We start from the raw sequence: 70648 nt of genomic DNA on the forward strand, positions 1-70648 counted from the left end.
TCTTTGATGGTCTTCAGAAGCAGCCTGGAACTGGAGATGGTTGGCATTCCCCCCTGTCTGCGCTGGTTTCTCTGATGCTGTTGCTTCAAGGCCTGCAGAAGGGCCAAATGGAGGAAAAAAAAACAAAATAAGCGCTCACAGTAAACGCTGCGTCAGGCTAAAGAACAACACGACCGCACATAAACACAAGCAGCATAACAGAAAAATAAATCATTCTTATGTGAATTTATGAAGAAATCTGATGATCTCACAAAACAGCAGAAACACTGACTTTAATGGAAGGCAACCTGCTGAGAGCAACAGGACAGATCACTCACAATATTTAGGGATGCACCGATATGAGGTTTTTGGGCCGATATCGATATCCGATATTAATATCACCGTTAAGGTAGATTACCAATATTTGCAGATACTGATTTACACTTCGGAAATCAGCTAATTTTGTATAGACTGAAATGACACAAGCTGGATTTTTAAATGTTTAGCTTTTTTTCTATGAAGTGGAATTTGCAAATGTCATTCATTCACACACACACACACACACACACACACACACGCACGCGCACGCGCACACACACACTTCTGAGATGATTACTCCCCCATGAAACAGATACACAAACGGAAACAAGATGGTAAAAATATTGGTTGTTAATATTGACCCAGTTTTACTTATCAGACCGATACCGATATGTTAAAAAATGACTAACATCAGCCGATACCGATAAATCGTGCATCTCTACTAATATTAAAGCATAACTGGTATCTTGTTGTACATTCTCCAGAGAAGGGACAACAAACTGCAGTTAAATGTGTCAAAACAGCACTGACGGGTTATCACACAAGACGTCTTATTATATGCAACACATATCAACATAAAAGCCCCAGTATGGGATTATCACACCCTTAAAGCAGCTGTAATTATTTTCTTGCTGCTTTATTAATAATCCAAACAAGATGTCAGAGGGGAAAAGCAGAACAACACCTGACAGCTGAAACACAGGATGAGTCACATTTATGCAGATAAAGCTTGTCTAAGTGAAAGCTGACATAAATACAGCTAAAGCTGCGCCGTATGGATTAGTGACAACAAAATAATTAACAATAAAACTCCAATTGTTATTTGACAATACTACAATTAAAGCAACAGTACACACAACAAGACTGTGATTGGTGGAAGGAACAGGTTTATAGGAGTATGAGGGTGTGGCAGGAACTCATGTTACATCTGTGAAGAGAACAACAGCGATTTAGATGGAAAAGTAGCTAAGCAGCGGCTGCGACGCATCGTTTAAACTTAAAACTTGGGTCCAGTACCTGTTTCAGTGCTTTCTTGCTGTGTTTCTGCGAGGGTGAGATGAGTTTAGAGGTGGGGACGGGAGGCGATGAGCACTGCGGCTGCGGAGACGACGGCGGCTGTGACTGCAGCTTGGAAGGAACTGTGAAACAGAAATGAGCAAAACAGATGTTACAACACACACACACACACACACACACACACACTTTCTAAGGGGTGTGTACATAACGATAACATTTAGCTTTTGTTTTGATGAAACTGAAACCAACACTGTGGACAAAGACACAGATTACATTACCTACTAACCCATCATGTTTTCAAAGATGAGCTGAGTATGTCTCTCTCACTGCTGCTGGTTTCACTTTTTTATTTTTATAAACTTAATTAATTACATTTGACTTTCATACCGTACCAAATGTATTTATAAAAGTGCATTTAAACACAGCGTGTGAGCTGACCACAGCGCTGTATACCACAAAACCATACAAGGACCATTAAAACAAAATAAAACACCATCAACAAATACAAATAAAACACCTACAAGAGCATTAAGATAAAAAACAAATAAAATGGAGATTCTATCTGAAAGCCAGCTAATAGTAGTGGATCTTAACAAAACCAACAAAGACCAATAAAAAAACTAGAACACGATCAATGAATACAAATAAGACACCTTTCACAGAGTTTGTTTTGATTAAGTAAATAAAAAACGACACCAGAGACTTGCTGCTTGGTTGTAAACGAGGCAGATTCTAACATGTGCATGATGAGGAAGTGGTCATGGGCCAAATTCAGTTTCCTGTCTCAACTCTAACATAAGTTGCTCGATTAGAAACATTAATACAGTCCAACCAACACAAAGCTTTTCTTCTCCTTTCATTAAACAAAAACCATGAAGTCCAAAGACAGAGGAGAAGGTTCAATTTCTGTTAGATGACCGTGTCTGCAGGTTGTAACGGAAAACATGCGTTCATTAAAAACCCACCTTTTGTCACCATGATGGATGCTCGGTGCAATCCTGAGAAAATGGTGCGATGGGATGGTTTTATCTTGACGGTGGAGCTACGTTCCCTGAGCTGGTCTATTCTTACTTCAGCTGACTTCCTGTGCATTTGCAAAAGCTGAAAAAGGGCGTTCCCTTTAATTTGGGGCTGAGTCCCCAGTCAGCTTAAATCTATGTTTTTAGAGCAAAGCAACAAGTGTGTGAAAATGTTTAAAAAAATTATCTTTTCTCTTTGTGTTCTTCCTAAACAATTGTTAAACAGCTGCAACAAGCCTTTCTGTATCAAAGCTGATTAAATGGGATTTTTATCTTTTTTAAATTTTAATTTAGTTTCAGAAAAAAGGAAATTTGACATGAAAATACAGTTCACACCGCGGTACGGACGGGAGGAAACAGGTCTTTAAACAGAAGTCACTTAAGGATATTTTTATTCACACACACACACACACACACACACACACACACACACACACACACACACACACACACACACACACACACACACACACACACACACACACACACACACACACACACAGATGTAGTGGATGGTACCTCTTCGCATCCACCTTCCTCTCCTGCCCTCTGTAGCAGCAGCACCATTGTTCTCTGAGCTTCTGGAGTCAGACAGATCATCACTGCTGTCATCAGAGCCCTCTTCTGAGAGCTTCTTCACAACATCTGAGCTGTCCTTCTATGTGGATAAAAGAACACAGAGATGCTTATTGGTATAATGACACTTTTAATAAAAATGTCTGTGGTATCTCCTCCGTTGCAAGAACTGAAACAGCTGAAAAGCATCATGTCAGCGCCACACATTCAACCCAGACTGGAAGTGGTGGGCTGTAATAAGAAAGGAGACCAAACAGAGGAGTGGGGGTTCAACAACTGATTTATTTAACCAAAGTAAGGATTTACTAAAGCAAGTTAGTGAACGCATGTCTTCCCCCCCCCCCCTCCCCCCCCCCCACCCCCACCCCCGACATCTGGAACTTGTCCCTGCTGTGTGAAGGCAGCCGAAAGGACAAGTTCCGGTACAAAAGTGGTATGTCAGAAAACACAGTTCTGGTTAAAAAACGGACTGAATTGTCCACAAATATACCAGATTGTCAATCTGAAAAGGGTTTTAGATATCTGTTTTAGATGATTTTATATCTTATTACCTCCTTTTTAAGAGCCATCTTTGAGTGCAATGACATTTCCATTGTACGACAATAAAACGATCTTGAATCTTAAAGAACTGAATCTAACCGTTTTCATAATCAAGTCTTTTGAATCACTTGATGAATCCCTTCAGCCCTCTGCATTAGAACAAATCTGCTCGACCTATCCAAGTGCATCATTTGTTTCCAACAAAATTCAGACACAAGCTTCCACCAAAAATGATGTAAATGAGCACCACTGTAACTGGTCAAAGACGGTGTGATTCATTTAGAAAATAAACCCTACACTAAATATATTACAGTATATATGAATCGTTTCAGTCAGTGTGAGACGTTTAGTGCGTAACTAACCTTTAGTGTGTAGACGCCCATCCTGCCTGGAACTTTGTAAAAGATTCCCTCATCACCACGAGAGTTTGTGTGCAGCATTGCATTCAGGCAGGCCAGCGGAGAGGTCCCACTAGTCGATGAGAGAAAACCACAGATTACACATCTATGCAATTAACACTAAACAAAAGGATCCGGTTGGGTAAAACTGGTCTGCTATCTGAGAACAAACTATTGATATGCACCTGGTGAGAATTACACCAGTGTGAGAAATGATAGTGTGTATTTAAAAAACTAGCCCATGGATGCAACCATCGCTATGGGAGTCAAGTGGTGGGCCAAAAAAATACGATCTAAATAAATCAGAGAAGGTCCACATCAACCATACAAGAAGTGTGTGTGTGCGTGCTAGAGACAGATCCAACACGTCAGTTCATCTGTTTATAAATCACATGCTTTTTTACCATCTATGTTTATAAATAAACACTGAAGCATGAAACGGTGAATGGTAAGTGGCTGTATTTGTATAACGCCTTCTTAGGGTTCTACATCCCCCCCAAGGCGCTTCACGACACAATAAGGCTATGTTCACACTGCAGGCCTTGATGCTCAATTCCAAGTTTTTCAGTAAATCCGATTTTTTTGTGTGGTTCTTCACATTGTGACAGAAATGCGACATCAAACTCTCTCCAGTGTGAACGCTCCACGGCCCAAAAGCGACCCGCAGAAGATGAGAAGTTACGGTCAGTGGAGTCGGAACCAGGAGAGAAGGGGTTGTGATGTGAAAGCTTTCACCGACTCATTCACAGGATCACACCGGTCAAGTCTCCTTATTCTCTCTTCCCGAATTATTATTCAGCAATATGTTCCAGTATTAAGTTCATTCACAGAGAAACCCCGCTCTCACGGAGACCGAGACCGGTGAGACGATTCGCTCCAACAGCACCTCCCGCTTCCGTTCTCATGCTTCTGTATTCAGTAACGTAGGAGATGGATTTTATGCAACATGACCACTCAGACTGCAGTCGCTTTCAAAAACATCTGATATGAATCGGAATCAGTACCGCATATGAAAGTGACCTGGATCGGATTGGGAAAAAATCGGACATGTGCTATTCAGACTGTCATAATAAAATCAGATATGTGTTGCAAGTGGGGAAAAAAATTGGATTTGATGTGCTCTTGCCTGCAGTGTGAATGTAGCCTTAGTCATCCACCCATTCAAACACACATTCACAGGTAAAGGGACAAATCTTTTATGGCAAGTGGAAAGCGGGTCTCAGACTAGATCTAAATGTGAATCAAACACTGTTCTTGATTGAGTTTAGTTCATGTTATTATTAATAACATGCAAAGGGAAGACTCGTGACAAGTGAGAATGCAGTCTGGTTATCGGGTGGTGTTGGGGGGGCCTAGCTTCTCTTACCTTCTGGATGTGAACAGTGACAATGAAACAAAAAGAAAGTAAATGTTATTAAACAAGCAAAATAATTGTGTGCATGAACTTGGAAAACACATGATGAAAACAGAAAAGATGACAGGGCGACGGCTGTGGTGTGGCTTCAGACGGGTGTTTTTGGCTGACAGACACAGAGTACATCAGGAACATTTTACCTTATTTCCTTAAGCCTTTCTTTTTGGATCACCTGTAAGATCTCTTTATGGCTCATAGGTGTGTTGGGGTACTTTTCCAGAACCTAAAAATATAAAACGCACTGTTAAGAAAATGCAATTGTACAGTTATTGTAGGAATACTCAAAAAAAAAAAAAAAAAAAACAGCAGTTTCAAGAGTACTTCAGCTGTAGTACACACGGCACTATCAACTAGTTCAAACTAGGGATGGACAATAGATTGGCATCAATATCGGTATTGGCCGATGATAGTCATTTTTTAACATAGCGGTATCGGTCCGATAAATTAAAACCGGGTTGATATTAAAAAGCATTACTTTTTCCATCTTGGCTCCATTTGTTTGCCTGTTTCAAAGGGTGAGGGGGTGATGTGTAATTGTCATGTGAACAGTGAATGTAATCATCTCAGAAGCGTGAATGTGTGTGATGAGTGTACATAATAAAGTAAATTCAGCTTTAATAACTTTCATTTTATACAAAATTGCTGATTTTAGAAGCATTCATGTCAGTATATCGGTATCTGCCATAACAGTATCGGCTATCGGTATCGGCCCTAAAATTTCATATCGGTGCATCATTAGTTCAAACTATAGTTTCATACATCACAAAAAAAGTTGGTTTACTGTAAGTCACCGTCATATTAGAGGCTTCAGGCAAAGAAAGCTTGTTATGGTATAATTATTTTGATTGTGAAAAGTTATTTGAGTTGTAAATAAATGAAGGTGACAAGCTTTGGTCTGTAGGAATTGTGTTTTTGGAGGTTTTCTGGAACCCTGAGGGACTTTCACAGCAGGGATCATATTTAATACGAACAAACCTGAAGATAACACAGATTCAACACTTCCATTGGGAACTTTTCTGAATTATCTTTTCTTTAATCACATTATGAACAAAAATGAGAAACTCCTTTAAACAATTGAAATCTTAAAAGTGGTAATTGGTAATTTTATTGGAGAAGAATGCTGCTTAGTCCTCATTTTAATGCAAATTAACATAAATAACACGATGTACGGTATAGTATGTCCGCACTTGGTTCATATTGCTTTAGACTTGAAAAGTTATCTTTGTAGAAATTATGTTATACTCAACTAAAATCCTTCATAAAGATAACTAAATGAAATAACCACACATTTAGCTGAATACGCATTATTTAAAAAACTGTATATGTTGTACTCATCAGTATGCTACGCTAGCGTAACTATATTTAGTGCCACTAACTGGTTATTTGTACGTGGCGTTAAGCAATAAATCCACACTGACACCAACAAGGGGTCTAAAGACAAAATAAAGAAAACTGAATGTTATTGAAAAAATGTAAGTTGACCAGTATTTTACTCTAAACTAACAAAAAACCAACTTGTTGAAGGTTAGCCGAAGCTAGCCACAGCTAGCCTAGCTAGCGTAGCATGACTGACATGATCCCTCCGTGGTTACTTCCTTCATCTGTGCAGGACATGTCATTTACAATGTGTGCATAAAACAACAACGAGAGCTACGGAAACGTGTTTGGGTGCACATGGAAGACATTTAAACAGCTGTTTCCTCCTAAGAGACAGCTACGGTGGCTACTATAGCCGTCAACACAGGCCTCGCGCGGTGTACACAACACATTTCTTCTTCACGAGCAGGTCATGAACTCATCAACACAGTTGAACACAAGTGGGAGAGTCAAGGAAAACAACCACAACAAACACAACTCAAAAACACAAAGAATACCGTTTTAGCGGCTTCCGCCCAGGTTCTCCCCTTCTTTTTCTTCTGCCTCTCCCTCATAGTGGACGTCCTGTGGCTGAGTAGTGTTTAATTTGACAGCTTTTGTTGAAACGTTGCTTTAGTTACCGTGCAAGAACCACTCCGTCTGCCATATTGGATTTACTGTAAAAAGTCACGTGACTGACCACTGGGAACGTCATCTTACTGTATGTAGCTAAAGAAAGTACATTTCACAACATATAATTATAATAAAATTATATTTTTCACAAAATTAAGAAATAAAAACAGGGAGTCCAAAAATTATTATTCATTGCTATTTGTTTATTTTCAAATCTGAGTGAGCAAAGTAAGGCAGCTAATCAAGACATTACGCTTTCTTCAGGTTTTTGGCTCACAAATACATTAGCAAGAAACTGAAGCAGCAAATCATTAAAGCACACAGGATGATGTCCCATTTGTGACACATGATTGGCGTGCAGTCCCCCTTAAAGTTTTGGCAAAGGCATGGCAAGGTTTAAAGTATTTCTACATGTGTAAAAAGGTGCAATACTCATATAAAAAGTAAGTATATTTCTTTTAACTGGACATAATAAAAGAACCCAGTGAGATTTGAAGGCATTTGTTTGTCTATATTTTACATTGATTTTTACTTACGAGCACTGCAACCAAAGTATTTCTCCATGTTAATCCTAAAAAATAAAAACGGGGCATTTAGGCCAAATAACACTTGAATCAGTTTGTGCAATTTTGCAATGGGCCAAGAGATAAAAATGTGCTCTTTGACCTCTGCTTTTTGGCATTTCTCAAACACGTTCTAACCCTAACAATCTACCTTCATTTAGTCTGGTTGAATTTTAAACTTTCACAGCTCCATGGCGTCATCATTCTAATTAATATTGTTCTGCTGTAGGTTTGCGACGGTGCTTAGGATCAACCATCAGCTGTCAGACAGAAGGAATCTGGAAACTTTGGTATGCAAAAGGATGCAAGGTTCACAGGGCTTCAACAGGAAAATAATCTCAAATCATCAGTCGTCCACCACCATGCTGCTCGACTGAGCTGTTTGTGCTAATATGTGTTTTAGATGTCACCAGATCCCTCAGCTTTTTATGTAACTTTGCAAACCAAGTTGTGCTAACGAGATCTTTTTAGAGAGAAGTAACTTGCAAACAATTTCCTTTCCTTACAACAGTGCTTCTTCTTTTTAGTTTAGCTTTAAAAATAAGAGAATAATGTGTCATGTGTTCCTGTTTTTACTCAATCTGTACACCAGAAAATACCAGGTGAAGTTTTACTCTGTCTTGATAAATAAAAACGTAGATTTGTGTTTGAACTATGATTAAAATAATGTCGTCGTCATCTTCCTCCGCTTATCCGGGTCCGGGTCGTGGGGGCAGCATCCCAACTAGGGAGCTCCAGACCGTCCTCTCCCCGGCCACCTCCACCAGCTCCTCCGGCAGGACCCCAAGGCGTTCCCGGACCAGATTGGAGATGTAACCTCTCCAACGTGTCCTGGGTCGACCCAGGGGCCTCCTGCCGGCAGGACGTGCCCGAAACACCTCCCCGGGGAGGCGTCCAGGAGGCATCCTGACCAGATGCCCAAACCACCTCAACTGACTCCTTTCGATCCGGAGGAGCAGCGGTTCTACTCCGAGTCCCTCCCGAATGTCCGAGCTCCACACCCTATCTCTAAGGCTGAGCCCGGCCACCCTATGGAGGAAACTCATTTCGGCCGTTTGTATCCGCAATCTCGTTCTTTCGGTCATTACCCAAAGCTCATGACCATAGGTGAGGATTGGGATGTAGATCGACTGGTAAATCGAGAGCCTGGCTTTCTGGCTCAGCTCCCTCTTCACCACAACAGATCGGCTCAACGTCCGCAGCCACGACAGCCCTACAACATCCAGAGCCTTGAGATACCCAGGACGAATCTCATCCACCCCCGGGGCTCCGCCGCTGTGTAGTTGTTTGACTACCTCAGCAACTTCTGCCCCCGAGATTGGACAGTCCATCCCCAGGTCTCCCGGCTCTGGTTCCTCCTCAGAATGCACATAGGTGGGATTGAGGAGCTCCTCCTCAAGTATTCCTTCCACCGTCCGACTATAGTCCCAGTTGACATCAGCAGCTCCCCATCCCCACTGTAAACAGTGTGAGTGAGTTGCTGCCTTCCTCTCCTGAGGCGCCGGACAGTTTGCCAGAACCTCTTTGGAGCCGATCGATAGTCTTTGACCGCGTCCCGAGAGCAGTGGGGGACATTGACTCCAAGTGGGCCTTGTTCCACTCTGGGATTATTGAGGCGGCTGTTGCTAGCTGTGCTCGCAAGGTGGCTGGTGCCAGTCGTGGTGGCAACCCCCGTACCCGCTGGTGGACACCAGAGGTTCGGGGAGCCGTCAGGCTGAAGAAGGAGGCCTACAGGGCATGGCTGGTCTGTGGGTCTCCGGAGGCAGCAGACAGGTACCGGATAGCCAAGCGGGGTGCAGCAGTGGCAGTTGCTGAGGCAAAATCTCGGGCGTGGGAGGAGTTTGGTGAGGCCATGGAGAAAGACTATCGATCGGCTCCAAAGAGGTAAAATAATGCCATGGAATAAAATGAAATCATGAGAAATCCTGTAGAGAAGGCTCCAATGTTTTGTTATGAATGTGAATATCTTTGTTGGATTAATAAGAAAAGCAGCATTTTGGGGTCAAAAGCAAGAAAAAAACCATATTAATATAACTCTCGGTCACTTTTAAGTAATATCTGAAAATAGAACTAAATTAAGAAGAATCAGATGGACACAACTTAAGGGCTCGTCTGATAAGGACCTCCAAAAGACAGGTGGGCAGCGGAGGACGGTCTCTGTCTCTGAGACGGAGAACAGCTCTGAGTTCCTGATGTCAGAGCAGTAGATGAGGAGGATGATGTCACAGATGTTTGTTGTGGTGCCTGATACCTGCAATCCACAGAAAGCACACTTACTTTCATGTGGTTTGTGGATAAAACTCACCTTTTGCACAAAAACACTTATTTTTAAAATCAAACACATTAAACCAACATCATAAAACACAGGTCCTAATGTAGAATCTTGGCCTGAGTTCATGACGAGATGCAATAGGCATTCATTTAGCCATTATGAATTATTCCTGTGTTAACGTTAAAAGAGAGAAAGAAAGAAATGTATCTTTTATATAGCACCTCTCAAGATGAAAATCACGAGGCACTTCACAAGAACAAAAAAGTCAAAATGCAAAAAATATTTTACAAATACATTTTTTTGAAAATATGGTTAAAATGAAAAAAATAAATGGTGGTTAAAAATGTACAGAGAGGGAAAGAGGGAAATGAGTGCATAATGGGAAAGACAGAGTTGGTAGAAAGAGCAGAATAAGGAGAAGGTGGTGATGAAGGTCACGCAAAAGCCAGCCTGAACAGGTGAGTGTTCAGGTGAGTCCACTGATCTCAGGCTCAGGGGGAGAGAGTTCCAGAGTCTGGGGGCCACAGCAGCAAATGATCTGTCACCTTTGGTCTTTAGCCTGGTGCTGCACAACCAGTAGGCTTTGGTCACTGGACCTCAGGGACCTGCTGGGGGTGTAGGGACTAAGAAGATCACCAATGTAAGATGGTGCTTGTCCATGTAAGGCCCTATAGACCAGAACCAGGATCTTGAAATGAACCCTGAAGTTGACTGGCAGACAGTGAAGCTGGAGGAGAAGCGGGGTGATGTGGGTTTGTTTGGAGGACTTGGTCAGAAGCCGAGCACAGGCATTCTGACCCACCTGTAGACGGTTCAGGGAGGTTCTGCTCAGACACGTGAAAAGAGAGTTACAGTAGTCTAAGCGTGAGGAGATGAAGGTGTGGATAACTGTCTCAAGTTCAGAGCGGGACAGAATGGGACTCAGCTTAGCAATGTTCCTGAGATGGAAGAAGGAAGAGCGAACAAGAGAACTGACATGAGAATCCAGGGTGAGAGCTGGGTCAAAGGTCACACCAAGATTCCACGCCAAGATGGTTTGGTGTGAGAAGCAAGCTGATCAAGAGAGTCTCTGACTTTGGGAACCAGCTTGTCTGGGGCACAGATGAGGATCTCAGTCTTATCTTCATTCAGCTGAAGAAAGCTCCCAGCCATCCAGGTTTTAGTCTAAGCAGGAGTGTAACATCTGCAGCCTAGGCCCCGTTCACACTGCAGGCAAAAGCACATCAAATCCGCTTTTTTCCCCACATGCGACCCACATCTGTTTATTTTTTATGACAGTCTGAAAGGCACAGATCCAATTTTTTCAAATGCGATCTATGTCACTTGAATATGTGGTACTGATTCCGACACATATCTGATGTTTTTGAAAGCGACTGCAGTCTGTACGGTCATGTCTCATTAAATCCATCTCCTATGTCACTGACTCAGCGGAGGTGAGCGTTTTGGAATTAAAAATACAGGAGAGCATGCAGGAGGTCCTGCTGGAGCAAAGCGAAGCATTTCAGCGGTCTCCGTCTCCGTGAATGAATTAATACCGGAACATTTTCAGTCAATAATAATTCAGGAAGACAGCGGGAACAAGGAGTAAAATAGTTTACAGTTTTTAAAACAGTTTCCAGCCCAAAACAGAAGAATTAACAGGTGTGATCCTGTCAGTGAAGGCTTTCGCAGCGCAGCTCGAGCAGTGTATTGCCCAATTCCGCTCCTCCTGGTTTCTCCGCTGAGTGTGATTTCTTTTTGCGCATGCGAGTCACTTTGGGGTTGTGAAGCATTCACACTGGAGAGAGTTTGATGTCGCATTCCAGTCATAATGTGAACAGCCTCACAAAAAAATCTGATTTACTCAAAAAATCAGAATTGAGCATCCAGGCCTGCAGTGTGAATGTAGCCTTAGACATCTCATGGGGCTAAAGGAGATGTACAGTTGGATGTCATCTGCATAAAGACGGTAGGAGATTCCTTTAAAGGAGCTCAGAATGAGCTGCAGAGGAAGCAGAAACATAATGAAAAGTAGAGGCCCTAGCACAGAACCTTGCGGTTCTGTAAATAATTCTCACTTCTCCCATTCTAAGTGGTTGGTTGGACAGACCCAAGTGGATTATTGCCATTTAAAACAGCTAATGTAAACATTGGTTTGTAAGCTACTCTACCAATTTTAAACGATCTTGTTATTGCTGCAGAAGTATACGTTTCCCTGCAGCTGATGACGATGATTGGTCCAAGATGTGATGAACTACTTCACGCCATTCTACGGGTTTCATGAGGATTCATTTTAAAACCAGAAGACCCACCAGACAACTAGCCCAGCTAATTTCGTCTGTTCAGTTGTTTATATTTAAAGCGTATCCAGTGCCGTACCCTAACTGATACGTGTCTGCTGAAGACACCAATCATGTTGGTAAAGGGCAGCTCTGCTCAAGGTCAGAATACTAAGTTGAATCCAAGTAGAGGTTTTAAATGCAAAACTACTGGAAGGTAAGATAGAAAGTACATTTTACACAGAAAGACCCTTCAAAATGGTTCAAACATCTCATTAAAATGTATTTAGTTTAGTTTTCACTCACCAGGACTGAGATTTTCTGACCCGTGATGATGAGGCGGCTCTCTCTCTGGGAAGATCCTGCATCAGTCTGGGAGAGAAAGCTCTCTCCAGGTGAGCCCCATGTAGGTTCAAGCTGAACATGGTTGGTGGAGACATGTCCAACTCCAACAGCATTATGTTCTCAGCCTGCAGGTGTAGATGATAGTACAACTGTAGTTAAACAAGCAGAAGTTTCAGATTTCATAAACTTTACTCGACTCCAGCAGAGAGGGCTGCTGTGGACACGAGAATGGAAACAAAACTACCGACTCTTTTCTCGGCCACCCGTCCGGGTGAAAGTACGAGCACCGACCTGGTATCTAGATGGAGTCCCAGCTGCCCCAGCAACAGCCATCTGTGCAAACTGGCTGATTGGCCTCTTGTATCCCACAGCAGAAACTGGCCTTCTCTTGAGCTTGGTGTGTGTACTGAGAAAAATACAAAGAGTTGGTTTGGATATAATTAAAACACCTTTGGTTTTTAATTATTTTGTGTATTTCCTTGTTTTGTTTGATATTTAATTAATTTATTTATTTTTATGAAATTTTTAAAAAGTTTTTTTAATAATATGAGTTACAACATTTAATTTCTGTCTAGGAAATATAAAGTATTTTTGAAATAAAAATTGTTTTGAACTGCAACCTGTGCAAAAACGTGCCACATACTGTCTGTGGTCACCCATTAAATGTCCCTAAAACAATAAATACTTCATTTACTCATGTTCCTCTATTAAAAATACTACAACGCTACCTTTAAACGTACACTACACTAGGGGGCTATGTTTTGATTAACTTTAGGGTTGTGTCTTTTATTTATTTAGTCTGTGGTTGTTTCTAACACGTTTTAGGTGGGTGTTTTATCATCTAAGGTTTTCTATCAGAGTATCATTAAAACTTCTGCGTATCGCTGTCATCTGTGATACTCTGGGTGTCATTTGTGAAGCACTTACGGGTTTTATCCTGTGAAGAGTGCTTTATAATTAAATCCATCCACCATGCACATGACGCTCTGACCTTGAGCCACCACAGTTTGATTCTTGATAAATTTGATTAAAAAGATGAACTCAAGTAAACGTCTGTATACTTGTTGCAGAAGAGGAAGTAAAACCTTTTTGTTTTACTTGTAGCTGCATCTTGATTCATTTCAGAAACAGTTTGGCTACTGATTCTGACTTGAATTACTCAAAGCCTATGTGCCATAAATGGTTTGGTTGTTTCTGATGATGCCAGTGATGTAAAATCGACTGACTGACCTCTCTGATGGAATCACGGGTCGGAGCCTCCACTGATCCTCCTCAGAGTCAAAGTAAGCCCGGTTCATTATCTTGTTCTTTTCCTCAGGGGGTATAAAATTCTCAATAAGGAGATATCTGTAATGGGATCAAATTAATTAAAGAGAAAAAAATAGTTAAAGGGAATAGTATTTTAGATTACACATCAGTTTCTTTTTCATGTAGTTCTAAAATAATCCAGGCCTGAGTATAAATAGTGTAAAGTGTTTATTTTATTAATATTAAAATATAAAGTTCCATCCATTTTCAGCCGCTTATCTGGAGTCATGTTGCAGGGGCAGCAGCCTAAGCCGGGACACCCAGACTTCCCTCTCCCCAGCTACTTGAGCCAGCTTTTCCAAGGGAATCCCAAGGCGTTCCCTGGCCAGCCGAGAGACATAGTCCCTCCAGCGTGTCCTGGGTCTCCCCTTAGGTCTCCTCCCGGTTGGACATGCCCGGAAAACCTCACGAGGGAGGCGTCCAGGAGGCATCCTGACCAGATGCCCATGCCACCTTAGCTGGCTCCTCTCGATGTGAAGGAGCAGCGGGTCTACTCCGAGCCCCTCCCAGATGACCAAACTTCTCACCCTATCTCTAAGGGAGAGCCCATCCACTCTGCAGAGAAAACTCATTTTGGCCGCTTGTACCCGCGATCTCGTTCTTTCTGTCACTACCCAAAGTTCGTGACCATAGGTGAGGGTAGGAACGTAGATCGACCGGTAAATCTAGAGCTTTGCCTTCCGGCTCAGCTCTCTCTTCACCACGACAGACCGGTACAACGCCCGCATCACTGCAGATGCAGTGCCTATCGATATCATGCTCCATCTTTCCCTCACTCGTGAACAAGACCCCGAGATACTTAAACTCCTCCACTTGGGGCAGGACGTCATCCCTGACCCGAATAAGTGCTTCTACCCTTTTCCGACTTAAGACAGCCGCTTCACACTCGGCTGTGAACTGCTCCAGGGAAAGCTGGAGATCACTGTTCGATGACGCCAACAGGGCCACATCGTCTGCAAAAAGCAGAGGCCCGATCCTCAGGCCCATGGGCATAATTTTTTTTTGGGGGGGGGGGGGGGGGGGGGGGCGCACTGTGATAGATTGATCATGCACCCTGGCTACTTGGGATGTGGCAGTGTGAGCGTCCTGTCACAGTGTCCTGATTGATCATGCGCCCTGGCTACTTGGCCAAGGAGATGTCCCTTTGGCTGACTGGCTGGCGCATGTGACTCTTACCCGGGAGTCTGGGGATTGAATCCCGCCCGGGCCCTCGTTTCTCCACCTTGCCACAATTACAATGCCGATTGTAGTTTCCTGGCGTTGTACTTTCCAGATCTGCTCAGGTTCCTGCACCTGTCTATGACGTCATCATACTACGGCAACACCTCTCGGCCCAAATATATTGTGTCTCTCTTTCGATTCCGTTCTTTCACATGCGTTTTGGAAAAACTTTAGCAGTTTTGTAATCAAATTTGTATTTCTTCCTGTCTAAATGTTTTTGAACCTGGTAACGTAACTTCCGTTAAGTTAAATATCCAGCCAATTATCTAGTGATGTCATCGACAGGCGCAGGACCCCAAGAAGAAAAAATGGTATCTAATATGGCATCTCCCAAAGACACTAGACTCGCCCACTATGTACTTTAGACCTGATTTTATAGTTACAGTATGTGGTACGAAGCCGCCAATATTTTTAAACAACTGAACATCACACCTCGTGATTTTTATCTTGAGGAGCTATATAAACGATATTCTTCTTCCTCTTCTTCTTCTTCTTCTTCTTCTTCATTTTCAACATTTAGTTGAAAATTTCCAGAGATTAATGGTAAAAAACTACAAATTGTCTCTTTAACACCTTAATCTAACATCTGAAATGTCTCCTCAGCCTTCATTAGTTTCTACAAGAGCGGTTCATCACTAAATCAAACAAATCAGCTGTGTTCACCATCTAAAACATGCAGAAAACATGCTGGAAGCAGACTCCAATGCCAGGCATGTCCACTCCACTTTACTAAGTCCAACAAGGACCAGACAACCACTCTGAAGTTGCAAATGTGGTATTCTGACCAGTGACCACAGAGGGTGGTGGGGTTCTGAGTGTCTCTCTCTCACCATGTAAAGGGTCATTTTAGCCCATTCTGGCTCAAGAAAATTATTAAAAATATGAAAAAGTTGCACAGTGTGGCTTTAACGATTTTGTTTGATTTAGATTTTGTTGTTCACTATGCTGCAGCAGCTTCCTGGCTGTGATGAAAGCTCACATTTATTGTTTATTAACTTTTACTTGAGTTATTAATAAAGTCTCCTATTTGTGTGGACCTACTTGTACTTGAGCTCTTTGGTGAGCTCATCCTGTGTCTCCTCCAGCTCTTGTCTGGTTAGGATGTGTTCATCGATGATGTCATTCATCTCTCCTCTCAACACCTGCAGTTTAGCAAACAGCTACAGAGAACAGATTAATCAATCAATAAATACAATCTAATTTTATTTGTACAGCACCTTCCACAACCTTAGCAGAAGTCCAAGGTGCTGAACAGTATATATGTACATCTGAATGTAAACAAAGACACTCGGACTTGGTAGACACACCCTCTTCAGTTTCTTCGTCTTGTGCTCCACCTCTTGCTGCAGGGAGGAGAACGTCTCCTTCCTTTCTAAAGTCTCCTCGTCCTGCAGCATCATCTGCTGCTGGATCTCCCTCTCTCGTCTGATCTGCAAATCAAAGCCAACATCCCGCAGTCACAACGATCTTGTGCACATTCAAATGTTTCACCATGGAGCATCACCAACACTTTATTATTGCTGATTTTATTACTTGTTCTGCTATTTCTTGTCTCTTCAGCTCGAGCATCTTTTGCTGTTCGTTGGTGTGATCGATGATGGTCTTTCCTCCCACCAGCAGTTTGCTCTCCATAGCCTGTGAACAAAGAGATCTGATAAATTATTTATGTAAATGTCCTTTGTTCAACTACCCAGTCATTTATCACACCAGATGCTGAATAAAAACGGTATTAACTGCAGGTCCGTACCTTATACTTCTCTATGATCTTCTCCACGGCTTCTTGGTCCCATTGAAATTCCTCCAAACATCTTCTGTTAACGTTTAGATGTTTTAGTTTCTCGCTGCTCCCTTGGCAGGCCTTTGGGTTGCCCTCAATCAGCCTGTGCTTCTCATCTTCTTCCCCTACAGTCTTATCTGTAAAGATTTCCTCCTCCGTCCCAGCCATACTATTACTCAGTCTTTTGCTGTTCCTCCTCCTCCTCCTCCTCTCTTCTGCCAGCATCCCTTGCTCCTCCAGCTGAGCTTTCAAACGTGCAATCTCTGCTTGAAACTCCCTTAGCAGGGCATCTTTAGGGTCCTCGTTGATCCGTGGTTTGTTCTTTATTTTCTTGGCTCTGCTGGCGTACCTGAGCGTTGCCAGGGATTCATCAAAGTTCTTATGGGCGGGTCCAACTGTTGCAACCATGACCGTCTTTGCATTGCCGCCCAGAGAGTCCTGGAGCAAGCGGGTGAGTTTGGAGTCTCTGTAAGGGATGTGGGCGCTCTTCCCATCCACCAGGGCTGAGATGACGTTCCCCAGCGCTGAGAGGGACAGGTTGATTTTGGCAGCTTCCTTCAGACGCTTCCCTTTAGCGCCTGTCTTGCTTTGGCGTTCGCTTCCAGCCAGATCAACCATGTTCAGTTTGCCAACACGTATGTGGTCCTCACCATCCGGGCCTAGTTCGCTGCACTCCACGGTTACAACAAAAATGGCGTGAGACCTTGAGCTGCGCTCGTTCATGTTGGTGAAGCCCACCGTTCTGGACTGGTTCCCAATGTTCATGACGTGCTCGATCTCTGTGACATTCTTCGTCAGCACCGAAGACAAGTCTTTCACGTAAACGCCATACTCAGGGTTCTCTTTGAGCTCCAGCTTTTTGTTGTTGTCTTTGCACAGGAGATCCCTGATCTCCTCCTGGTAGATCTCAAGGTACGAAGACCTGACCAGATACTTCTGATTCTGACTTCTGGAGATTTGAGTGAAAATGTGCTGAAATGAGTTTGGTATGACTCCACTCCTCTCCGGGTCGTTGGACACCCCCTGCATGGTGTAGGTCTTACCGGTCCCGGTTTGTCCGTAAGCAAAGATGGTGCCGTTGAAGCCTTGGAGCACAGACTCTACAAGAGGTCTCACAGCATCATCATAGATGTCACTTTGCTTTGAGTTCCAACCGTACACCGAGTTAAAGGTGAAGACCTTCATTGGCTCATCAGGCGGTGCCTTCGGGTTTCGGATGGTGATCTGTCCCAGTTTGTCATGTATCTCCAGAATGTTCTCACACTCTGCCACCTCCTCTCTCCTGGAGAACGGCCGGCAGCGCACCACCACCTGCACCGCCTCGCAGGCTCTAGCTGAAGACATTTTATTTACCAAGAATCAACAAACATCCTCGCAGATTTATTTCTATCTTCCTTCTCCAGGTGCCTCAGTTTCATCAGCAGCGGCAAAACAAGAAGTCAGACACGCCTCACCGTCATCAGCATCAGCATCATGGAGAAGCGCTCAGGCCGAAGCGTCTCCTCCTTTCCGGGGCATCATGGAGCGATGTCACAGGATAATTAAAGATGCTGATGTGAGGGGAAAAGCAGCCAGCCCGGCCCGACCCAGCCCGCTCTGAGTCCCGGCGGAACACACCCTGCTCTGCAGACAATGGAGACCAGACACGTGACCTGCGCGACGAATGAGTGCGCCGCTTCAACAAATTAGCCCCAAACAATTACCACGCGAGCGTAAAACAAATAAAAGAAGTTTAAAAATAAACACGTTTTTATGTTGATGAGGAAATGAAAAGAGTAATCTGGTTGTAATAATTTTATGTCCAAACGTGCGCGTTTTTATGGAAGCCCATTCCCGCCACTCAGATAACTCTCTCTCTCTCTCTCTCTCTCTCTCTCTCTCTCTCTCTCTCTCCCTCTCTCTCTCTCTCATATATATATATATATATATATATATATATATATATATATATATATATATATATATATATATAATCTCAAAATTATGACTTAGCTATCTCATAATATTGAGATAGTCGCCTACATATATATGCGGTACTTTTTGAGTCATTACGTTAAACTCCTGCAAAAATAACGTCTGGTCCGTCTGGTCCTTAAACATTCAAATGAATGAGATACAAACAAACAATCAAATCAATTCCAAAGAAGACGTAAAATAAATATACTGGGCGGGTTATAAATTTGGTTACCTTTTTACTGTAAATGCGCATACACACACTCTTTGAGGATTAAACAGAGATTACACGACCAGACTGATAAGCTAACGGCTAGTCTGAGTGAGGACTGCCATACATAATAAAATAGCCTGCTACTAATCTCAGAAATGTCGCTGCAGTTATGCTAACAATATTGACATAAACATTTTCACTGCCAAGTGTGACAAGGTGAATTGAGGGCCCGGGCGGGATTAGATCCCCAGACTCCCGGGTGATGGCCACGTGCACTAACAAGTCAGCCAAAAGGATATCCATGTGTCCAAGTAGCCAGGGCGCATGCTCACCCTGTCACATCTCTCCCCCTCTTTCCACAAGCATGTCCCTATGTGCCGCGCAGGGTGCCACAGATTTCAAATCCATGGACCTACTTCACAGTAACACATGGATCCTGCCAACCATGCCAAATGTAGCAAGGTGGAGAAGCAAGGGCCTGGGCGGGGATTTGATCCCCAGACTCCCAGGCGAGTGTCATGCGTGCTAACCAGTCAGCCAAAGGGATATCCCTGGCAAAGCAGTCAGGGTGCATGATCAATAGGGAAACAGTGACAGGATGCACACCCTGTCACACAAGCACGCTATTTACATTAATTTCTTTGTGATATTCTGAGGAAAAACTTAAATATTTGTGGTCAAATTTCGTTGTAGTGAAACATTAAAGTCACAGTTTATAATTGTGCTGAAAAAAGCCTCACATTGCAACTGGCCCCATTGTTAGTAGTCGGAACTAATCTCCAAACCGGTAACGACAGCTAGATATGAAATAGTCTTTCCTCAGAAACTTGCTTCAAAAACCATCCCTTTAGGTCTCCGCGTGGACATCTCAGTCCAGCCTGTCTTCTGATTTGACATTTACTGCTTCACAGTTGATGCATATTGTACTTGGCTCCACAAAAACAAAGGCAGAAATATGAGGTCTTTACCAGTTCTAAATGATAAATTTATCTTCTGCTGCAAATACCTCCATCGCCACCTCATCCATGCCAGCAGTGAGATGTAATCTCTCCGGCAGGTCCTGGGTCTGCCCTGAGGAACACATCTGGTACCAGATGCTCCTTATGTGGAGGACCCGTGACTGCTGAGTTTCTCAACCATCCGAGGGTGAATCCATAGCCAATCTGTGTAGGAAGTTCATTTCGGCTGCTTGTATTTACACTTACCCACAGGTCACAGTCGAAGGTTCTCCTTTCAGCTCAGCCTACTGGTCACAGTGACAGGTCAGTACGCCAACCCACCCATCACTCGCCTGTCCTGTTCGAGCTTTTATTTGGAGCTGTGGTCCATTCCCAATCCAATCCCTGGTTAAGGGCCTTGACCCCAGACTAGAGCTTTGTCACTGCCACCCAAAGGCTTTTTAGTTTAACCCTCCCACTGTCCTAATGGGTGTGACCCCGCGAGTAAAGTTGACCATTGAGCAGGGCTGATGGTTTATCGCTTGGGTCCATGTGGCAGGGGTGAGGAGTGAGCACCACCTCACCCCTGCCACATGGATCTCAAAGGATAAACCATCAATCCTGCTCAATGGTCAACTTTCCTCGCTGGGTCACACCCATTAGGACGGTGGGAGGATTAAAGGTGCAGTATGTAAGAATATAGTGAGAATTTCACAATGAAAAAATCACAAGAGTCTAATATTTCAGTCATTTTGGAAGGGAGGTTATACTGAAACATTTCATATCCAGTTGGGGGGATTGTCAGTTTTTCTCCTTTCAAACAAAGGAGGGACGCAACTACTGTCTACCATCAGTGAGCGTGGGGCTGCCGTGTCTCCTGCGAGCTAAAACTGCAGAGCCGACAATTTTGACTGTCCGCAAAAAGCTCCGGTTGTTTAAAGTGGTGCCAGTAACCACATTTTATCATAAGATGTCATTTTTACTTTATTTCTACATAATGCACCTTTAAGAGATTCTACTTAAACCATCTCCTAATATCTTAACTCTTTCCCAACGTTTAAATTTTCTAACATTAATGTCATTTTAGCACCAAAAATGCTTTGATGTTAGGTAAGGGTTAAAGAGCAAGTCACCCCCTACAAGAAACTTACTTCACTCCCACTTCATGTTTGAAAAATGCAACAAATGCTGTTGCTTGGCAGACCGAGAGGGCGGAGCCGCTAACAAATACACACACACATAGGCTCACAATGGCATTATGACGTCGTAATATACCAGATGACATCATAGCATACCTTAGCCAATAGCGGTGGCAGATTTAAATTCAAATACAATGCAGAATTTTTCCCTGACGACGGTGCAACACTGACAGTTTTAGGCAGAATATTTTAATTTTAACCAAGATGCAATGAACTGCCAAATTATTGACTACACGTGTCTGTAGCATGATTAGACACTCCTTTATATAGTTTTATCAGCAAAAAAAATGTGATTTGGGGGTGACTTGCTCTTTAAATAACTTAAGTAAACAAGTCCGGCAGGTTTTAAGACTTTATTTTGTCCAACCTGCCTTCAAACCAAACACTAAGACAAAAGCAGATTTCCTTCAATAGTCTTTTATTGAAGCTTCACATTTACATAAATCTCCAAACAAGGAAGGCTTTAATGTACAAAAAGACACTTAATGAACCCAAACCTCAACATTCATCAGTATTAAACAATGAAATTGGCAGCTGGAAGTTTCCACAAATGTCTTTACAGATGCAGTGTGTGTATCAGCCTCCACGCCCTTTAATCTACACATCAAGTTATTATTTAAGTAAAAATTTAACAAAACCACCTTTTAGTTTCACACAGCTGCCAGTTTATTAGGTAGGCATTCTAGAGGCTCTAGTGGACACTCGACTCAAAGAGCTCATGTTTTTCTGCAAAACATTCACACTGCCTCAAACTGGATCCTCAGTAATAATTATTTATTTACTCTACATCTCGCTCAGTCATGAAGTCATGAAGGTGGGAATTATTGCAGGAGTTGTTGATGAAACAGCACTTTGAGTTTGGTGCACCAATAAGCTGTCAGCCTGTTTGTCCCGTATGTGATACCAATGTCAGGCACATTCTAGTGGCGGTCTGGAGTTTATCCTCAGCTACTGGCACGCAGGGCGACGCCATCACTTGTGAAATCTCTTGCTAGAATCTCTTGCATGATCCAGTAGGAGCTGGCAGGGTGTGAACTGGTTCCCGTACACGGCTTCAAACTGCTTCATCTTCTGGACCAGTTTGTCAGCGCCAAAGGTGTCCACGAAGCGGAAAGGCCCTGGCAGCATGGAAAAGTTGGGTTAGACCAAAATAATCAAAACAATAAAAGAAAGAGATGAAAATGGTGCATAAAAGTGTTCTTAAGTTTTGTGATTCATGTGGAACAAAACAGAGATTATCGGGTTCGGCTGTTTCCAGTGAAGGTGATGAAGGTAAAGTCTCACCGCCGAGGCAGGGCGGGAACCCCAGCCCAAACACTGCTCCAATGTCTCCTTCCAGCGGGCTGTTCAGGATGCCCTCTTGCAAACACAGAACGGCCTCGTTGACGAATCGAGAAACGAGCCTGTACTGCACATCCGAGTCCGACGACCTGCAGAAAAGACCCAACATCCTTTAAACTTCTACTCACAGTGCTAAAAGAACTCTCAGAGATGGTGTGGAACGCTGCTCCCGTAGTGGGTTCAATCCTGACTCACACAGCGGGATTCGGTGTCATCCTAAACTTCTCCAGAATGTCTCCAATCTCTGGGTTGACGTCTTTGGCTTTGCGTCCTGGCTGGTAGACGTAGCAACCCTTTCCTGATTTACGGCCTTCACAAAAACAAAAAGCATCGTTAATAAATGTAAAATAAACTTGTATGAACACGGTTCTCTAATGGGACCAGCAGTACCTTTAAAGCCCTGATTCACCATGGTCTTCAGAACCTCCACGTTTCCGCCACCAAATCTGGAGCCGAAGGCTTTGCCGAGGTCTTCGGCCACGTGCGCCGCGACATCAATACCGACCTCATCGGCCAGCGTCGCCGCGCCTACGGGGAAGCCAAAGCTTGTGGTGAGTGTGTCCAGCTTCTTGGGGTCGACTCCTTCCTGTTTGTGAAGAGACACAAAAATAACGAATAACACTAATAAAAACCATTTCTGTGTGTAATTTAACCGTTAAAATAAAACACAACTAACCTGAAGAACCCGAACAGCTTCAGCCAACATGGGGGCTAGACACCTAGTTGTATAGAATCCAGGTCCATCCTGCCAAGAATTGTGGGTAATAATACTCCTATTAAAACATTAAAGGTGAATTATGTAGAAAAGAAGTAAAAAATGACATCCTGTGGTAAAATTTGGTTACTGCAACCACTTTAAACAATTCTGGAGCTTTTTGCCGACCGTCGTCAAATTACAGTCGTCGGCGCTGCAGTATTAGCTCGCAAGAGACACGTCACCCCCACACTCACTGATGGCTAACAGTAGTTACGTCCCTCCTTCCTTTGTTTTGAAAGGAGAAAAACCGACAATCCCCGCAGCCAGCTGGATATGAAACGTGTTTCAGTGTAACCTTCCTTCCAAAATGACAGAAACATTAGACTCTTTTGGGATTTTCTCACTGTATTCTTACATACTGCACCTTTAACATAAATCATCAGTGAGTAGCTTGTTATCAAACCTTTGATCTTTTCCATTAGGTAACATAAGCAAACACCAAATCTCACCCCGACAACGATGATGACTTTGCCCTGCTTCAAGCCGACCGCCACGGCGGATGCCGTGGTGTCCTTTGATGTCTTATCAGTGGTTATGATCTCCAGAAGCTGCATCTTGTCCACTGGAGAGAAGTAGTGCATTCCAATCACCTACAGAGGGAGGGAAACCCATCAGAACTTTTACACATGATTAATAATCTCTTTCGTATTTCTAAACGGCTCAAACCTTGTCTGGTCTTCTGCTGGCAGCAGCGATGTCCTTGATGGGCAGAGCGGACGTGTTGCTGGCGAATATGCAGTGGGGGGACACCACCTGCAGTCATACATCTTTTTGGGTCAGAATGAAAAGCGACTAGATTCAGTCCAACAAGTCATTTGTTTGGAGTCCGACTCACCGCTTCCACCTCCTTCAGCACGGCGTGTTTGATGCTAATGTCTTCAAACACGGCCTCGATGACCATGTCAGCCTTTTCAAAGCCCCGGTAATCCAGCTGGCCGGTCAGGTTGGAAAGGATGGAGTCTCGCTCAAACGACGTGATGCTCCTCTTCTTGGTCTTATCGTTGAGCCTTAATCCAAATATTTTGTCTGGTTAGACTTAAGAGTCTTTTATTATAAAAACAACGTTTTTATTAAAGCGTGAAGCCTGCTGACCCTTTGAAAATCTGCTGCTCTCCTCTGGCCAGCCCTTCCACCGTCGTGTCCTTTAGGATCGTGTGCACGCCTTTGTCCACGGTCACCTGGGCGATACCTGCTCCCATCAGCCCCGCTCCCAGGATGGCCAGAGTTCTGCAGGTAAACAACAAGAACAGGTAACGGTGTAGCTGGCGTCTGTTCCCCCATCAGGACCACATGTGAGAACTACACTCACTTCACTTCTCTTTCAGGAGTTCCAAAGCGATTCTTCTTGCACGCTACTTGGCCGTGATAGAGACCGATCAGAGCTGCAGACTCAGGGGTCTTCCCTAACTGACCGAAGCTCTGTGACAAACAGGTGACTTATGAATGTTTGGTTTACGGATGTAAACAATAAATGCCACAGAGACGCAGACGAACTGGCTTTACCTGAGACTCAGCCAGGTATCCCGCATCGGGACCCTGTTCAATCCCAGTTTTCACACACTAGAAGAGAAAACAGGAGATCACCAAACAGGAAGTAAAAGGAAAGTGAAATTTTAAATGTACAAAAATGAAATAGTTAGAAATAAATCTTAAATAAGTGTCTCTGAATCCAAAGTGAACTAAATAAGACATTAGGGGGTTGTTTCCTAAACAAGAGAAAAAAAAAACTTTACACAAATCCAGTAGACCAATCCACCAAGTGGAGCTAGAACTTTCATCTATCCATGCAGCCAGTGAGAACGGAGACGGGGCAACTTACTTCTATAATCTTCAGAGGTGCTGGATAAAGGCCCTTGCTCTGCTTCATGACTTTATCGTGGACCGTTTTGTAAATCTGGTTCCGTACCAACTCGAAGCTCATCACATAGTCTTGTATTTCTGTGGAGACTGAGTTTTAGTTTGGATCAGAACTAAATCGGCTCAGGGGACAACGATTCAACACCCACTCTGCATCAAGCCTTTCTCTTTGTGGAGAGGAATCTTATTGTTGACGATGCCTCGGGCACAATCAACAGCTACTTCTTCCAGATACTCGATCGTCCTTTCCTCTGGACTCTTCAGCCCCGGTCCTGTCAGAAAACACACACAAAGTTACCTCACAACATCGGAGCTCAACAGGACAGCCTTGTTTAAAGCAGGTTTAGGTTTTTAAACTAATTAAGAAGATTTTTGACCTAGAGGGTCGACGAGCTGGTGGACGAGCCCCATCTTCTTGGCTTTATCCGCTCTGATGTTCCTGCCTGTCAGCATCATGTCAAAGGCATTGGGAAGACCAACCTGTAGGGTGCGAGAAGAGGTGTCAGGGTGTCCGCAGGTTTAAGGGAGCCAAATTTAAGACTTTTTAAGACCACTTTGACCAAATTTAAGATATTTCTTAAATTAAATTTAAACTATAATTTCCAGCTATTGCCTGGAACCGGTGATAACCACGTTGCGAACGTTGGATTAGCAATCCAGTTAAAATTAAACTTGCACTTCCTCATGGCGCAAGCTCCCACTAGCTTAACCATCTAAAACTAGCCCCGTTTCACACCCAACTGAATGTGTACGGTTACGCAAACATCGTTCACAAAAAATGCTGAAAACTAACTAGATATTCACGAAAAAAAAAAAAAAAAAAAAAAAGAATCTTGTTTATTGGGTCTTTGGTTATTTAAGACCTTTGGAAACTGTACTTAAGGATTCTTTGCCCTTTTTAAGGCCTTAAATTTGGAAAAGCAAATTTAAGACTTTTAAAGACGTTTTAAGGACCCGTGGATACCCTGGATGTGCACTAACTGGTTAGTTCATTCTGCTCCTTTAGGAAACTAAACAAACAATCACACCTTAGATTCTCCTATCTGCTTGTATTAAACTACCAGAGATGTTTGGGATAAAAAATTTGCTTTTTATATAAATAAGATGCTGGAAAAGATGAAGTTCAGGTTCTTTTAATCTAAAAGGTTTCTGAAAAGCCAAATCAAAGATCTTTAGATGATGTCTGCTTGACTGCGACTGGTGCCAACTAGGGGTTGTATGAACTAGTCGACTAGTCGACCTCACTGCTCTGTAGTGACTTTTTATGCTTGTCATCGACAAGTCGCTGTCACGTGATAATGACCGGCAAGATGCAGTCCTCGGAAAAGACAGCAGGTGACGAGCTCCTGCGCGTCGGGAGGCGACGCGCTGTGCCAGAGCGTCGGTACTGACACATGCCCTAAAACGGACATTTGACCAAATTGTGACCTTTTTAACCTTCCCCTCACCCCCATCCTAACCTTAACCGGCTTGCGCATGCAAAGCTCTGATCGTTGACGCGCTCCAGACATCTGCGTCCTGAGCACGGCCACAGTAACGTTATCAAATCAGGTGCCGCCAACTCAAAAACTAATTTAACACATGATTGTTCATGTCGGCTCATTTCCTTTAATGTTTTCTGTCTTTTATTTGCGCCTGATGCATTTTGCTGCTGTGGAGCGGAGCGCATCACCTGTTTTGTCCTCCGGTGACGCACCGATCACTGATGCGGCCGGCGAGCAGCGGCACTTCGCTGTTTTTGTGGTCGGTAGATCTTTTAGAACTGCAGTTCAAAGGTAACTCATAAGGTGAATATATATGAACCCAGGTAGCAGTTTCTCTTTAGGATTGAGAGGAGATGCAGGAAGATAATAAACAGGCAGGACAGAAAAATAGTCAAATAAAAAGTTAGTTTTTCTACCTGCTGGTTGCAACAAACAGACACCATTGAAGGTCATCAGAAGTGAGGAACAGAAAATGAAATAATTATTTTAATGTTTAGAGCAGCAGGAACTCTGAGAGGCTGCAGGCGCATCAGTGAGTTTGCGGCCGCTGCGCAGGGGGAGGGGGGGAGGGCTGAAGCAGAAACTACCGTTGTTAAATTATTATTTTACTGTCTAGATCATTTTATTTATTACTTATTTTCTAATTTTTGTCATTTATGTTAGCTCTTTTATTACATTTTTACTCATTTTAATCCAGTGTCTCCTCTGTGGGGGCCCTCTGCCCCGGGAGCGGTGGTCGACTGTAGCTTCCTGGGCGCTCTATAGGTGGGGGTCTATGCTCCCCTTCCACTGAGCGCTCTTGACTTAGTGTGGAAGACCTGATGCTGCCGGGACAGACGGCTCCTCTGACGGCGTTTCCTTGTGTTACCATACTTGGCTCATCTGGACTCAGCCTAATATAATTTTTACTTGTGTGTGTGTGTGAGTCTGTGTGTGTGTGCGTGTGTGCTTGCATATGTTTGTTAATGTTTTTAACCTGTTATGGGAATATGGGGTCATTTTGTAAAGCACTTTGAATCACACTTTGTTTGAAAAGCGCTTTAGAAATAAATTTGATTGATTGATTGATTAAAAGAAATGTTTTTAACTTTGAAAACGTTGGAGCAATTTTAATTGTCAACAAATAAAACTCCAGCGACCCCCCCCCCCCCACCCCCCCACCCCCCCCCCCCCAGTGAGATAAAATGCACCAGTGTGGTTTCTATCAGGGTTTTAGGGCACCGGGCATGATTATCCCTAGGGAAAAGGGATTGTCTTGTTTGCTGTCTGCAGGCTACCAGTGTAGAAGGTGTTGGTACAGGATCTGCTCGGGTGCAAGATCGGCTCGGGGTCCTTCGACTGCCGATGACATCAAAGCAGTTGATTGGCTGAACATGAACCTTACGGAATTACGTAATCATGTTACATTATTATCACGTTGCGTTGGTCCAGGCAAATTTTTCTGTTGGAAAGATGGACAACTTTTACAAAGAAATCCATCATTACCTCTTCGAAAATACACTTTTAGCATAGAGCTGCATGCATATTAGGGCTGAACGATTAACTGCATGTGCAATTAAATTGCGATGTGACGAAAGGAGATTTTCTAATCGCAAAGGCTGCAATTTGGCAGAGCGTGGTTAGCGCAATGCTAATATACATGGAAAAACCCATAAGAATGCTAATGCTAATATCACCGATTACATTCTTACAAATTATGAATTAGAAACGTGCCAAATGATTACATTTGGAGTCTAATAGAAAGTAAAACTACCATCAATCAAATAAGTACAGACAGGTATTTTAGTAAAGCCAGAAAACTTTTAACTCCAGAGTTTTGGCTAGCAGCTATGAGCGTAACTGAACTACGCATGGACGTCAAAAACTCTAAACACAAAATACTTCAATAAACGGGACACACTTCTTTCCTGCAAATACAATTTCACAGGTGTTTCTAATACCTATGATTCTTCAAGGGATGTGCTCAAAGAGGAGTTCAACATTATGAATAAAATATAGTGTTTTATTTTACAAATACCATTATAAACACAAACTTACGTCGTAAGAAACATTATTTTAATAACGAAACTGCTAAATTCTTTCCAGCAGTTTAGATGTGTAGTGTATTTTGTCCGAGTGGGTTTGCCGTACTTTGACGTCATCGGCAGTCGAAAGACCCCGAGCCGATCTTGTACCGACACCCGTCAGCTTCTTAAACCAATTACAAGCAATAACCAGATTACTCTGCAGGTTTTGTTCAGATAGCTACACCAGAATGCTTCACACACTATAACTGAGATAAACACCAAACCACTTCTTAACTGATTGAACACCAAAAGCATAATTTATCATTTCAATACGAACCATTTTGGGTAGCCTCTGTGTCCCACCAGCTCCAGGTAAAAGGCCCAGCATCACTTCAGGGGTACCTAGAACAGTCTTCTTGCTCTTTGTTGCAATTCTGTACTGGCAGGCAATGGCAAACTAAAACACACAAAAAGATGCCTGTTATAGTAAACCTTTATACAATAAGTTCACTTTTCACAACACACTTGACTCGTTTACCTCCAAGCCTCCTCCTAAACATGAGCCGTTGATGGCAGCAACGATGGGCTTTGGAGAATTTTCAATCTGCTCAAACATCTTCTGTCCTTCCTGAGAAAGTTTAGAGATCTCTTCTGAGGTTTTGCAGGCCTGGATCATGCTGGACGGAGAGAGTCAAGTGTTTTAGATGCACGCACCATCGTTTTGATACGTTCTTTACAAACAGCCAGAGTGGACGCAGCTAGCAGCAATAAAAGCTTTCAGCGAAAACAACAAAGCCAAGTAAATCTAATTTACAATGAATTTCTCTGCATAAATAATTCAGAATTCATTGTAAATGTTTCAAAGTTGTTATGATGAATGGTGATTAATAATGCAATGTTGAGGAAGGCAAAAGACTCAAGTGTGAAAGAGCAGCACCGAGGCAGTTTATAACAGAGACACGAGTCCTGTCTTTGTGCAGTAAACATGGATTATCCGTCACTACTCAAGAATGAAGGAATTTATATTTAAAACAGAAACATGGCAGAGCAAAACAGCTGTTGTGCAAAAAAAGTGATTTTCCTCCTTTAAAGTATTTTTTCAGCGTTTTCCTCTTTCAGGAATTATTATGTTTTTTTCTAAAAACCATAAAAGTGATTATCTTATCATGTACTGTGATATGTTTTTTTTTTTGCCAAGCACGCCACCTGCTGACCAGAACTGACAATAGCAGACCTGCCAACCTTGTCAAAAATTTTTGAGTACCACTTGTGCGGCGGTTTTTCACGGACTTTTGCAACTCCATTGCTTTTCATGCTGTAATGAAGCACATCAGTCCATCCAAGATGATGGCAAAGGAAGGTCTCTGTTTAGCTTTTAAACATAACTCAGACGGTTTAAAGCAGGGCTATTCAAATCCGGGCCTCGAGGGCCGGTATCCAGCACGTTTTAGTGGTTTCTCTGCTCCAACACACTTGATTCAGTGGTTGGATCAACTGTGCAGCAGCTCATCAGGCTCTGCAGAAGCCTGTTAATCATCTGCTGATTGAAATCAGGTGTGTTGAAGCAGAGTTAAAACTAAAATGTGCCTATAGAGCTCCGGGAGTTGACGTCACTTCTCCCGGCATGCAACAGTTCAAATCGAAACGGCGCCATATTGGCAGGCAGAAGCCCGCAGCTGGACTATTTGTTAAAAACTCAATCAAACGGGAAATATGGTAGATTCCTGTTGTGCCCCAAGATGCAGAACAGACACGGACGACATAAGGAATGAGCCATCTACAGGATTCCCCAAGATCCGGAACCCCGCAAACGTTGGATCATCACAATAAAGCGCACTAGTGGCCGGGCTAAAATGAAATTGTGGGATAACAACAGTAAAGGATTTCGCTTATGCAGCGACCACTTCATATCAGGTACTTAAACCAACGTTTCCTCAACTGTGTATGGTATTTATTTTAAATGCTTTTAATACGATTCTTAGTGGGCTTCCTAAACTTATTTTGGCGTGGCTTTTTATGTCTTATTACTCATAGCAACAAGTAAACATCACGTAAAACGTTGCCTCGTGAGTTCTGCGTGCTGCCGTTTCCGTGTTTTATGATCACAGCAATTAACCGGCTAAGCTGTATTTAATTTTTAAGCAATGGTTGATCGATTGTAGGATCACACATAAAAAGCACTTTGGATTGCTATTATCTGTTTCACCGAGACAGATCTCAGACAGATCCTGAGACGCTCCTGCCTGACATATTTATTTTATTCATGGAAAAAAAATCAAACTAGTGATTTCTCTTGACGTTCAGTTTATACATTCAAACAGCACAGCACTCCATTTAAACTACTTACATGTAAATCTATGCTATTTGTCCATCCGCGTATCCGGAGTCGGGTTGCGGGGCCAGTAGCGTCGAGAGGCCCAGACTTCCCTCTCCCCAGCAACTTGGGCCAGTTCCTCCGGGGAAATCCCAAGGGGTCCCCCGGCCAGGTCCGGTAAGAAGTCTGCTCCGACAGCTTCTGGCGTTTTTAAAAAGTATCCCAGGGGCACGGTAAGGGTCGGAGATGTTTAGTCTATTTAGTTTCTGACTATATAAAACGATTTATTCGGTGTTAAAGTGTGAAGTAAACTCCGACGAAGTAAAATCCAAGCCGATCTCGTTCATGTTTACGATCCGTGTTTGTTTACCTTTTTTGCCTGCCAATATGGCGTCTACTAACTGAAGCCCCCTTCAGACAGGCCATGAAAAACGGAAATGTTCCGGAATCTGTCCGTAAGACCTTTCTGTCTGAATACAAACATCCGGATAATGTGTTCCAGAATTTATCCGGACGAAGCCCCAAGTAACAGGTCCGGACTTGTTACGGACAGGGTGGCTGCTTCAGACTGGTGAGGTAGAGTTCCGGACAAGAGGGAGGGAGAGGAGGAGGGGACCGGGGGACGCTGTGCGCACCCAGATAGCCCGCTGCTGTAGAATGCGGCGAACCACGGCAGCTCGCCTCCTACGGTACCGCCTAGACGTGTGACGGAGCGCTTCACACCGCTTCAGTGATTCCTTTAACCATTGAGCTTCATCATCCAGGTCTCTTATGCGTCTTCGTGTGCGCAGAATTATGCTTAAGCGCCTCGTGACTTTTATCTTGAGAGGCGCTATAGAAATGATATTTTCTTCTTGTTCTTCTTAACATAAGTCCGATTCCCCCACCCCACCCCCCGCTGCCGTCAGACATCTGGAACTTTTCCCTGCTGTGTGAATGCAGCCGAAAGGACAAGTTCCGGTACAAAAGTGGCATGTCTGAAAACACAGTTCCGGTTAAAAACCGGATTGAATTGTCCACAAATGTTCCAGAATGTCTGTCTGAAAAGGGCTTGAGAGTCACGTGGGGTCCGGAGCTCTATAGCGGCCCTCGAGGACCAGAATTGAATAGCCCTGTTTCAAAGTGTATGAAAACCCGTGTGGGGTTTAGGGTCGTCATGGTAACCGGTGTAGCGGTAAACCATGGTAAAAAAGTTGACAATAATAATAACCGTCTTGTTTTTAAAAAAACTATATTATCTTGGTGGGATTACCGTGGCTGCGGTGTAGGCGCGGTGACCCTTACCAGCCACCGTATCATCTGCTGAAGTTGCCGGCAGCACATGCACGCTTTGTTGTTTACGACCAAAACTTTCTTGAAGCTAAAGCTGAAATAATGGCCAAAGGAGGAGACGGCAGCGCTCAGGAGGACATTTTTTATCCCTCATTTTTTAATCCCTCAAAGAAGACAAAGTGGGAAGTACGGGCATCTTTTGGATATTTGAAGAATGCCGAGGAACAGTTTATAGAAGACGGCTATCCTGTTTGCAGCACGTGCAGAAAAAGTGTCTGTGAAAGGCAGCAACGCTTCAAATCTCATGACACATCTGCGTGACCATCACCCACAACTCTACAGTCAACGCAAGGAAAGCTAACGTTAGCGTTTTAGCTAAAATGCGTGATCTGAGGATTTGGGTTGAGGGAGAATGCAACGAGTCGCTATATAAAGCAGCCGCAGCGCCGCTACCTGCATATAAACCGTGTCGCGGACACCCCCATGTTGAAACAACGCTATGCATTACGGGGCTCCCAGGGACAGATAGGAGTTGGTCTCTCTCTGAGAATAATTATGAATTTAACAACGATTACTGGCTGATGACATTTTCCCACATCTGCAAAGCTCACTGGAAGGACACAAACCGAGGACAATATTTTCCTCATATAGGGTTTATTACTCAAGTAAGGGTAAAAAAGTATCTGATTACAAGGCTACTTGAGTACTGAATATCATCTGATCTAATATTTTTAAAATGATGACATCAAACAGACATAAAATAAGAAGTTATGGGCAAATATTGGTATTTTAAAGACTAGAGGGAAAATATGTAAACAAATAAACAACATAATTACAAAATAACACATTTTAGGCAAAATTTAGACACAAACTGAGGACGATATTTTCCTGATATACAGGGTTTATTTAGTTGTCTGAAAATGTACCACGTTTAAAAAAAAATACCGCGATAATACCGAAAACCGTGATAATTTTGGTCACAATAACCGTGAGGTTAAATTTTCACACCGTGACAACCTACAGCAACATAAACATGGTTTGTTATTCGGTGTGCATTTACTTGTAACTTAGCTGCACTGTAATGAATGTAACACTTCAATTAGAACAAAATGGTGACTAAATCTTTGGGACTGAAGGATTCACCTGCCTCTGGTGACTCTTTTATTATATATGTATATTCATTTATTAGTAGATATTATTTTTGGGTCTAGTGTGACTTTTAACACCCTAAAAGATATCCCCCCTTCTGTGAGGTGGCAGGTCTTGGACTCTTCATTTTTTTAATTCCAGAACCAGAACTCCCACCATACCTCATACGATTAGTCGTTATTACTGCCAAACAAAACAGGAAGTCACACGAGTTCAATCAGAAATGTGTCTTACTTAATATCAGCTCCTGCGATGAAACATCCAGGCTTTGAGGAGATGAGGACGGCACTTTTAACCGCATCATTGGCCCAAACTTCACTCATGACCTCTGTCATCTCTTTCTGCATCTGAACCGACAGCGTGTTAACCTGAAGGGAGACGTCATAGTTTTTCCACATGGTTCACACCTTTTGGATGTGTTGTGATTGAGCACTCACCTTGGAGTTTGGGTCGTTGATCCGTATGACTGCAACATCTCCCTTGACTTCATAGTTGACATGGGTTCGGGCTACAATAGATAAGGTGGGGGTTGAATTAGTTGAGCTGACAGCGAGGTTTGAATAATCAGACGACGTGTGATTGTTTTTAAATTACCAAGCATGGCTGAAGCTACTGAGAAGGTGCGAAAAATGCTGCCTGAAAAAAAAGGAAACACAGTTTAATTCTAAGTGGTTATATGTAAAACTAACTGTGAAACTAATTGTAAATTACTATTTCTACAAACTATTTCTGTAAATGCCATTAAATAAACATATGAAGTGTAAATGTGACATGTTCTCGTGACCTCAGGCGGTCTAAGCCATTCCAGGCAAGCCAGTAGAAGAATGACTTTTCACCTACATTCCCACCCTACCACACATAGGGGCCATCACAATGACGAATGAATGGCAAAACACGTCAACTCCTCACATAACATAATTCACACAGTCTTGCCTCGTACTAAGTTCAGACTTTGATTAAAAACGTCTTAATATAGTGACATATTTTATGGCTGTAGTGATTACGTAGCGTCGAACTAGTTAGCATTAGTAGCATGTGAACCCCGGGTTAGCTACCCCATCAAAATGATAAATACTTAAAATCTTCGGTTTAAATGTTTATTAATATATGTTTGTTGAAATAGCAAAACAAGCGTGTTCTCACATGTGCTTTACTGCATTCATGCACAATTCTTTTCGGTTAGCAGCTACACCACCAAACTAAGAATATCTTTGAAAACCACGTTTTTATAATTAAACACACCGCACTGGTCGTCTTTACAGAATAAATTCAAAGTGGATGCGTCCTACCAGACATGGGAGCATATCGCCTTGATGACAATCTGGATAAAACACCAATAGCTCGAATGCTAGCCATGTTGGGAATGGAGGTCAGTCTGCAGTGTCGGAGTGAAGCAAGCTTGCTTGATCACCGGGATCAATCCTTTTTAGTTAGCCGGGCTATGACCCGGCTAGAAGTGATGGTGAGCGGCGAAGGAGGAGTCTTTTTTGGCAGGAGCAGGAGACGTTTATTTCCAGTAGATTAACTGACTTTAATCGTGTATGTCTACGTTATTTAGGACTAAAATAGATAATTAAGCCCCCAAACCCCTGTAACGTTCTGCATGTGAGCGGGGCAGCAGATGCATTGACTTGAAATGCAACACAAACCCCGCCTGACTGGCACACCGCGTATAGTCGGACGGAGGGTAAATCTTACGGATCAAACAGCCAGTAGGACTAGAAGCTGATTGGTTGCCTTTGAAAAACCTCACATTTCATTGGTTGGTTGAAAGAGCTATTTTTACGTCAACGTATCTCTAATTTTACCCAGAATGATTAAAGCCATGTGTATGTGTGTGTTCATCTTATGACGTTTATACCCTTTTATGAGTGAAAACTGAAAAGTTTACAGAAAATATTCAAAACCTAAAACTGCGACAATAAAACAACTGCAGTATCTTGCCACTAGATGGCGAAATAGTTCAGTTTATTTGGCAGAAGTGCTATTTCCTCACAACATTAAATACACATTTTTAAATGTCTGGTCATTAAGAACTAAGCTAACTTTCCATCAAAAAAAAAACACTACATTATTGACAAAGTAATTCTGATCACATATTTGGGATGCATGTTTTAAATTGCTGGTTGAAAACAAATGTGTTAATCTGTGGGATTTATTTTTTATGAAAAAGGTTTTAAGCCTTTATTTTATTATTTTAACATATTTTTTAGCATAATAACTCCACATTTACATTTGCTACATAACCTTTCAAGCCAGTTAATGGGAATAAATGGTTAAAACTAACATAACTTCAAAAAGGAAAGTTTGACAGATATTGAATGCATGCCAAAGAAAATTATATAGGTTTCGTTTTGAGATACATTTCCAAGAGTTCCTTTGGACACTCCATGCAGGGGAGCCATATAGAAAAGGAAAGTGAGAATGGTCTTAAGGGCCCACAGAGTTCCCATTCATTTTTATTTTAATTAAATTATTTTTTATCACAGTTAATACATTTTCACGTGGCCCCAAACTCTGGTTGCTCCACTTACCTCGTGCACAACAATATAAATGTCATTACACTGAAATTTTTAAAACATTCTTAAATAATTCATGCATTCTTGTTTTAAATGACACAGTCCAACAGTCATGCTGTAAACTCTACCAACATGAGGATTATAATTAATATCAGGTTCAGATTAAACCTATTTAAACATATTTTAAGCATATTTAGAAGAATACTGTCTGAGCAGCAGAGGAACTGTTACCTCAACTAACAGGAACTGATCATTTTCCTGATATGCGGCCTTATTGCGCAATAATTGCTATGTCCTGTGAAGAAATAGAGCACTTGAAGGCATTTATAATAACAAATACAAAACTTCTCGCAATCTATTGTTTTTATAATTTCATTTTGAACATTCTTTTAAAAATAAAGTTCTGTGAAAAAATACTACTGAAGACAAAAAACCCACAAATTTTCATAAATACACTTTTAGTTTTACATTATGATGTTAAACAACCCTGGCACTTACATTTTGCAAGATACTTTCCATCCCTTTGAATCAAAACTGGGCAACTTTTGTGTCACACAAGTTCCCCGGATTTTTTTTACAACCCTTAGAAAAAGTTTACAGAGTAAAATACTGTATATTATTTAAAATAACAGCTGTTTTAACATGGTTCACGACATAAATCAACCCATAAAGCTACATTTGTAATTCTTGTATTCTGACATTTGACGTTAGAGTGTACGAGTGGTTATGGAAAGCAGCATGAATCCTCCAAGGAGGGCGGGATCACGAGTCACTACCTGACATTCAGCCAATCAGAGCCCTTACTTATCCATAGCAACTCCAATCAGCGGAGAGGGACCGCCTGGTTGCGAAGGTAGTGGTCGTGGTTATTTGCTGCTGGAAGACGCAAGTGCTTCCTTCACGCTTCCCTGCGTTTACATTTAGTGAAAGAAATTCGGAATATAAATCTGTGAAACTCGCCTTTTTGTAGCTATGTTAGTTTTAAAAATATAGTACCGCAGCCTAGTTTGAACGGTGATCCTAATCCGTCATCTTTAAACCTAACAGGGACACCACATTACAATGCCATCCCCAATGGAGGGTTCTTCCAGAGAAGGTGACCTGTTTACTGTGAAACATGAGCTGAAAAATGGTAAGTTGGCCGTCAGCTAGTGAAACCTAACGCACAGTGTTTTATTTGTCGTTTTGTAGTTGTGAACCCGTCCCGTGAGAAACGTTGTCATGTTAGCTTTGGGGAGTTAACTGTCACTGATAATGGGCGTCTGTAAGCGCTAACATTGATGTTACTCAGAAATAGTAATAGAAGACTAGTGTCCGCCTGACTATAATTCATATTTACTGGAAAATCACTAGACGTCTATTAATGTAGCTAACTGCTAGCATGTCTTACTGCCAGTTCTAAACCAGGGTAATAACATTAGTTTAAACTGGTAGTTAATGTGTCAGTAGGTTAACTCAACGCATTCGTACAGAATTTACTAAATTTAACACTTTATTCTAAAACTGGTTGTTAACTTTCCATTTTAGCCTTTATTATTTAGTAATTAGAACTATCTTCCCTTGAACAATGCTGTTATTGTAACCATGTTGTATGGATTATTTCATGCCGCAATAAGTCAGCATGATCGTCAGGAAAAATTATTGTTATAATTTTCTACTACATTTATTTTGCATGTGATTTAATAAAGAAGCCCAGTAAGACAGGTGTAACCTGCAGCTGTAATGGTCCGTAGTCCATGAAACTTGAAGTTTCTTTGTCAGTAATGGTGAGGATTGGATTATACCATTAGTTGACATTTGTTTGTGTTGTTTTTGGAGATCAGATTCAGAGCAGAAAGTTGACCCAAGAAACAGCTAGTTTATTATTATAGCGTTGTTCTTCAAGCTGCAACTTGACTGTAACATCTGGATTTACTGCCCTGCCTAAAGTGACAGTTTAAGTCTTTTTAAGTAGGGATCTTTGGAAATATGAACAATGAGTGTCTTACCTGTTGTCGATCCCATCTGGAATGGCCTCAGTTGGATAAAACAATTAGTGCTGATCAAATAGATAAGCTAACACAAAATTGCCTAAAACAATGCTAGTCTCAACAATTTCATAGCAGTTCATGCAAATATAGATCAATACGTTTCACACTATATTTTAGAAATGCTACAGTAGCTAATTTCCTCTGCTAACACCACAGACTTGGTGCTGGTGTGATATTTTTATTTTTATTTGAGTAATTTTACAACAGAAACCCTTCATAATTAGCTCTACCCTGATTAGATAGTTTTCTTGTGTCAGGAGACTTATGTAAACATTATAACACCCTTATTAGAAAGGAGGCCATTAGTCACACAGCTACAAACAACGATTATTATTGCTCTGGGCCAACACGTGTGGGTTCGACAAGGTGTCTTTTAGTCGTTTAAAAATCACAAACAAGGAAACAAAACCATGTAAGTTCTATTGTTTTCTGTGGGGCCGTTAGCATTTTCATTCATGAATGTGTCAAAAACACGGTTCTAACTGGTTCGCATAACATAAACAATGAGTTGTGAGACATGCTTAGTGAAAGGATGGAGCTTTAATAGTTAGGAGGTAAAATCAACCATTCTATAAACATGGATGTTGTCAAACTGCTGTGGAGTTCAGCAGTAGATTGTTTCCGCACTTTGCTGATGGAAAGTTATCAAATAGATGCACTTTTCTGAAAGTTTTCTGCACAGTTTACCATCAGGATGCTGCTGAGAGTTCATAAGCACCAAACAGATGATTGTGTTATTACTAATGAAGACGTTTTAAACTCCATTTTAATTAGCGTTTAGCTCTCTTAGCTGCAGCAGGTGCTAACACTGCTATCTTCTGTTGCTTGCTATTAAAACACCATCTTGCCTGCTGTGTTTATTTTGTTGTATGTTTGTTTTGTCTGATGATTAAACAGAAAATTAAATAAACGAAAAGTAAAAAGGAAAATAATTAAACTATCTGATCTAATTCCATGAAAATGAGAACATGGCAAAAAAAATACGCCTGATGCACAGTTCTGTGGCAGACAGAGGGGTTTTCCTGCATTTTCTGTTCTAAAACCTTGATTGTTGTCACACAACCCTGATCAGATGTGCGGAGAAGTGTCAGTTTACCAAGCAAAACTAATTAAACAAAGATTTTACCTTGCTATGCTTATTCAGATGCATGGGACATTATTTAAGTCAGATATAGCTAAAGCAGTGAGCTCATCATTCTAGTCAGACTGGATCTTTATTTCTCCAAAATGAGGCTTTTCAAATATCAACCCAACAGATAAAATATTAATTGTTCTTTGCCCTCCAACAGAAAACCACTTCAGAAGATCTAAGTGATCACTTTAAAAATGCGTGGTGTCTGGTTGTACACGAAGCTTCTCTTGTGTTTTTCGTTTCCTGCCTCATATCTGTTGGATCAGCTTAACCCTGTTTTCACTGCTGCTTTTAACCCTTTTGAGGTAAAAACAAACAAAACCACTGGACCATTAATGCATGCTTATTTCTGCTGATATATACAATTTTTAAAGAAAACCTAACTAGTGGTTTACGCACTGAAAACACAGCGTATCCTCTCTTCTTTTAGACAGCGACGTGTTGAAACTCAGATGTTATCATATGTTAGGTTTTTAGGTTTGATTATTCAGGAAACCAGACAAACTCACGGTGTGAACCGTCCTCCTGTGTATGAAGACATCTCCCTTGTGCAGGAGTGAGGTATCATCTGGTCGGACGTCTGTCTCCGTCTATTAATAAACACCAAACTCAAGCTTGGCTGGCAGGGAGCGTTTGACCTGGGCGTTACGCAACTCCAAATTCTGACCTCAGGTTTGTTGTTTCAACATGATTTGGTATGCATTCAAATTGTCTGCATATTTTTGTACTTTAAAACGGATCCAAAACCAGCGAGAAAGATGAAATCAGCTGGAATGATTGCTCAGTAGTGTGTTTTCTGAGTGTGAGGCAGGAGTGTGTTCACTACAACGGCGTGTTTCTGAAAGGGCTGTTTGCTCAGTCAGCTGTGAGAGAGATGTGTGCAGCTACTGGAGTTACTAAAGATTTCTGAGAGGAGAAATGACTTTCACGCATTAATATAGCACGTGTGCTTGCATTAGCAGAGACACGGCTTTCTCCTGAACACTCGCAGAGAAGATAACGGTTTTCAAGCTTGTTTCGATAATGAGGTCTGGCATATCTGGATGTGTTTTTGCTGCAGATCGTCGTTACCGCACATTTCATTCTGCCGTTGGCTTTGAAGTTCCTAATTTCTCTGCAACGCCCCTGTTTCACAAATAAGGATAGGCAAGAGTTGCTTTGCAGCAAAACTACTTGAATATATATAAAAAACAAAGGATCATTTTCAAATTATATGGAGAAGTGAATTTATTTAAATGATTCTGACTAAAATTAAACATTTCTCAACTTAAATTGCCCCACAGCCTCCTTAGAAACTGTAATAATGCTTGAAGCGTCTGTTTTGTTGTGTTTGTTTCTGTTTCCAGCCAACCTGACGGGTTACGTCGAGAGGGTAGGCATTGAAAACTTCGAGCTGCTAAAGGTGTTGGGGACAGGAGGTGAGTACCCATCCTTACGGAGGCGTTGTTCTCATGTAGCTGCTGTTCTCACTGATCAAACGGAAACGTTTGTTTTTCCCCGTGTTTGGTTCTAAACGCGGCTCGTGTGGAATCACAGAAAGCAGCGGCGTCGCTCTCTAATGCGGCGTGTCTTGCCATCCAGCTCGGCCTTTAATACGCTTTAGTAAACAAAGCAAGATGAAAAGCAAGGACGGAGCTCCAGCCTCGTGTAAAAAGGGCGTCTCTTTCAGGAACAGAACATGACATTCAGAGAATGTCTGGCGTACCTGCCCAACATCTGAGATAATGTGAACAAACATGACATTAGTGGTTTCTACTTGGCCTTCCCGCTGAACTTTACCCCCGGGCTTTGTTTGTTTTAACCACCAGCATATGGCAAGGTGTTCCTGGTGAGGAAAATCAGCGGCCACAACGCGGGGAAGCTGTACGCCATGAAGGTTTTGAAGAAGGCCACCATCGTGCAGAAGGCAAAGACCGCTGAGCACACACGGACCGAGCGCCAAGTGCTGGAGCACATCCGCCAGTCTCCGTTCCTCGTAACGCTTCACTACGCCTTCCAGACTGACACCAAGCTGCACCTAATTCTTGGTTAGGACGTGCGATGGTCTGTTATAATGTTCAGCAAACTCCCCTCTCCTGTACTCAGAAATATTTCTCTTTAAAAGTAGGGATGCACCGATCAGGTTTTTTGCTGCTGATCACCGATACCGATCACGTGGATTGGCCAGAAATTTTCTACAACATTATAATGAGTGCTACAAACTACATAATCTGGGAATAAAGGAAATGTAACCTAATCTAAAATGGTCTGATCGGTCTGCTTTGATCTGTTTTGAAAACTCCGATCAAAACCGATAGGGGCGCTATCGGCCGATTGGGATCAAATGCCGATCCATCGGTGCATCCCTATTTAAAAGCGGTCTCCAGCTTGGTGACGAACTAAAAATTAGCGATGAAATAAATGCTGTAACTGCTGTTGTTGGTTCCAGATTATGTCAACGGCGGAGAACTCTTCACACACTTGGTGCAGAGGGTTCGCTTTAAGGAACAGGAAGTGGCCCTTTATAGTGGAGAAATAGTTTTGGCACTTGAACATCTACACAAGGTATCCTGCAGACTTAGCCTCCACAGTCGTCTAACGCCGTTCTCGTGTTTCTCTCGACTCGTTCTTCTCTTTGTTGCAGCTTGGAATTGTTTACCGGGACCTAAAACTCGAGAATATTTTACTGGATTCAAACGGTCACATCGTTCTCACAGACTTTGGCATGAGTAAAGAGTTTGATCAGGTAACGTTTGGTTTTATAAGTCTCTTGGTTTGTTTTGTTTGCTAGAATGATTCTTTCTTTGGTTTTTGTTGGTTGTTAAACCAGGTGGAAAGGGCCTTTTCTGTCTGCGGCACTGTTGAATATATGGCCCCAGAAATAATCGAAGGGGGAGAATCTGGACACGACAAGGTAGATTGTTGCTTACGAAATCAAATAATATAAGCGTCGTTGTATTGATTCTTGGTTTGGGGCTGTTGTGTGCGTTAGGCAGTGGACTGGTGGAGCCTCGGCGTGCTGATGTACGAGCTTTTGACCGGTGGATCGCCTTTCACCGTAGATGGAGACGAGAACTCACACACAGATATAGCCAAGTACAAATTCAGCCTCAGCTCAGCCAGTTTTCATCACTCCTCGTTTCTGACCCGGTTCTGTTTTTCACGTCGCAGGAGAATTTGCAAAAAGGATCCTCCTTTCCCCAAAGACATGGGACCCCTGGCCAAAGACCTAATCAAGCGACTCCTCCTCAGAGATCCAAAGCAGCGATTAGGCTCCGGTCCTAACGGGGCTGAGAACGTGAAGAATCACCCTTTTTATCAGGTGGGTCTCTTTTATTGGATGTAAGAAGTTCCCTTGTTGAGGTTGCCGGTGTGAATCTCTTATTCTGATTCAGAAAATCAACTGGGAGGAGCTAGCAGCTAAGAAGGTGCCTGCGCCGTTCAAGCCGGTGATTCGAGATGAGCTCGATGTCAGCAACTTCGCCGAGGAGTTCACAGAGATGGACCCGACCTACTCCCCCGCAGCTTTGCCTCAGAACTGTGATCGCATCTTCCAGGTAGGTGGACGCCATGTTTAATGACCAGACTGTGTGTTTTTGGGACTTCCGTGTAGGGCTGCTCAATTAATCGAATTTTAATCACGATTACGATCTGAGTTTTGAACGATTATAAAAACAAAACAAGCCGATTATTTGCTCCTCCCACTTGCGCTGCCCTGAGTTGCAAATGAAGCGCTCCTCCACAGTGTTGCCAACTTAGCGACTTTGATGCTATTTCTAACAGCTTTTCAGACCCCCTTCTTGACTTTTTAAATCTTAAAAGTACCTAGCGAACACCTGAGAAACATCTCTGGTAACTCTTAGCTACTTTCTGGATAACTGTCGTCGACATTTCCTGCAGGTTAGCTAAACACTCCGGACCGTTCTTCAGGACATTAGGAAAGGGAATGATGTAGTGATGCGTCGGTCGCTAAAGAAACGGCTCTCAGAGTCGGCTCTGTTGTATGGAACTAGGATTGGGACAATATTCAGCGTAACTTGTACCAAGTTTTGTAACTTCGAACATGTTTCATCACATGTAACTTTGGATTCGTAACTGTTGGATTAACCAGAGTGAGTGACACACACACCGTACCTGCGGGCTCCTGAGCCACTAAAAACGGCTAAATGTGCGGCGTGCTAAACACACGTGCAGCTTGCCCCTGATTGCTGTGAGACCAGGTTGGGGGGTGGGGGGTGCAGCTGTGGTTGGGACAATTATTACATTAACTGATGGACCTGTAAATAAATAGTTTATAAATAAGGTAGAAATAGATAGAAATAAGTTCCTCACGCTGATATATAATAACTAATCTCTCTGAGGACACGGTGCTAGTGCACACTCCTACAGCACCTTGACATGACAAAATAAATGTTATGCAACATTTTGTGAACATCAATTTGCATTTATTTGTTATAAATGCCACTGTATAATTCTTGCTGTCAGTGTTTGCAAGATATTGGTATTTGGGTCTGTACTGGTTAGACTTAAATGAGTTAAACCAAGGTCTATAGCCCTTGGGTCATAAACTATGAGCTATAAGTATATTGGTCTTTTTATACTGGGAATCAGGAGTTATTTTAGTGATCATCTTGTTTCTTATTTTTGTCCTGATTGTGCCCTGAGCAGTTTTATGACAGAATAAAAACAAATAAAATCAACATAAATTGAAAAATCGTCCTAAATGATCGTGATCTCAATTTCAGTCACAATCATCGTGATTATTATTTTTGCCATAATCGAGCAGCCCTACTTCCGTGGACATTCCTCCATCCCCTCCCGGGTTGTTGCACATTTATATCTAGATTCTGTTCTGAACCCATGTTTGTCTGAGCTGTGGCTGCAGGCAAAGTGAAATGTTGACACGGATGAAAAAATGCATGATACACTCCCCAGGTTCTGTCTCAGACTATATTTGGCATACTTCACAGCAATTCAAGTGATCAGTTGAGGTTTTGAATGTCCTCAAAAGGCTGCTGTAAGTCAACATGAGTCTGTCTGTGTGCATTGGTATTCAAATTGACTAAAGAGTCTTTTATTGGAGTAATTGCTGCCATATGCAGCTCTTATTGAAGTAACAGATGTGAATGACTATTTTTGATGTAGCTTTGAACCATAATATGGCCCACAACTCCATGCCAGCTGATAGCTGTCTGATGTATTGCGCGAAATTTCAACTCTGATTGCCTTCTGGATCCTTGAGCTTGGTAGATCAATAGATCCATTAACGGGCTTCTCTCATGAAATAAAAGGTTACACTTTGAGAGCATCACCACGTCGATCTCGGTTACGCCTTCAGTCTTTGATTGCCAACTTCGTCTTGGCTTTTTCCCCCTCTCAGCTGCCATTCACATAGTCTGAAATTTTGTGGTCTTTATAATTTGCAAGCCTAGCAATCTCTGAGATAACGACAGCAATCCCAGTTTAAACCGTGCACTTGCTCCCCCGTGGTGCCTCACAAAACAAAATTAAAATTGCATTAAGAGCGCCAAGATGTAATTTCACAGCAGAGCAATCAAATATTCAAGCCTGGCAATTTAGGGCATCTCATTCATTCAGCATCCATCCTTCCGTCCATCCATTTCTGTCACTACGTACCACACAGCTGTGTGAGTGTGTGTGTGTGTGTGCGTGTGTGTGTGTGTGTGTGTGTGTAAAAGGGAGGGGGATTAATGCCAGCTCAAAGCTCTGGGCTCCCCACAGCTGGAATTAATCAGTCACCCTACACAATGGCAGGTTTAACAATAGGAACAGCTGGACAGCTGCTGATGGCTGCTTCACACTTTAACATCTAAAGGAATATTTACAACTCTTTCTGCAGTAAATGTCATTTTTTTCCCTTAAATTTAATCAGAAACGACCTTTCCCTCCATCTGAAAACTCGCTTTCCGTTCTAATAAAATGTAAACACACAGCTCTTTTGCTTTCCTGGGAGCAGGGATACTCTTTCATGGCCCCCTCCATCCTGTTCAAGAGGAACGTGGTGATGGATGACCCGGTCCAGCTGTGTGGGGATTCTGAGAGGCCCGGTTCTGCTGCGGTGGCCCGCAGCGCCATGATGAAGGTAAGACGAATGGACTCCGGCGAAAACACACTTAAGCTAACGGCTGCTGTCACAGACAGCTGGGATTATTTTTACCTCTATCTCGCCGTTCCACTTTAACTTATTTTTTCCCAACTTTGCTTGTTTTCACTGCGCTTAGATTCCATTCTGCAAGCATAAGCTGGTTTATTTAACCTACTTGTTCATGAATGTACGCGTGCGCCTGAGCAGCAGAAGGCTTTCTGTTCTCTCGCTAAGTTTCAGGATTTCTTCTCCAAATCCCCGAAACTCGTAAAAACCTGAGGCAAATGTAAGGATTTTTCAAATATTTGTTATACTTTAATTAGCAAATATAATGAATTTATAGGTCATATAATCACTTCTTTTTAGTGGAGTTTGGGAAAAGGTGGAGGGATGCAATTCAACTGTGATTTGATCCAGATGTGCTCTTTTAAATATGTTTTCCTGTTGCAAACAGTGAGCTAGTGACACACACTCAGGTTTATTTGTTATTTTCAGAGGTGGGTTTTTAACAAACACTCATCTTTTCACTTCAGTTTTTCTTCATTCAAATATCACGCAGCAGAACCCGTTGTCTGTGTTTATTGTTGTAAATCTCTATGTTTTGGTACAATGAAGAGATTTTTAACTGCTTGTAAGATTTCCTTAAATGTAAATGTAAAAGTTTCCTCTATGGATGTAGATTCAGTTCAAAGGGTTAAAAGACGTTATTGACCATCCATATAACGGGCTGTATTAGGTATATATATTTTTTCTAAAACATTTCATTTTTCTATTTTGATGTCTGGTTTCACTCACTGCTCAGGCATTTCTTATAAAAGGTGTCGCCATCGACTTTATTTATTATTTAGACATCTGTCCACCATTCTGAGCTTCAAGCTAGAACAAACTCAGTCCTCCTTGTGGCTGGCTGCAGTAAAAGCATTAAGCCCCGCCCCCTCCTTTATGTAAACAAACAGGACATTTTCCTGACTAATTGCACCTCAGATAATCTTTTCCAGGTTTTGACGATGTCTGATTTGTGTAGTCCTTACCTTGCTGCTGCTGCATCTTCAAACCGTCTTTCTATTACCGATACCGATATCTAGAGATCATGGTCAGCCGATGGCGGGTATGTGCTGCTGATCATCATGGCTGATATCTAGATGTTTTCTGCCTCATCTGCATGTTAATATGTCATTAATGACAACAGTGGAAGCCCAACCATATTCTGTGAAAATACACAGTATTAAAGTCATTTAATCAAACAAACTGATTAACTGACCAAGTATTAAATATAACAGGTAAATAAAAATAAATGTCGACAGTAATGATTTAGAGAATTAACTCAGCAGGTGTTTTTTTCAGGGGTATACATAAATATTCCTTTAAATGAAACTCAGCAGCAGCACCAGGCTGCCCACAGATGTGCCTGCTTTTAAATCGCATCTACTGAAAAGGTTTATCAGCCGATGCCGATATGTAAAAAAAAAAAAGGTAAATGTCGGCCAACCGATTTATCGGTCTTTCCCTGTTTCAAACATTCGTTTTTCCAAAAGCCTTAATAAGTTATTTAAAGTGACAGTGTGTATTTTTCCTGGCAGTAGGGGGCAGTAGATACCTAAATCATTGCAAGCAAGCAGTATTTTTGTGTTGGAGTAAGACCTTACCAATGGATGCCGATTAGGGTCAAAAAGCCCTGGGTAGTGCAAACCTCAGCAAAATAACAAGCACATCAGACTCCCTTTCATCACTGGCAGCAAGTGAAGAGTTAAATGTGTAAAACAACAGTTTTTATGAATGGTGAACGTTTTCTAACTGTTTGTTACAAATCGGTAAATGCGTTTTGTCTTCCTGGGTTCCCGTAGAAGGAAGCATGGCATCCAATATGGCGTTGCCCACAGACTTAGGCCTAGTCCACACGTAGCCGTTTTTTTTAAACGAATATCTGCCCCTCCAAAAACTTGCATCCACACCACCTCATTTAAAAAAAACACTGTCCACACGTACCCGGATAAATACGTTGTTAAGGACATGCCAGACCTGTAGGCAGCAGGACTTCCCCCGTTCTTAACCTCGTCCTTCGTCTGTGGTCTTCCGCAGTAAGGAGCAGTAATTCCGCTTGCAACAACAAACAAGCAAAAAGCGCTTGGACCATTGATAAAGCGAGCGCAGCTCTGAGGGCATCCATGCTGTCGGCTAGTGTAAACACAGGTCGCACACGTGATGTCAGCATTTTTTTGTCGCTGAAAGTGACGTTGCGGACCTTAGAACTCCGGTTTTGTCCGTCCACACGCAGACACCCAAAACGGAGAAAACGCAGATCTTCACTTTGGCCGGAGTTTTTAAAAAGATCCGTTTTCGTGTGAAAAAACTCCGTTTTCGTGTGGATGACAGGCCAAAACGTAGAAAAATATCTACAGATCCCCGGCTACGTGTGGACAGGGCCTTAGACCCACTCCCATGTACTTTAGACCTGATTTTTTGGGTTATATGTTACAAAGCCACCAATATTTTTCAACAACTGGGCATCATTTCATTCATTTTTAACCCCATTTTGATGGATTTTTCCAGAGATTCAAAAGAAACATTCAGAGACACCTTGTCTATGGGTGCTACAGCCGCGTTTGAGCCAGAGCCCCTGCGTAGAGAAAACATAAATACTGATAGAAACGCAAGGTTCTAGTTGAGCAGTAGTACAAATAAACAAATGTTTTAAAGGCTTATAATTACTCCTCGTTTTCTTTTGTAGCCAACAGTATGCATAAATGACATAATAAGACGTGTTTTTGTTGGGCGCGTCTGTACAGGACTCGCCGTTCTACAGCAGCTACGAGATGGACCTGAAGGACGGAGCTTTGGGAGAGGGCAGCTTCTCCATCTGCAGACGCTGCACACACAGGAAGTCTGGACAGGCGTTTGCCGTCAAGATCGTCAGCAAGAGGTGCAAACATCCACCCTGACGCTTCACACTGTTTTATTTATATTTTCACATCCAACCCACGTTCTGCAGGACCATGGGCTCAGTCAGCCCACTCTAAATATGCTGTCATAAAACATTAGAGTAAATTTCTCTGCTGATTTTAAAATAGTAATGTGTGAGTTAGAGATAACTCAAAGCTGACTTGTACTTGGTTGCTCAAATCAAACATCTTCTCTACTAATAAATAATACTGAGAAATGCTGGGCTCTCTAGACTGAGCCCCTCTTTTATTCTGAAAGGCACAACCAACCACCTGAAGGCTAACTTTTCCACCTCTTGTGTGTTTGCTGCAGGATGGAGGCACAGACTCAGCGGGAAATTGCAGCGTTGAAGCTCTGCGATGGCCATCCTAACATTGTGAAGCTGCATGAAATTTACCATGACCAGGTGAGGTTTGCTCCAGTGGTCGTATCACATGACAGTTTTCTGTTGAGCCTGTGGGACCGCAGCCTTATTAAGTCCTCGAACGGGAGCAGGCCAGATGAATGGGGGGCGCTGGGAGCCGTCTCCTCCTCACATGTTGTTGTCCATGAATATCTCTGCGTGCTTGATGTTCCAAAGCAGATTTATTTCCAAACTGCAGCTGTGCAAACAAGCTTTTTGTGTTGCTGAATGCAAACAACCCAGATTCACTTGTGTTGCTAATAGAGTTGCACACTTAACCCAAACTGAGTGTGCATACGCTCCGACGTAGCTTACCTCGGTTATTAGGAAGGTGTTTCCAAGCGTCTGACTGCATGCAGGTTCATTAGCCAAAGTCCTTCATGCCCAGGAGCACCACTTTAGCCCTGATGAGCTCAGCGGGGTTATTACTGTACCTCACAGGCCTGTGACCTAGATCAAAGCCGCGCTGCCTCGCCTCGTCTCAGCCGAGCCCTGCCTTTGTTCCCTAGATCCAGCACTAATGAGAAACTCAACCCTGCTGCCCAGACACTTTATTCTCCTCCTGTTTTATTAGACCTCTTTTACTTTTTCTCCATACTATGTTGTTTTGATCTCGCTGTCCCATCATCAGGGCTGAGCTGTTTTCCTGAAATCATTTAGCAACAGAACATTTTACCTACCACGCTTTCAAAGCCAGACTGACACAATAGAAAACAGTTATGTTTGGTGCATGATTTAAAACATGCACGTGGATAAAGGTTAGAAGAGTGGTGTGAATATTTGCTGTTTGTGTCTGCCGTAGCTCCACACATACCTGGTCCTGGAGCTGCTGGGCGGAGGAGAGTTGCTGGAGAGAATCCGCAGAGAGCAGCACTTCAGTGAGACAGAGGCAAGCCGCATCATGCGAAAACTTGTTTCTGCTGTCAGCCACATGCATGACGTAGGAGTGGTGCACAGGGACCTGAAGCCAGAGGTACTAGAACTCACAAAGGTCAGGGCTTTGTGTTTGATCATTCTGGGTCGCTCTGATAAATGCAGACAAACGGGATCACAAGCTCTAAAGAGACGATTACTGTGTTTTTCTGAATTGCATATGATGTGTTGTGTTGCCACTCTGGCTCTGCAATCTCCTTCAAAACAAGAGTGAAATTGTTTGACCCTAACTGGGCCAGAAGGACCCGGTCAGCCTCGAGTTACAATTTAGTAGGCTCTTAAGTGAACTGGGCAAAAAGAAGAAACAAGAAAAAAGATCGCTGACCGTGTCTCAAATTGCTCCGTAGAACCTGCTCTTCACAGACGAGAGTGAGAACTCCGAGATAAAAATCATAGACTATGGGTTTGCCCGTCTGAAACCCCCAGACAATCAGCTGCTGAAGACTCCCTGCTTCACTCTGCAATACGCTGCCCCAGAAATCCTCAAATATGATGGCTATGATGAGTCCTGTGACCTGTGGAGCCTGGGGGTCATTCTGGTGAGTATGCGCTGCATGCAACCGTTCTATAGGACAAGATGCAACAATAAGGGTCAACACTGAGTATTTAACTGTAGGTTTGGCTACAAGAATAAATGTATAATGATGTGTTAACTTAAATGTGGGCACAATTTTAATTGTCAAAAACTCCAGCGAACCTACCCCCTTCAGAACCTAAGTTCTGAACTGAAGAAGCCTCTCGGATGAGAGGTGAAACGTCTTCAAGCAAATCAAAGAAGTCCAGATGCTTTTCTTTCAAAGCTCCTTAGACTACAATGACCTGGATGACTGAGAACCTTCACAGACCTAAGTCTGAATCGTCCAGAGTCGATGACAAAACGGTTTCAAACGAGCGCCAGTCCTGAACTCCATCTTTGTAGTTTTTCTCTGTTGCAGCTCTGGTGCTAAGCCCGCTCAGTTGTTTGGGCCAGCGGTCGACCTGCCGAGGTTAAAGTCAGCAAACCCTCCACAACCAGCCTAACACTCCCTTTGTTCCATGTTCAACCACACACACACACTTCCTGAACATGTGAAACAGATTTTCTTTAGTAGATAATTCATGCTTGACTCCAATGTTAGTTTTCAGTTTCAGCGTTGAAGTGTTCCTCTGCCGAGGCGACGCGAGGCTCCGACCGGCTGTGGTCGGTCTCAGCTTATGGCCCAGATGATCTGAAGCCGCTACTAAACTCATCAGAGAAAAGTCTATCATCTGTTGTGCAAGATCACAGTTCAAAGGAACCCACCGTTCAGAGTTCATCGTAGAATATTCAGAAATAAACGTGCGGCCCCAAAATAATCCAGTTCTTGTTGTTGATGACACGTTTGTTTATAAATATTAAAGTCTGATTTGTGATGTTAGCTTGCTTCAGTGCCTTTCCTGTAAATCAAGGATGCGTACCTTAAAAGCTGAGCCTCCACTCTTGAGTTTATTTATTTATTTTTTGTTTTTTCTTTCCAGAAACGTTGTTAATTACAAATATTTTCCAGTCAGTAGCGTCACCCTTAGTTCTTTCTTTTTCTGTTTGGAGCGGATGGATGAATAGTTAGCTGCAGGCTAAAGCGAGTGCGTTCTTATCATGTTGTGCATGATATTCCTCTGGTTTTCTCGTTCAGCCTTCAGCCTCCTGTGGTGAGCTGACACAGTTGGATGTGAATAAAGCGGCTCTGGCTGTGCTCAGATGAAATCTTGCTTTCTGGTTGAAATGTCATCCCCACTCAAGCCTTTTCCACAGAAGGAGGGGATATTAAAAAGGAGAGGTGGTGAGAATAAGGAAAGAGGGCACACAGAGTCTGGTTTAAAGGCCTTCAGGGGAGTTTGTGGAGTAGTGTGCTTCATCAGGTTTTGATGAAATGGCCACTGACACGCTCTGTGCACATGGCTCCTAAGCCAAGTGAGCTGAGACGGTTCCCAAAAGAGCTTCCCCCCTGTTTTAAGTCTGAGGGCAGGCAAAGGTGAGGGCTTCCAGTTCGTCCGTCGTCTCTGGAGCTGGTGAGAGCATGGTCAACAACAGGCAGCATAACGATGAAAGAATGTGGAGTTGTGATCGGTCGGGAGGGCTGTTAAAGCCGGTCGTATAAACGCCAGTGCTCAGCTACAGCTACAGCTCGGCACACGCAGCGGAGAGCATACTGGGAACGACGGGTTTTATAGCCGTGTTTTTACTCTGTTTCAGTACACCATGCTGTCTGGGCAGGTGCCTTTCCAGTGTCAGGAGAAGAGCCTGACCCACACCAGCGCCGAGGACATCATGAAAAAAATTAAACATGGAGATTTCTCTTTTGAAGGAGAGGCCTGGAGGAATGTCTCCCAGCAGGCTAAAGAGCTGATACAAGGTAAGCAGCATCCACACGTTGAGCCACAGGTGTGACTTCCTGTTATAGGATCTAGAGGTGCTCAGTAAAGGGGAACTTCACCTGTAACGGTGGAGTAAAACCATACAAACCTTTTAGTTTGCTGCTGTTAATGTTTCATATCCAGTCTTTTCTTTTTTGTCCTCGTGTTTATTGTCTGGAACTTTCATAAACATAAGCCTTTGTTAGATTTCCTACCTATAGGCGATAAAAGCTGCTAGTGTTTTACTGAAACCACTTCCCAGTGTGTGCTGGTGCTAATGGAAGGTTGAGTCTGGCGAGTTCTACCATCATGGCTCACTATAAACGTGTGTGAGAGACATCTGCATTAGATGCATCATATTTCTTTGTTTGGGGTCTGGACACAGTCTCTAGAGCCGCTCCTTCTCGTCACATCACAAAAAGGCAGAGACTAGGGCTGAGAGAGGATTCACGCTAAACTCTGCTCTGAGTCCGAATGTTTACGAACCTTCTAAAACAAGCTTGATGACATTGTTGTGTTCATTTTTTCAGATTTCTTCCCGTGAGGTGTTACCGCCCCCATCATCTGATCTCTGACTACTTCATTAATTATAAATCATCAGGGATTCAGTCACAACAACAACATAAACAACTTTTTTCTCTTTAAAAAGAAACACACCTGTGGTGCAGCTCGTCAAAATAAAAGCACCAAGGGACACACACAGCAATGTTTATTTCAGTTGTATGTTTTTAACCAATACTTTCAGAAATACTGTAGTTATTAGAATCCTAAATTAAAATGCAAATTGGATGAATTGCTGTTATAGTCTGAACCATGTAAAACTGGAAATAATCGGTTAAATTTTACGGCTCTTGATCCTGGAGTCCATGTTTACTAATGAAACAATATTCTCCATATAGCTTGTTGTCCTTTAAGATCATTTACTACACAACACATGAAAAACAATCTTATCAATGAAATAAGTGCAAAGAAAATTGATCCAGGGTTTAGAAAGTGCTTATATTTTTAATAACGTCCTTAAAAGGGCCTGAAACCGGTTAAAGCACAACGTTTACCTTTATGGGACAAGGCAGTCGAGTAATCAGAACCTGTGGAACCCGTGGAAGGTCCTGGAAGTCAGGACTCACCTTGGAAGTGTTTGAGTTAGACTTGGGTGTAAGAGCTCTGTGAGCGTCAACGCTGTGACGTCATCCATCAGTTAGTGGAATCTTCGTACGCTCTCATAAACCCTAACCCTCATAAACCAAAGTGTTTTTGTATAAAAGCTGAAAGGTTCCAGTCAGGTTATAGACTCGGTAAGCTGGCGGGTCAAACAAGTCAAGTAGAACGGTTTTCCTGTAAGTTTCTGACCTCATCACTGAGTTAATTTTGCTCCAGCGTGGATCCGATGACTCAGCTGTTAATGGTGCTAAGAGAGACGTGTTTGCTTCCTGCAGAGCTGCTGACGGTGGATCCAAACAAGAGGATTAAGATGTGCGGTCTCCGTTACAACGCCTGGCTCCAGGACGACAGCCAACTTTCCTCCAACCCACTCATGACCCCGGACATTCTGGGCTCCTCCACTGCCTCCGTGCACACTTGCGTCAAAGCCACCTTTAATGTAAGGCACGAACGAGCCGACCACAGTAGACCGGGCGTTTGTCTTTGTGTAGACCTGCTGGCGATACTGGACCCGATCACAGCTGAACGTTTTCTAGATCTTGTAGCCAAAAACAGAACATGCAGTGGTACTCTGGTCTGAAATGCTGCACCAGCGTCTCCAGTCTGTGTTTTGATAGAAATAAATTCATTAAAGCATTCGTTGGAATCATTTAACAGAAGAAATCCCAAATATTGTCTCACCATGATTTTTCTTGTTGTCCCAGGCGTTTAACAAATGTAAGCGAGAAGGTTTCCGCCTCCAAACGGTGGACAAGGCGCCGCTGGCCAAAAGGAGGAAGATGAAAAAGACCAGCACCAGCACAGAGACCCGCAGCAGCTCTAGTGAGAGCACCCATTCCTCGTCCTCGTCTTCCCAGTCTCAGGAGAAGACTTCTCCAGAGGGCGACGCCAACCCGCAGCCCTCCAGCAGCCCTCCTGTCAACACGCCGGTGTCCGTGGAGACGGACTCTGGGGACCGGTCAGCACCTCCCGCCTTTCAGCTTTAAGAAAAACAACGAGAGAGCATGAGGAATACCCAGATTCAGTTTTGTGAATCGTAGCTCCGACCGTCCTCTTTGTCTCCGCCCCACTCGCCCGGCCACACAAACGTCCGCTCGTCTCCGATACCCAGCATGCAGCAGGAGCAGCAGCTGTCGCCTCCGTATCAATCAATAATCCTCATTAGCAATAGCTTCTCTTTTCTTTTCCTCTGACTTTCACACTGAACGAGTCAGGAAGCGGACCAGGAGGGGATGTAAGTGTTCTGCAAAGGGCTGCCCCACCGTCCCTGCTCCAGACGGTCTCTGTCCGCCTGCTGTTGACTTGTTTTTGTCTCGTCTTCGGGGACTTTAAAGGGAAAGCTGCAGTATTTGAATCATGAATGTTTGTGTTTTTCATCAAAGAGAAAGAAGACATGGAGCGAAACGTGGGTTTGTTTCTCTTTTCAGAGGAGCAGTTTATTTATGACTTTTAGAGACAGATTTATTCATGATAAGCTATTTTATAACTTATTTATGGTTCCACACGGTCAGCAGGGAACTGACAGATACAGTAAGTGTTAGTCATATCTGTCTATGTTGATCAATGCAGCTATCAGACACAATTAGAGACTTTTAGCAACATGTGAGGGTTACTTAAAAAACGTGCAAACTGAAGTGCATTTAGATTAAAGAAGAAAGCAGCCAAACATGGAGGAGGGTGCTCTGCCAAATCCCGGCTTTTTGTTGTTTTGAGAATCCTGAATCCTGCCGGAGCGCGACCCGGAGAGCAGATCTATATTTAGACTCCTTGTTGTGTCTGATATGCACTTGAAAATTTAGCATGGCTACGCCTCTACGTGGTCCAATCCCCACGCTGGCGTTTAACGCAGCGGCGGGTTCGCTTTGTGTTGTGATCATGTCGCTACTGCTGCAGCCAATCGGATTAGTCCCAGATGGGAAGTCCGGATCAGCCCGGTGGAAGGAGAAGTTGCGATTGAGGACGCCGGTGGGCAGTTTCAAGTGGCGTCTGGTTTAGAAAGAATGAAATGCAATTATTCAGGAAAGGCTGACTTCTGTTTTTTTTTTTTGTGCCAAACTTGCTACTGAACCCATGAAGGGTTGGTTGGGTTTGCTGTAACGAGTTGCCATGGCGATACTTTAGGACCATGCATTAAGCTGTCCCTTGTGTCCTAAAACTCTTATTAGCGACGTTTTAAAGCCAAACCTGAAGCTCCGCCTCCCCTTTGATGCGGTTGTAGCTTTGTTTACCTCGTGGTGACTCGGCCACAGCTCGCACTTTCCAGCAGATTTCTGGTTAACTTAGACTTTAGAGCATGACGATGTAAAGTAAAACACCTTCCTCCTCTTGTGTGTGTTTATGAGCTTTAAGGTAGGTTCCTACTGGATTAAATGTGAGTTTGTTCTCTTGCACATGTCAAGTCCCTGATGAGATTTGGGACTTTTAGATTTTATCCATGGACCAAAAGCCCTTTTTCTAACCAGTGTTTAAATACTCATGTTGGTTTTTTTTCATACTACAGTCAAAATTCTGAATTACGTTGATATGTACAGCGGAACTTGTAATTAAAATGTGAACTTGTTCAGCCAGATTATAGATTATTAGCTGGATTACTGTGTGCATTTAAGCCCAGTCCCTCATCCTCTTCCATTTTGATGCACTCCAAATCCAAACCAAAGCATTCACCTTAAGGTAGCTGCTTTAAAGCTGCATGGGATGTTTCCTTTCATGCAGATATGCAAAGAAATGCTTTGTTTTTGTCTGTTTGGTATCAACATCGGATCACTTTGAGAGGTTTTCTCTTTTCCTGGGACTTGTTATCCCTATCCAGCGCATTATCATGCCTAAAACTATGCATCTCTTCATGTTTGCAGTTCAAAAAGAAGCTTAAATGGGTTCATACACAGAGCTTAAAAGGCGTAATACAATGTACATACGCTGTGCTTTTACTCTCTCTGCACCGGCCATAAAAGAAAAAGCTAAGTGGGATCTGTTGCCCCCACATAAAAGGTGGAATCCTTGGAACGAAACACTACACAGCTCTTGTCCAACTTGGTTCGCATGAGTTCCCTGTTGCTGCCTCATTAAGCCTCGGCTTTTGTTTGGGTGTATTAATAGCTCAAGTGGAGGAAGAGGAAGAGTGTTCTATATTGAGCTCTCCTCTGGGAGCTATGCTCTATTAACTGATGTGCTGCGCTGCTGTTTGTTCCGAAGAAAATACCGTCCTCCACTCAGAGTCTCTGTGGGACCAGGCTCGCTGTCTTTGTAGGGAACAGAGCAGCGCACGACGGCAAAGGCACGGTTTAGTTCCAGCGCCTCCCGGGGCCGATTCTTGTTTTATTGATGAAGAGCTTGACAAAGAGGGAGGCAGGTTTTGATTTGTTTTCTACGATTCCCGTTTCCTTGCCTCGTGCTTCACTGTTCGGATCATCACAACTAATGAGTCCTGGTGTGGTTTGGACACATTCATTAGACTGTTTTAGTAGTTTCGAGAGTTCTGATGTAAGTTTTAGCATCAGAGCTAATAGCAGTTTGTTTCTGTGTGCTTTTGTACCAATAATAATAATAATAATAATATGCTTTGGGTTATTGCACGGCTTCTCGTTCTTGGGTGCTTAAGGGACACATTTTCTGGTTGTCTTTATTTAGGATAAACACTCTGAGCTGACCCTTTAATGAAACGATTCTCCAACCTGGAGTACTGGACCCTATGGGTACTTGGAGCGACTGTGAAGGAGCACAGTTATTTCCGCCTCAGGAAAAAGAAGGAAAGAAAAGCTGGAATGAGGCTGATTTTACTCGTGTTTATTGTCCCAGTTTATAATGATTGGTTGAAAAAGGTCACAGTTTCCATCAAGTAGGTTACAGCGGCTTCTTTGACTGAAAGTCAGCAGTGTTGTTAATAACTGTGTGTGTGTTCATGTCCAGACTGTTCCACAGGTTGAACATATTCTAATGCAGATTTTGAAGCCCCTATTGGGCGTGCTTTATATAAGAAATGTTTATAGACACAGAGGATTTAAAGGGATGAAATATAGTGCTGTGAAAAGTATTTATTGCTTTTTTTTGTTCACATTTAAAGTTTTTTGGATTAGAAAAACAAATCAAATCTTCATTTTTAAATGATGATTTCTGTTTATCCAGACCAAACTGGCCCGGTGTGAAGAAATAACGAGAACCAAGCGTTTGTGAGAACTGGTACTGGTCTCACATCCCTGTGGAAGGGTTTTTCTTCCTCTTCACAGACTTGGTTTAATTTGTTTGTGTTGATTGTTCTCAGTCATCTTTCTTGGATAAAACGTCTGCAAGGAAATCATAAAAGTGCCGTTGTTTTCAGTTCGACCTTCAAGAACTGGTTTAACTCTGCCCCATTGTAGGGTTTTCAGCATTAACGGTCTGTTTAAGGTCAAAGGTCAGACATTCTCCAAAGCAGCCCCAGACCACAGACATCATATACGTAGACACGACATGGACTGCCACTGTGGCCATGGACGTAGCAGTGAGCCGCCATCTTGGATGGGTTCCCATTCGCCCCCACTAAATTTACTTCTACTGAGGAAGGTATTCACCCAACCAAACAGATTTTATGATTTTTCCCAAACTCAGACATGTTGTGTTGCATGATAATATTAATAATAATCAAATAAAATAAGATATAAAATTCCAACAAGTAGGCTAAGATAGTCAATAGTAATCCCGCGTGATCTGTTTTCAATAGTACGTCGGTTGTTTCAACCGTAGGCTGTACAAAAAATGGGTGTAGTTGTTCACTTTGGGTTGACTCCAGTTGGGTTAGGAGAGTGAGGAACCCAACCAATATGGCGGTGGTGCTGTTACACTCTCTAGCGCCCATGTATTCATGTCTGTGCCCCAGACCATCATGCTACCACCACCATGTTTGACTGCTGCTATGGTATCTTTGTTCTGAAATGTAGAGTTAGTTTTACAACATCTCATCTCATCAGCCCACAGAATGTTTTCCAGAACCTCTTAGGGATCATCAAGATGTGTTTTGGTAAAACGAACAAACATGAAACGGACTTCATTGTTCTATTAGCAGACGTTTTGGGCATGGAGCTTTGATGACCTTTGACCTTAACCTGAACCAGTTGCTTTAGATGTCCTTGTGGTTCTTTTGTTCTGAATAACTTTGGGAGTGGTGTGTTGCTTTTTGAGATAGTTTAGCTTAAGGTAGAGCTGAACTTAGACACCTCTCCCCCAGGACAGCGCAGTCTGATTTCTGATTTCGTTTGCTGATCTCAAACCTTTAAGTGACCAAAAAGGTTGAAACAGAAAGAAACTGATACTTTCACACAGCTCTGTCGGGTTTTTAGTTTTCAGCTTTGGTGGAAACAGCCAAACTGATTTATGGTAAGTAAGCGGCCATATCTTGTCTGAGGGGTTAAAAACTATTTAGCAAGTTGACGGCGTGTTGTTGTGAAACTGTTTCTGCTTTTATAAGAGAAGAGTCCTTTTGCACGCCCATGTCAAAGACACACTTGTCACTTGCATGTTTCCTGTTCTTTGTTACTCCGAGTACTGTAGCAGCAGATCCCTTTCAGACCGGCCAATATTAAACTGTTTATAAACAAGCTTTAAGAGCAGAAATGTGCTTTTATTTCTATATTTTATATTGTTTTGTAGATAAAAAAAGAAAATACTGTTTATGTTGTTGGGTTCATATACTTACTTACTTGTTTGTTCCTGTTTGTGGCTCTAAACCTCGATAATAAACAAGTTGATTCAGTAACAAACCACCTGCTTCATTGTGGAAATCCTCGTTCACGTCTTCAGTCGTGTTTTAAAACACACGGGATCGGTCTCTGATAATGATCTGAGTTATTTCATTTGTAGCTTGTTCACTTTTCCAGGTGTGTTTTTGTTTTTACCAAAGGTATTTTCTGTTAACAGGGTTTATGTGTTTGACTTGCCAGCAGGACAATAAATCCCTGATTTCCTGTTCTTTTGTGGTTTTTGATAATAAAATTAGTACTTTGGTTCTATGAAGAGTTTCCTGGATGTAAAGTCACAGCTTGTACATCAATGAGCGGCCTCTAGGTGGCAGTGTTTAATAAAATATGAGTGTCATCAATTTGAAAGTTAGGTTTGAGTTTCTAACCAACTCCTAACGATATTCTGTTTTACTTCCTACGAGCCGGACTTTCCCTTCCTAAGCTCTTAAAGCGTTCTCGATCAGTTCATTTAACTATTCTGAGAGACTTTCACACATTCTTTTTGGATTTGAGCTTCTTTTTCACCCATTTCTTTTTCAGTTCTTGTTTGTGGAGTTTGTGTTGTATTTTTAAAGAAATAAAAATACTGGACAAGAGGAGGACAGCCGTGCCTGAAAGTGGCATCTTGCATCCTGTGCAGACCTGGAGCAGAACCTGAGAGCTGAAGCTTTCTTTGGCTGGATGTCACGTTTTCAGCTTCCACTACTTCAATACTACTTTGTTTTTTCATTTCACAGAAGGTGTCATGCCTACTTATAAAGATTCCATTTAACTTGGTTCTTTCTGGTTTTTATTTGTGAAAAGTTAAAAGGTGAAAATGTTACTTTTTCATTGGTTCTCAGATGAATTGTGAGTTTTGTGTTGGTACAACCATGGTTTTGATTCTAGTGTTCGACCAGTGTCTATTTAATATAGCATAATATTATTTTTGGATGGTAAAAAGCGCAGGGGACAAAAGTTGATTTTGGAAAAAGTGGGGGGGGGGGGGGGGGACGTGTCCCCCCTGCCCTCCCCCAAAACTACGTCCATGGACACAACTTTAGTTTAGAAGCTTTTTATGCCTAAATGGTTTATAGTTATAAGTTAGGGTTAACATAAGCATTTGAATGCTTTGTTTTAAAATTTTAATTCCGAATTATTTAGAAAGAGTGTTACTTTCCGTTTCCAAGCAGTAGATAAAATCTTTAGGTTGTATCAACCCAAACTCAGATCAAAACTAAATGGGTAACTGAGAAAACATTCAGCTTTGTATTCTAATTTATTCATAAATGAAGTTATTCAGTTAAATTTAAAGCCATAAAAAAGACATATTACCTGATTTTTGATGACGTGTGATAGCTGTACTGGTGAAACACAGAAACTTTGAGACTTTCTGTTGATTATTTGTCCAATTAGAACATAAAAAATATCTTTATACCCTATTTTTATTTCACTGACTTACTTTTTCAGAATAAAACTTTTCCACTCACAATTAAATGTATATGCAACAGCTGGTTGTCACAGACCAAAATATGCATCAATCCTAAATTTCCCATGTTTGATCTAATTAAGATTTAATCTCTAATTCAGATTTACTACAGATTATTCTAGTCTGTAGTACCACAGATTAACAGCAGGAGGTGCTCTTTGCACTTTACCCAGTTTTACAAACCTCTGAGTCCATTAGAAAAACAGAAATATCCGACAGTAATCATGTTAAGTTATAGCCGCTTGTTTTGTAAATGATACTTTTCCTTTTCTAGGAGCCAGATTCTGTCATCAGATGAAGTGTGGTTTGTATGCGAGGGCAGGTCATGCTTGAGTGCACGGTGGCTTTCTGCAGGACACAGATTGACTCTGCTATAAAATATTTGAAAAACAAAACCCCAACTTTTCTATTCATGCTTGGCAGTCTACTTATTGTGGTTACTTTGTGCCGCATGCAAAAATACAGACAGTGCACTTATGAAGCACTTTCCTCTGGCTAATTCTGCAAAATGGATGCTCAGCAGCAGAAACTCATTATTCTGTGTACACACACCCACTCTCTCTCTCTCTCTCTCTCTCTCTCTCTCTCTCTCTCTCTCTCCCCCAATCTCTCCCTCTCTCTGTGTATGTGTGTGTGCACACAATCTCTTTTCTTTGAAATCTTTCTGGACTAACATGATGTCCATTACCGAACAATGTGCCGTATACTGCGGATGAGCATGTAGATGGAAGCTGTACACTCCAAAACCCATCTGGATGAGTCTAAATGAAAACTACGGTTGACACATAAAAAAAATCACGGAAAGCAAACTGATACGGGATGAAAAGGATACACAAGTATGCGCTAGAAACTGTTGATTTATACATTTATATATGTCTGCAAACACCTTGTGGTTTTAGAGGTGCAGCTATTATAGGAAATGACAGCAAACACCATGTGCTTTTTGTCCAGCAGATTATCTAAAGACCATCTTCATCTGGCAGGTGAACTCTTTAATGCTTACTGTACATAGAAAAATGAGAGGCTCAATAATTCAAAGCTTTCTCAGTTATGCTGGGTGGCAACATATCATGCAAAACTCACTTTTAGCATTATTTTGTGCTGCCATGTGGGTTTCTACTGCATCTATAAAAATTCCAATAGTGGCCAAAAAGTCCATTTATATGCTTTCTGTCAATGCTTGAATTTAAGAATTATGTGCCATAAATGAGTCTTAGAAAATTCACTATTTGTGATGTCACAAATGAGGAAATTGGCACAGAACCATGTCTCACCTGGAGGAAAGAGCTTCTGCTGCAGGAGCTGCAGCTTTACTCTAAGCCCCTCCCAGTTATTGGAGCTTGAGTGGTGGAAGGGTGAGCTTCAATCAACCAATCAATCAATCAATCAATCAATCAATCAATCAATCAATCAAAGCTTTATTTATAAAGCGCCTTCCGCGACCATGTCGTGAAGCCCAAGGTGCTGAACACGGTACATGAGAAATGTGAAACACGATGAATAAATCGATGATAAAAGCAATTAAAAAAAATAAGGTAAAACATTAAAGTAGAAAACAAATGGGCTAAACAAGGGATAAAGAGACCAAATGAAAGCAGGGAAATAAAATCAACATAAAAGAGGGCCAAACTCAAACACGTTCAGGGAACGCCAAGCGGAGAAGGTGGGTTTTTAGGCGACTCTTAAAGACTGGCAGGCAGAGATGGGGACAGCCTGACTGAGGGTGGCAGCTGGTTCCAGAGTGACGGAGCTAGGACTGAGAAAGGCCGGTCCCCATGAGTACGAACCTAGAATGAGGGACAGCGAGCAGGCGTTGGTCAGAGGAGCACAGAGTGCGTGATGGGGAATGTCTGTTCAGGAGTGTGGCTAGATAGGGGGGAGCACCACCCTGGAAGAAATTGTAAACCAAGACGAGGAGTTTAAAGTGTGAATGATAACAGACCGGAAGCCAGTGCAGGGAGGCCAGAACCGGACTGATGTGGTCCCGTTTCCTCAACACATTCTCACTCCCAGCGCGTCAAAAACAAACGCTTGGTCAGCCACCCTCCACGTCAGACCCCTGACGCCAAAAGTGCCCTTTTTCGTTACTTATGTGCGAAAAGGGGTTTTCCCTTATTTGACTGCAGATCCCAATGCAGCGTTACACTGACGTGATGGGATGTCCGCAGCCAGGGCACCAAACAAGCTCATTGTACCTCACCTTAACCTTATCCTCTTATTTAACCTTCCCCTCACCCCTATCCTAACCTTAACCATCTTGCTAGCGAACACGTTAGTGATGTGTCGATCGCTCTAAAAGCCAGCTCTATGAAGTGAACGGCAGGAGCCGCCTCGTCATTGGTCGAGTTTGGACCGAGCCAACGCAAGGGGGAGGTTTCAACTGCCACGGTGGAGATTAAACGTAGAGGGTATGTGTAACCTCCCCCTCGCCAGATGGTATGTTCTAACGTTCCCCTTGGGCGGCAAATACGAAAATTGACAGTCAGACTCTGACTGTCAGAGTCAGAATGCAGGGGAAACAAACGCTTGATCACAGTGAGAGTAACGTTTTAGGTAGCAAGAGGGTTAAGGTTAGGATGAGGGTGAGGGGAAGGTTATAAACAGTGAAACGTTAAGGTTTAGGTGGGGTTAAACGAGCTGGTTCAGTGCCACATCAGCGGATATCTAATCACGTCAGTTTTACGCTGCACTGGGATCTGCAGTTACAAAAGGGAAAAAAACCGTTTTCGCACATAAGTAACGAAAAAGGGCACTTTTGGCGTCTGGGGTCTGACGTGGAGGGTGGCTGACCAAGCGCTTGTTTCCGACGCTTAGGGTGTGAGAATGTGTTGGTTTCCTGGTGCCAGTCAGAAACCTGGCTAATCTAGTTCCCTTAAATTGAAATAGCCCTGAAACTGACTCATTCTGGAAGGTACTGAAAATGTCAAGGATAAAACTGCTGAAATGGCTTCATGTGAGAGGGATTAGGCAAGGCAGTTTTATTTATATAGCCCATTTCACACAGAGAAGCAATTCAATTAGCTTTTTAGGTGCAAGATAAGCAAGAAAAAAATTTATGTGACAACATAAACCAGCAGATTATAAAATCAAATTTTAAAACACACAAATGAAATTAGTTGTACAAAATTAAATAAAAAGGCTAAATTAAAGACTGAGCAGCTACAGTGCAGAAGGTGCAGCACGATAAACAGTCATTCAACGGCTGATGAATGCATGAAAGTTTTCCATTTTGATTTAAAAGTTACTAGGGTTGGGGCACATTTGATGTCATAGGTAAGCTAAAAGCAGCTTCACCCTGTTTGGTTCTGACCTGAGGTGCTACCAGCTGACTGTTTCGGTCTCAGAGCTCTGCTGGGCGTATATGCAGGAAGGAGATCTGACATGTATTTTGGCCCCATGCCACTGAGTGATTTATAAACTAGTAGAAGCACTTTGAAATTGATTCTGTAGTTTAGCCAGTGTAGAGATTTAAGAACAGGAGTGATGTGCTCAGTTCTCTTGGTCCTTGTTAGGACTCTAGCAGCAGCATTCTGAATAAGCTGCAGTTGCTTCGCAGCTGTTTTGGGAAGACCAGCCAAAAGACCATTGCAACAGTCCAGCCAGTTGGAGATAGGACTGAGTTTCTCGAGGTCCTGTCTGGACAAGAGACCCCTGAGTCTTGCTATTTGATGAAGATGATAAAACGCTGATCTAGTTATTGTCATGATGTGGGGATGTGAAGATGGTGGACCAAGTGTGGTGGAGGGTTCCAGGAGGCAGAAGAGCAGGCACGGATGAAATAAAAATGGTTTAATTGTAGAACGGGAGAGACGGGACAAAACACGCATGAACAAACAACAATGATCCGACGAAGACAGCAACAAGGAGGGAGGTATAAATACACAGGGAAATCAGGAACACATGGGCAGAGTAATGAGGGACAGGTGAGAACAATAAGGTTAATCAAGGCAGGAGAGACATAGTCAGGGAGGCCGGGGCGGATCATGACAGTTATAGCTGTAATGTAACCAGTGAAGTTCAGGCCTGCATCAATTAAAACACCAAGATTGCTAACCTTCATGAGCATGTTTGGGAGGGTAATGGTGAGAACAATGATTAGGACTAAAAGTCATAATATGTCTCCTTTAAAACTGCCAAAGAATTTTTTTTTAATAAACATCAGAGAATGTACAGTATTGCCTCATCTCAGCTGGACAAACCATTTGCAGACTGCACAATACGCTCCTGCCTAAGTCCTCCTGATCTCATGTCAGTCCACATGCAGCTTCTGGGGCCTCTGATACATTATCGTGTCCTCATCAACATCCTGCTTCTGACTTGGGGAGCCCTGCATGGACAACCTGCTGTTACCATCAGAGGGCTTCTTTACACCCCCATCAGGGCCATAAGGTCCTCTGTCCTGCTTGTAAAAACTAAAGGTGATGGAGCCTTTTCTGCTACAGTCCCTCGACTGTGGAAGGCTCTTCCTCTGGAGCTGAGAACAATGACTCAGTAGATTCCTTTACAGCTACAAACATTTCTTTTTAAATCTGCTCATGCATGATTGTATCTTGTGTTTTTATTTATTTTCATTAAATGGGAGCACATTGTGGTTTTTATCTTGAGAGGTGCTGTGCACGTGTATACACGACAGCTGTTATGTGATCGCATGGACAGAGCTGCCTGACGCGTGTTGAAAATTCAGGCATTTACTTGGGTGGAGATTTGGTGAAGGTCAGAAGAAAAGATTCACATCGTTTTTAAATTCATCAAACCATTCAGGAAGCTCGTCCGCTCTGAGGATTGGAGCCATTGTCGCATAGATACAGAACACCACCTTTAGGATAGAAACAACTGATCACTGACGATAGCTTAGATTTCTTCCCTTCCCAAGGCAACAAGTGGGCAAAAAATACGATGAAGAAAAACTATACTCAGATATTGTTGCAAGGACACAATATTCTTAAGATGTTCACAAATAAAAACTCTACCTGCTGTCAAACGTACCGAATGATTCCCCAGGCAGTTGCACTTAGGTGCAGAAAGAGCTGCTACATTATTTTTACTTGAATGCGTTGGTACCAGAAAGATACTAATACAGTACAGGCATTCAACCAATATAAAACCAAAACAATACGCAAACAGTAAAAATGTATACATTTATAGATCCCTTAATGCCATCTACTGCCCTCACACCAAAAACATAAAGAGCAACTCACCCCCTACCAGAGTCTAAAGCCCGGATCACACTGTGCGATTTTTGGCCTTCTTTGCCAAATCCCTCGCCCTGAGCAGAATCGTGACAAAAAACGGCCAACGTCAGGGTGATTTGCATACAGGTGCACCATGCTGTGAACCTACAGCGTGACCAGCTCTGCGACAACTTTTTGGGCCGTGTCACAACACAAATCAGCCTCTGATAGTCCGCATACGACCAATGAAAACAGACCTTTGGGACACCGCAGCAGCAAGACTCCGCCTCTCTGAGCTTCGGTTTCACTTTATGTTTAAAACGCGGATCATAAACTACCCACCAGTTTTTATTTCTGTTAATAACCCAAGTTAAACCAGAGTTATACTCAAAGTAATTAAACTACCTTTTTAGACCATCAGATAAATTGTGAAAACCGTGACTCTGTGAGAGCTGAGATGAGATGAGTTCATGAACACAAAAACTAAGATCCCTTTGCTGTTGGTGGAAATTTCACATATTCAACCTATAAGGATGGTTCAGTAGCGTTTTGCTGCAGAGGAAGCTTCGCGACAGCGGGTGTGAGCTGTCACATGGAGCGGAGCAGTGAGAAAGAATTCACGGCAAAAGTTATATTGCAGCGATCTGTGACAGATTGTTACTTCTCTGTAGTTTAGTGGGTTCTTGTGTATAAAGGAGGAGAAGGATGAATGACCAGCTGACAGCTCCGCTGTTTAGCTGGAAGACGGGAAAAGGAGACCCGTAGCCGGAGTCTGACGCCAAAGTGAGGGTTTTAAAAACGAAGCTTCCTCTTTGAGGAAGATGAGCTGGGTCATGATCTGCTACTGGAAAAAAGTGTTTTCATCTTTTCAGCGTTGTTTTGGCTAGCAGTCTGTTTAGTGGCGTGTGCTTCGGGAGCTGCGCTCATGACGCAGCATGTCCTGCTGGAGAGACGCGTTGCGCAAAATCTTGCGCCATACAGTGTGACACCTTTCTGGAGTTATCACAGTGTGGTCCGGGCTTTACTCCACTCCCGCTTCCTGTTTGAAAAATGCAACAAATGCTGTTACCTACCAGACTGAGAGGGTGGAGCCCCTAACAAACACACACAGGCTCACAACGACATTGGCCGTTTTTTAATATGCACACTTGTCCGAACTTGTGTACTCATGTCCTTGTGAAACGTCATCAATGATGGCCCAAGGACTGTTCCAGTCTTAAGTATGCATCATAGCAAGTTCGCTCAAAGTTCCCAAATGTGTTCTTGCTCCGCCCACTGCATCAAGCAGCGCTTGTTGCCAGGACACCACGGAGTACGGTTCTGTTCCAAATGCCGTCCTCGTCCTCCCGTACTCAGTAGAACAGACTTTCTGGTGTCTTTGCCAAGAACATACTAGCCTCCTTCAGTATTGAGAAACGGCCATTGTGACATCCTAATGTACCAGCTAATATCATAGTGTTCCTCTTGGCCAATCGCAATGGCAGATTTAAATTCGAATTCAGTGCAGAGTTTTTACCTGTAGAAGGTGCAACACTGTCAGTTTTAGGTCGAATATTAAAATTTTAACTAAAATGCACTGAAGGGCCAAATCATTGCTTCACGTGTTTACAGCACGGTTAGACAATCGTTTCAGCCAAAAAAAGTTGGGTGACTTGCTCTTTAAAATAACGCCATCCTACATTGAGAAATGATGATTCTTAGCGACTATGACACCAAATCTTAGCTCAGTATCTGTGAAAACACTGCAGTTGTAGCCATGATAACTGCTTTGCATTATCAATGTTTTTTTTGCCCATGTTGCTCTACTGTAATATTCAAAAGTCTAATTTTTAATGTATATAAAATAAAAAAGTTTAATAAAAATAAGCGTCTGACACATTTCTTCAGATATAGCGTAAAGATGCTACAAAAGCTGACTCTCATCATTGAAGGAGAAAATAAAGCTGACTGTTCCTGACACGCCTGGCCTTGTTTTTCAACATTATGCCTGATTAATTCTGCTCTCCTGTCTTCTACTGAGAAGAAAGTGCCACCAGAATACTCAGAAAATAAATTCCTGTTACATTTTACGTAAACACGGAAGGGGTTTCCTCTAAAAGTACCGTGATGCTGTCTGAGGAGAGAAATGCATTTTTTAGTGTGAAAAAGAATACAGTGACTTTAGGTTTCAATATTTTTCAGGTAAATTGTTCATTTATTAATTATTTTTAATTTACATTTTTCTAATTTCTTTGAAGTGTATCTTCAAGTAACGAATTGCAACAAGAACAATGATAACAGTTTTGCTAAAAGCAAAAACATGACGGGTGAATTATCAAAAACCTACAAGACTTTTAAAAATACCTCTTGTGGTACTACTGACAGAGTCCTGACTGGACTCAGATATCCAGTCAGGACTCGAACATTTGAGTTTCAGTTAATCTGAAATAGATTTGAGCCAATAGAACATGAATTTAAGCCTAAAATCCATTACATTTATCAAAAACTAAAATGTGTGTGTGTGTGTGTGTGTGTGTGTGTGTGTGTGTGTGTGTGTGTGTGTGTTGCTCTGGGAGGGTTTGGCTGGCCTGTAAAGAGGTGAAGTACCTTCAGTCCTCGGGAAAGAAGAGCATTTCCTTTTGTTGCCCTCCAATTTTTGACTGGTTTGCCCCAGTGCATGAGCATGATTGGACTGTTTCTATTCTCCCCATGCCCCCCCCCCCATCCAAACCTCACCCTGTCCTGCCTGTTCCCAAAGCCACTAGAGGAATTCCTGGGGGCCACCAGAGAAGCAGCTTTAGAGGGACAGCTCTCCTGCTCCTGGGTGGCCTCTTGTGCTCCGGCTCCAAGGGGAGGAGACAATGTCTTATTAATTGACTGGGCGTCTTGGGCAGGGTGCAGGAATTTGTGGAAGGGGAGACAGAAAAGTGGGGATGAGCCAAGATGGATGGATGGAGGGGCGGACTGGAAAAAAAACCATCAGTTGATGTTCATTAACCTCCATTCCAGATTTATTTCTGTTTTATTTACGTTGCTTAAAGGAGGGCAGAATAAGAAAAAGTCGTGTTTCTTTAAGAGCTGCTTTAAAGGAGTTAAACTTCTCTGGTTTTAATTCATTTTAATGCTGTTTTTAAAAGATTCGACCACCCAAAGGTTTGGGAATCAGATGCACTTAGCTCCAACGTGTCTCAGAACCACCATTGTTTCCCTTTGTAATGAAAACATTTATAATAACCAATCATTTCTCTGGTTATAGTTTCTATATCAGACTGTGTCAAGCTAAAATTTACATAAAAAACGTAACAAAACCTGGAAAAAATATAATGCTTCATTTCAGTTTGCAGATATTTGCTGCTCCATCGTTTAGCTTTGTGCTCCATGTGTGACGGAGTGGGTGGGATGGCTGGGTGGACAGTCTCCCCATGTGGTCCCCCCCCACCCACCCCCCACCCACCCCCAGGTGTCCTCACCCTAATCTTGTTACATGTGTCCCCTATTAGTGCTAATGGAGGGGCCATTGTCGCCCTGTTGTGTCCCCAGCCCAGTCACCTTGAGTCAGTAAAGTCAGCTCTGTCATGTTTGGACTGCTTCCCACACCCAGAGGTCTCCATGACGACCACAGAGGGACCACACTCGCCATCCATTAGCTGTCATTTCTCTACACACGACTCACCAAATATAAACTTTTTGCTGTAAAAAGCATTGAAACACAAATAAATCTAACTTGTTTACTTTGTTGTTACGTTTGTTAAAGCCACAGCAGTTTCTTTTCATCATAGAAGTTTTGGGTGCTGGATTTTGCAGAAGGGGATTCCTTATGGAACAGAATATCTCATTTGGTACAAAAAAAGCATCAGAGCTGAATTATCTAAACTAAAAGCGGGTCAGTAATGCGCACAGGGCAGCGTGCAGGTTGCCACCCTATCTGGAGCACTTTCAGGTGACCTGGCCTCTGTGCCACATCCATCACACGGAGACTGATTGAGCTGACCTTCAGGCCTGCCCCATCGACCCCCAGGCTTCCTGTTCTTTGTCAGACTCCCACAATGCGGCCGGTATCACACAGACAGGGGAGGTCTGAGAACCGACCGGGGGAGTCCACCCCGACCGCGGCTGGGAGCAGAAAGGGATTCCGGGGAGGGAGCTGGAGCTGAGAACCCCCCTTTTCAATTTTGTCTCCAAATAAGAGAAAAGGCAGCGAGTGGTGTCCCCGTCACCCTGTCACACAGGAACCTTTAAAATGAAGCCTCAGTGGTTTCTCAAGTGAGGTGTCTTCTCAAGAGACAGAGGAGAAGAATAAGCGGGTGAAGAATTTAATTGTGGCTCTGTGTGAGGACGGGCAGCAGGAGGACGGCCACTTAGTGATTGTAAAGGATGGAGACAGTCGTCCTTCCTTTGTGAGATGTTTTGGTTTGATGAAGACTCAGACAGAAATATATCTCACCACTAATCTGTCAGATTAGACTCGGTGATGTTGGTGAAATAGAAACGTGATAGTACGTCTGACGCAAAAAGCTGTTTTTTTTCTTGGAAAAAACAAAATGTATTAAATTAACAGCAAAACAGGAGCTGCATAAAAGTTAAACAGATGTGATCCCACATCACACATCTTTGAGAAATGGCTTGTTATATTCAACAATGTCTTATTTTTTTTATTAATTTGAGTTGTGATAATTTAGAAATTTGATCAGATTTACTAATTTAACTGAATTATAAAGTAGATGGGTCCTTAACAAAATATTTGTCAAAAATCATACAATAATCTAATTAATTACAGGTTTTCTTTCATTTACATTTTTTATAAATTGTTTTTCTGCTCTGATAAGAAAAAAAGATAGTATTATAATGAGTGTTGTACAAATAATTAATGAAGTAGATGGACCAAATGACTGAAGATTAGTAGAAATAAGTCAATGAAATATCCATCCATCCATGGTCTTTCCCCACTTATCCATACCGGGTCACGGGGGACTGGTGCCTATCTCCAGCAGTCTTTGGACAAGCAGGCGGGGCAGTCCTGCTAATCCATCACAGAAGTTAATGAAATATGATCAACTATTTTAGAAATATGTTTGGAAAAAAGAAATAACTCGTTTGCTCCGTATGGAGTAAAGTAAAATAAAAATACCGTGTTAAACTTATGGCACTGCTCATGATTGAAAACATAATCTGAATGTAGCTGAATTTAAGTCAGTTAATTTAAACATTTGCTAGATTCCTTTCAACAAAATCTACTCAAATGTAGCCATTTGTGTGTCATGAAAA

General features: G+C 42.6%; 4 protein-coding genes across 6 annotated transcripts in view; 1 reads left to right on the plus strand and 3 right to left on the minus strand.

Annotated features, from left to right (window-relative positions):
• The window catches only part of asxl2 (ASXL transcriptional regulator 2), a 16757-nt gene extending 9436 nt beyond the window's left edge, over positions 1 to 7321 (minus strand). Inside the window, exons 1-6 of one of the 2 annotated variants that reach the window (XM_015969573.3) lie at positions 7136 to 7321; positions 5402 to 5484; positions 3812 to 3920; positions 2853 to 2991; positions 1315 to 1436; positions 1 to 92 (exon numbers count right to left, since the gene is read on the minus strand). The exon at positions 1 to 92 is cut by the window's left edge and continues 29 nt beyond it. In XM_015969573.3, the coding sequence (XP_015825059.3) occupies positions 1 to 92; positions 1315 to 1436; positions 2853 to 2991; positions 3812 to 3920; positions 5402 to 5484; positions 7136 to 7192 (602 nt within the window). In that variant the 5' untranslated portion in view covers positions 7193 to 7321. Of the gene's footprint in view, positions 93 to 1314; positions 1437 to 2279; positions 2637 to 2852; positions 2992 to 3811; positions 3921 to 5401; positions 5485 to 7135 lie in introns of those variants that run through there. The other variant, XM_054741751.2, reaches the window with a different exon arrangement.
• Positions 7322 to 9713: 2392 nt separating this feature from the next.
• kif3cb (kinesin family member 3Cb) lies at positions 9714 to 18525 on the minus strand. The gene is made up of 8 exons (XM_015969575.3): positions 16965 to 18525; positions 16751 to 16852; positions 16525 to 16647; positions 16259 to 16377; positions 13919 to 14035; positions 12980 to 13094; positions 12650 to 12813; positions 9714 to 10064 (listed from the first exon to the last, which is right to left on the minus strand). The coding sequence occupies exons 1-8, from the start codon at positions 18336 to 18338 to the stop codon at positions 9914 to 9916; spliced, it is 2265 nt and encodes a 754-aa protein (XP_015825061.3). The 5' UTR covers positions 18339 to 18525; the 3' UTR covers positions 9714 to 9913.
• A 3174-nt stretch (positions 18526 to 21699) lies between these two features.
• hadhab (hydroxyacyl-CoA dehydrogenase trifunctional multienzyme complex subunit alpha b) lies at positions 21700 to 39721 on the minus strand. Of its 2 annotated transcripts, none has more exons than XM_015969578.3 (20): positions 39669 to 39721; positions 34073 to 34114; positions 33916 to 33986; positions 33713 to 33846; positions 29282 to 29420; positions 29081 to 29200; positions 25631 to 25733; positions 25403 to 25525; positions 25216 to 25334; positions 24900 to 24956; positions 24706 to 24815; positions 24489 to 24623; positions 24232 to 24403; positions 24063 to 24149; positions 23846 to 23986; positions 23316 to 23384; positions 23030 to 23225; positions 22835 to 22949; positions 22583 to 22728; positions 21700 to 22416 (listed from the first exon to the last, which is right to left on the minus strand). In XM_015969578.3, the coding sequence occupies exons 2-20, from the start codon at positions 34077 to 34079 to the stop codon at positions 22271 to 22273; spliced, it is 2190 nt and encodes a 729-aa protein (XP_015825064.3). In that variant the 5' UTR covers positions 34080 to 34114; positions 39669 to 39721; the 3' UTR covers positions 21700 to 22270. The 2 variants fall into 2 exon arrangements, with proteins under 2 accessions (XP_015825064.3, XP_015825063.3); XM_015969577.3 differs by lacking the exon at positions 39669 to 39721 and adding an exon at positions 34768 to 35063.
• Positions 36834 to 54362, plus strand: rps6ka5 (ribosomal protein S6 kinase, polypeptide 5). Its single transcript, XM_015969576.3, has 17 exons — positions 36834 to 37129; positions 40506 to 40577; positions 40968 to 41186; positions 41588 to 41703; positions 41783 to 41884; positions 41969 to 42052; positions 42131 to 42234; positions 42310 to 42460; positions 42534 to 42695; positions 45116 to 45241; positions 48031 to 48164; positions 48497 to 48590; positions 49390 to 49560; positions 49868 to 50059; positions 51733 to 51892; positions 53330 to 53493; positions 53759 to 54362. The coding sequence occupies exons 1-17, from the start codon at positions 37060 to 37062 to the stop codon at positions 54038 to 54040; spliced, it is 2403 nt and encodes an 800-aa protein (XP_015825062.3). The 5' UTR covers positions 36834 to 37059; the 3' UTR covers positions 54041 to 54362.
• The last annotated feature ends 16286 nt before the right edge of the window (positions 54363 to 70648 follow it).

The sequence above is a fragment of the Nothobranchius furzeri genome, chromosome 18 (assembly GCF_043380555.1).
Source record: "Nothobranchius furzeri strain GRZ-AD chromosome 18, NfurGRZ-RIMD1, whole genome shotgun sequence".
Classification (NCBI taxonomy): Eukaryota; Metazoa; Chordata; class Actinopteri; order Cyprinodontiformes; family Nothobranchiidae; genus Nothobranchius; species Nothobranchius furzeri.

Bases quoted from the DNA above. Each gene is read 5' to 3' on its own strand.
- rps6ka5 (XM_015969576.3), top strand. From the start codon at position 37,060: ATGCCATCCCCAATGGAGGGTTCTTCCAGAGAAGGTGACCTGTTTACT. The intron at 37,130-40,505 runs GTAAGTTGGCCG...TTCTGTTTCCAG, and splicing joins GAAACATGAGCTGAAAAATG to CCAACCTGACGGGTTACGTC. The intron at 42,053-42,130 runs GTAGATTGTTGC...TGTGTGCGTTAG, and splicing joins GAGAATCTGGACACGACAAG to GCAGTGGACTGGTGGAGCCT.
- hadhab (XM_015969577.3), bottom strand. From the start codon at position 34,834: ATGGCTAGCATTCGAGCTATTGGTGTTTTATCCAGATTGTCATCAAGG. The intron at 25,335-25,402 runs GTGGGTGTTGAA...CAGTCTCCACAG, and splicing joins AGAGAAAGGCTTGATGCAGA to AAATACAAGACTATGTGATG. The intron at 22,729-22,834 runs GTGAGTCAGGAT...TCTTTTCTGCAG, and splicing joins ATGACACCGAATCCCGCTGT to GTCGTCGGACTCGGATGTGC.
- kif3cb (XM_015969575.3), bottom strand. From the start codon at position 18,338: ATGTCTTCAGCTAGAGCCTGCGAGGCGGTGCAGGTGGTGGTGCGCTGC. The intron at 16,648-16,750 runs GTAATAAAATCA...TTTGATTTGCAG, and splicing joins GACAAGAAATAGCAGAACAA to ATCAGACGAGAGAGGGAGAT. The intron at 10,065-12,649 runs GTGAGTGAAAAC...TGTGGATTGCAG, and splicing joins GTCAGAAAATCTCAGTCCTG to GTATCAGGCACCACAACAAA.